Source organism: Asparagus officinalis, chromosome 8 (genome assembly GCF_001876935.1).
Source record: "Asparagus officinalis chromosome 8, Aspof.V1, whole genome shotgun sequence".
NCBI lineage: Eukaryota > Viridiplantae > Streptophyta > Magnoliopsida > Asparagales > Asparagaceae > Asparagus > Asparagus officinalis.
Window position 1 is genome coordinate 117,489,746 of NC_033801.1, and position 65,977 is coordinate 117,555,722.

The following is a 65,977-nucleotide window of genomic DNA, read 5'->3' on the forward strand; positions in this document are numbered from 1 at the left end:
GACCCGCGCGGCGGCTGGTCGGATCAGTCCGACCCACGTGGCGGCGGGTCGGATCCATCCGACCCGCGCCCACGCGGGTCACATCAGTCCGTCTCGCGTCCAGAACTGCCCGTAACCTCCAAAATGCGTTTTTAGGCTGTTTCGATCGGTTTCTTCTGTTCTAGAGGTTCATAACTGCCTAGATATCATCGCCAAATGTGGTTAATCAGTTATTAACTAAAGATAAGGCCAAATCACTTGTTCTCATCCAAATAATCGCATCCGAGGCCTATAAATATGAACTCAAGGCCTCCATTTTCGGGGGCGGAGTTATTATCAAGACGTGGAGGTGTTGCCGGATTGAGGAGTCAAGGAGCACGAATTTCAGCGAAGGCAAATCAGATCCTGACGAACTTCGGCATAAAGAAGGAGCTATTCGAAGGATCTGAACCCCGTCCGTCCGTCCCTTGAGATTAGGCTTGGTCTTAATCTCGAGAAGAGCCCTGATTTCGCTTGGTCGATCTCAGCGCTTCAAATCAAATACTACCTCGGTGAAGGCGAAGCTCTGCCGAATTTTCCATTAACCGGATCCAGATCGACGGTCGTCCACGGATAAACCCCGGCACAGGCAAAGATCCCACGCAAGCAAGAACCGATAAACGGATCTTGTGTTTATTTTCAAGAAAGTTGTAACATTTTATTTTCGTTATTTGAATTCATTTGTAACGACTAAAGTTTAATGAAATCAATGATGAAGGCAGCTTTCCACGAAAACATGTATATATATTCTCTCTCTCTTAGTATATATGTATATATAAGTATACTCTCTCTTATATAAGTATACACTCTCTTATATATGTATAATATATGTGTGTATATATATATACTAATATACTCTCTCTTTTAGTATATATGTATATATAAGTATACTCTCTCCTATATATGTATACTCCCTATTATATAAGTATACTCTTTTATATATGTGTGTGTGTGTATACTCTCTCTCTTAGTATATAAGTATAGTATATTACAACGGTTACTTCCCCATTGGCCCAACGAGCAGCAACGGCTACTTATGCGATTCTCTCTTCCTCCTCTCCATTATAACTTATAAATAATATACAATATATTTACATATATATATGTATATATAATATATATAGTTACATAAAATTCATAAGTATATACTAATACATAATTATATATAAATATAATAATATTAAACTAATTTTTAGCATTTTTTATCAAAAAAAAGAAAGAAAAAATTTTAAAAGCCTAGTTGGATATACTTATCTATTGTGATGCGATAAATTCCAAAATAAATTTATACTTGTAATTTATAAATGATTTATTAATTATTAATAAAGAATTTATTTTTATAATTTTATTTGTAATTTATGTCATTTTAAGTGATTAATAAAATTATTTTTTTATTAAATTTTTTGTATAATTAAATTAAATAAATTTAAAAAATTTGATTAAAAATTTTAAAAAAAAATAAACCGGGCCGGCCCGGAACCCGACCCGGTCGACCCGGGCCCGGGCCTGAGCCCGCCCAGGGTACCGCGTTCTGGGTCCGGCCCTGGCCCGGGCTCCGTGTTTGCCGCCGGCCCGGATTTCCAGGCTGGTCCGGCCGGACGCGCCGGATGGACAGGTCTAGCTTAGATGCATTAATTTTCAGACTTTAAATTTTCATAGACGAGTACTCATAAGTCTCCCTCCTTTCATATTGTACCCTTATGAATTCAGCGGCCATCCCACACGTAGTCCAGGTTGGGCACTTGCCCAACCTGAACTTTGGAGAAAGTTACACTCACATGAAGCTTAGGCCTCTATAAATTGACATATATTTGCAAAGGTGTGCCACTACACAATCATTTATTATGCTTTGTGCCACACCCAAGCAGTGTTCGCTTCGATTAAATCATATACTAAATTATAACATACCTATAGTGGTAGCGTACAATACACTTCTATTTTGGGTATGAAAACTTTGATTTGCATATTTGTATTTATATTAAAACTAGTACTTTACTTTTTCTATAAAATGAAATACTCTAATTTTAAAATTTTGTTTGATGTTAATGCCTAACCTGTACAAAACTCCTAGATCTGCCGCTGTTAATGACAGTCAATTGTAAAGAGAAAAAGAAGCTCTCTTCTTCAAATAAAGCAAAAGAACCTCTAAAACTGAGGAAACAAAATCTCGTGGTGACTGCGAGTCTTAAAACATATTACACTAAGGTATGGTTTCGTAGGGTGTATGAAGAGAGATTGTGGGGTGAAGGGTGTTGGGGAATTACGCAAATTCCCCTATAACCAGATTTACGAGAAAGCGAAATAAATACGGAATAATAAGATACACAAATTTAACGTGGTTTGGCACAAAATTACCTACGTCCACGGGCTGCTACAGATCTTTCACTAAAGGGAGAAAATTTTACAAGTGTTTACAAAAAATCTCACAACCCAAAATCACTTTGAAAATTGCTCTCAATTTCCTCTCACTGAGTGCCGCCACTCATTTTTTTCTCACTGAGTGCTATCACTCAGTTTTCTCACTAAGTGCTCTCTCTGATTTTTCTCTCACTTAGATTGGTGCCAAGTACTCTCTCTCTCTCTCTCGGATGCTTTATATAGAAAAAAACATCACATTCATACATCTTTCTTTTCTCTCTTTGTCAACAAAGCATTCTCTCTTTGTCAACAAAAGATGCTCATATTTTCCCTTTTTTGTTTTCTTGCTCCTTCGGTGGCTTGATTTTGTTGACAAAAAACAAGGCAACCACAATTTTTTGGTGGCTTTCAGTACGTGAATATTTGACCAACAATCTCCCACTTGAAAACTGATTTCAATATGTCTACACATCTCGATCTATGCAGCAGCTCTTCCCCGGTCTTGATACTATTGTAGGCCAACTGAAGCTGAACACAACTTCAGTTTGTTAGTAGTCACCGTCTTTGTCAGCATGTCTGTCGAATTTTGAGTTCCATTGATCTTTTTAAGTTTCAAAATTCCATCTTTCAGAAGTGACTGGATGAAATGATACCGCACATGTATGTGCTTCGTTCTGGAATGAAAAGACAGATTCTTCGCTAGATGAATAGCACTTTGATTATCGCAATATAAGATATTGTCTTCTTGTTTCTTGCCTAATTCATCCAAGAAACTTTGAAGCCAAATCATTTCATTGTTGACTTCTATAACAACTACATATTCTACTTAAGTTATGGAGAGAGCAACAATCTTCTGTAGTTGAGAAACACAACTCACTGCAGTGCCTCCTAGAGTATAGACATACCCTGTAGTGCTCTTTTGGATATCAACATTTCCTTCTAAATCAGCATCCACATAACATGTTAGTATTGTATCTCCACATTTGAAACAAAGTGCTTTACCTGTGGTGCCCCATAGATATATGAGGATCCATTTGACTGCTTCCCAGTGTACCTTGCCCGGATTATTCATGTACCTACTAACAGCTGTTTGCGTCGAAAGTTGGTTTATTTGTAGAATCCATTACAATTGTTTATCGATTATAATGAATTCAAAAGAGTTAGTTTTTTTTATAAAACTTCTCGCTTACACAAATAAAAGAAGAATTATAACTCTCTTCAAACACACATAGAGGACATTTATCACCCGCTACTTGTGTGGGATCTTTGCCTGTGCCGGGGACGCGTTAGTCCGTGGACCATCACAGATCAGACCCGGTTGACAGAATGAAATTTCAATGCTCTTGCTTCACAAAGGAAACAATCGCAGAAGTGATAATCTCAACCAAGTGAGATTACGACTCTTCTCGAGATCAAAACCAAGTTTGATCCGGAAGAAAGGGGAATAGGCCTCAGTATCTTGTCGAATAGCTGAGATTCATCCGGTGTATTATTTATCGTCTGACTGTTGTTGAAATCTTAAATTAGAACTGGTGTGTTGGTTTCTGAATTATCTCGTGTTATTGGATCAACGTTGAACTAATCATCTTCATCGAGAATTCATATTTGAATCACGATTGAACTCCCGTGGATTATTCTTTGACCTGAAATTTTTCTGAGTCTTATTTCGGCGAATCTATCACTACGTTGATCAGCATTGACCTTCTGTAGGCAATAAAAATTGCCTTTAATCCTTATCAGAGAAGTTCATAACAAAACTGCTAAAACCTCGCCCGAAATAGCAGAAAAAGGAAAAAACGCAGATATCTCTCAAACCGTAAGGAATTTGCCGAAACGGAGGAAGCAAACCAAAGCCTTTGGCTAGGTTCGGATGGCCCCATCTCGTCGAGATAGGCGATTTTCATATATAATTCGTCCAATTCCGACTTACGGTTTGAAAGTTACGGCCTATTCTTCGATCCATGCTCAGGAGCTCGCCTGCAGCTCGAATTTCACCTGCACGATCAAGACCCAAGCCTGCCTGCGCACCTGAGCTCGCCTGCAGACCCAGTTCGCCTGCAAGCTCGCCTGCAGACCCAAGTCTGCCTACAGTCCCAAACTCGCCTGCAGATTCAGCTCGCCTGCAAGCTCGCCTGCAGACCCAAGTCTGCCTGCAGTCCTAAGCTCGCCTGCAGACCCAAGCTGCAGACTCGCCAGCTCACTGTCAACTGCCCATTTGGAGTATGGGAACAGTTACATCAGCGGTCAAATCTCACAAATTAAGGGAGAGGGCATAGTACCCCAAGACCGTCAAGCGGCCGCTCACAGTACGAATGATTGGGTAGGTGTCAAGTCGACCTGAACAGTCATAAATGCGGCTCACCTCGGCTGTCTGAGTCAAGAGCCAGATCCGCCAGCACCCGACGAGCTGTCCAAGCCCACTCGAGTACCAGGAACCCGCTTTCCCACCTCTCTCGACCTGAAAAGAGAAGGCACGGTACTCCAGGCCCGCCGAATGGCCGCTCACAGTACGAGTGATCGAACAGGTGCCAGATCAACCTGTGCGTTCATAAATGCAACTCAGCTCATCGGTCCAAGTCAAGAGCTGGAACCGCCAGCGCACAGTGAGCTGGCCCAATCCACTCGAGTAATGGACAGCCGCTGTCTCATATACGAGGGTGGACCTTCCCACTCCTATGCGACAGAACGTGAAGCACAACCCATCGAGTGACGGTTCGTAGTATAGAGGAGCGACAAGATGTCTCTCAATAGTGTATGGTCACATCCCATGATTTAAGGAGCGGCCACGCCATCTCTCCTCTATTTAAGGACCTCGCTCGGCTACGGGAAAGGGGTTCACACATAGTTAATTGATTAATTCAATCAGTTAACTGAACCACTGGCTCTCGACTCCCAACGGAGTCGACGACAAGCTCTATGCATCACTTTTACATTGCAGCGCCACTTCCTAGTTCTGAGCCCCGATCGCCGGTGAACTAGAAGACCCAAACTCCATCGAACCGAGTTTCTACTGTGTACTGAAGCTCCGGCAGCAACTTCGATCAGATCGTCCAAGGGAAGCAGACTCGGCACGAGCACCGAGCGAGGCGTCCTATCGTCACCGAGGAACCCACGTTAAATAAGGAGGGTCTTCCCTCAGCTTCTGTTGTAAACATTTGATTTATTAGTTTGTAATAAGCCTTCTTATCAATACAAACGAAGTTCCCTGTTTTCGGGAGATCAAAATTTACACCTACACCTTCATTGTAGCGCGTTGTCCGGCATTAACACGGTTTATAATCGTACATTTACTGGAGTCTATACAGTTTAAGCTCGACCGGTGTTGTACCGCATGGCAGGCCCAAGTGTAGAGGTTGCAGGACCAACCGTTGATGCTAGTTCATCTGTAGGTACGGATATTACCCTTATGTCCTGCTAGTTATTTGCTTAACCATAGGGAGTTTTAATTGTAGGACCAGCTATTAGAGCTGATACAGCTACATTGCGAATGCTTTAAAGGTTTCTCATGGAGGCTTCGACTAGAATTGATGTTGTCTCGAGTGTTTAAGTCACGAGACCAACGGATGAAGCTGGTACGTCAGTGACTATCATACTTATAGGATTTTAGACAAACCCTCAGCTATCAACTGATTTGATAAGCCTCTACCAACTACCGTTTGAGTCAGACTAGCATGCAAATTGTCTGAGTTCGCTCCACATGTAACGTTGTGCTAAAAGAGTTAACTCTCTTAGACTTAGTGCTATGATATTTAATACATAAACTTCACCATTGTTATGGGAATAGGCTACCCGACAACACGTGTTGGGCATGGACTTGAACAATCCTTCAATCTCGGGTTATCTTTAAGAATATTATGTGTAATATTCTCTAGGAACTTCCCGTTGGAAATAAAGGAAGCAGTTTATCCTCATATACCCATTAGAGGTTGGGGAAACAGTTTATACTTGTATACCCATTAGAGTATGGGAGCAGTTTAACCTCATATACATGTTAGAGGAATTCATTCTCATTTGGCTTATTTTGTCATCATGATACCGGTGTCAACCAAGGATTGAATGCTATTTTTCAGAGTAATACAGGCCTTGATGGTGTGATGAACCCTCCTGTGATATGCACAATACTTCGAATTCGAAATCTTGTTTGCTTCCTCCTGATTTGTAATCGGTGGTAGCTTGATTTTGTTGTTGGTAAGGAGGTACTTAAAGATGGCTGGAACTTCATCATCTTTAAAAGAATACTCCTCCTGGAACTTCAGATTAAGAGTCCCGTGTTTCCTCCAAGGTTGTTGTTGATGAATGTCAACAGTAGTTGTAGGTACTTTAGCCATCGGTTAGTCTCTTTCGGCTTTCTTCCTTTCGAAAAAGCATTCGGCCTGTTCACCATGAAGTTTTAACTCTTTACAAGTTTTAGATGGTATGACCCCCAAGGCTTCCAGAACATTGATGGAAAGATTATTGTAGCATGTCTGTAAGATGAACTTCTCTGTGACAGAATCCCTGTAATTCATTGCCTTATTGCGGAAGCGTTTGACAAAACTATCAACTGACTCACCGTCCTTCTTCTTCTCATCCAGAAGAGCTCAGATTGACATGTCGGTCTCATCGTCGAAGAAATTGTTGAGGAACGAGCTTTTCATGTCGTCCTAGTAGTTGATGCTCCCCAGCTTGAGACGTTGATACCAATCAAAGGCCGCCCAGCGAAGGATGTCCATGAATGACCGCATCATCAGGGGTTCATTCTCGGAGATCAGTCTCAGGTGGAATTTAAAATAAATTAGGTTCTGAGTGGGTGAACATTTCCCGTCAAACGGCATGGAGTTAATTAGATTGAACTTCACCAGGTACGGGATTGAATCCCACTCTCTTGGATATGGACACGGAATGCCGGTCCTCTTCACTTCTTGATCCGATAGCAATGCGTTGACCTTATCTTATAGCTCTTGCATCATCTTGTTATCCTCGACCGCATCTTTTTTCGGAGGATGTCGAGAAAGATCAATTGAACCACATCTAGCGATATTGAGGGGTGCAATTGTACCATCCAAAGTGTTACTGAGTGATGCGATTGGGCCACCCCTGGTATTTTAGAGGGGTGTGTCAGCAATGATGACTTTGTTCACTTCTAGATCGCTGTCAACTATGACGTTCTGAGTGCAACGACTGGATTCTGCTCGCTGACTGGACTCAGGTGGTGGTTGAAGTCGTTGAGCTTGTAACTCTCTCATCTGCTGCATGGTCAACTCCATCTCTATTTTTATTTCAGCTCTGAGTTCCTCTTGCTGTCGAGCTAAAGACTCTTGAAGCATTTGAGCCACTAGGTCAGGAGTGATTGTGAACGACTTCCTTGCTTCCCCCATGCTGGATATTGTATCGATGGAGGTGATTTCGGAGCAAGTATCCGATAGTTCATCTTTCGAAGCTAGTCCTTCGTGCATCCTCGGGTAATCCTTATGTCCGATGGCTTCGAGCTGAAGCCGAGACATTCGTTGGGCTATCCCTAAATTGACTTTTCTTCCGCGAGAAAAGTCGGGACTAGAGCCGTTTGAAGCAATTGCAGACTTTCCTTTGTCAACCATATTGATGGTGACTTCAGGGAGTTCATCATCCTGGATGGTGGATTTTCTCTCATGGAAACATCTTGGCTTGGGCTTCGATGCTTTGGTGGCAAATTTCTTGAATACCGAGACCCTTTGTGAAATGGTCCTGAGGCAGCTACATTTTAATAATACTGCCCTGATAGATCTCTCGCATGGACAGTGAGAGCTGGTTTCTTAGACACCCTCCTTTTGTGATTTGTTCACACCCCCAGCTTGATGGTGTAGCTCATTAGAGTAATCTATTATTTGTCGGTGTGATGCCCCAAGTATAATGTTGTCTTTTGACAGACACGTCTTTTTTGGGGGATGAAGAACTTTGTTGATATTCTCGGGATAATTTGTTATCGCCTTTGAACGATCCAAGGTTGCATCAGAAGTCGCACGTTAAGGATCACCCTCTTGCGAGCGTGGAACCTTAACGGGCTCCTGGGTTTCAATACGAACCCTCAGGCGATCGATGCCAGGAGTCCTCTTGTGTACGACGCACGAACATGTACAATAAGGTGCCTCAGTTTGTTTGGAGGTGGCGGGACACCTTTGAGCAGCCTTTGGCTTGACGGGAGTGTTTGTACAACTCCCAGCCTAAGGGACTACTCGGGTTTTGTTCACCAAAGCTTTGTCTCGATCTTTGTACGAAGGACCAAGACGGTCCGCCGTCATAACCTTGAATTTCAACAGGTCAACACTATCGTGAGACTTCTCCGGAGGTACGAGATCAACTAGAACAAGAACGAGGCTTGACAGAAGCAGAGAAATGGCTACGGGAGGCGAATTAGGTGTGGGACACCTTGAGGTGACCCGAGCTTGGCGCGAGTCACCCTAAAGTGGCTCGGGACTTCTGATCTTTTCGACCGCTGTCGGAGTTGTTTTTTATGTCGTTTTGGACTTTAGCCTCCAGACTTGGCATGATCTTGGTGGTTTTTTTGCCACCTCTTCCTTCTTCATGCCTTGTGTCTTTTGCAAAAGGATGTGAGCATGTGCGGCACATGCACGGCGCCTTTGGATATGTTCCTTCCGGGTTGAATAATTCCTTTTGACAAGGATCCATTCTTTCGTCAATGGCTTGGAGGATTTGTTAGCCACACGCCGTTGAAGTGATTCAGTTGCTTGACGCCTCCTGGACTCTAAGTTTGCGTAATATCAAACCCCGTCGACTTGTTCCAATGCCTTGGCGATTTGACGAGTTTGGCGTTGGCGTCACCTCTAACGAGCTCTCTTCGTCAGAGTTAGCGTACTTTGATTGGATAACTCCTTGATTGGAGAGGAGTCACTTGTAGCCTTCATCAGTGAGTACGCCTCCTTCAAAGATAATATCTTTTCTCATTTGTAGGGAGAGGAGGATTTTGATGAAGATGAGGAGAAATATTCTTCGAACTTGGCTTCGTCGAACTCGTACTCGACCGCTGAATTAACCGGGATCTTGATCTTCAGTTGCAACACGACAATCTCGACAACGAGACTGTTGGTTCCCATTGTGGTCACCAGCGTATTTGCGTCAAAAGTTAATTTATTTGTAGAATCCATTACAATTGTTTATCGATTACAATGAATTCAAAAGAATAGTCTTTTATAAGACTTCTCGCTTACACAAATAAAACAAGAATTACAACTCTCTTCAAACACATGCAGAGGATGTTTATCACCCGCTACTTGCGTGGGATCTTTACCTATGCTGGGGACGTGTTAGTCTGTAGACCATCACGGATCAGATCCGGTTGACAGAACAAAAATGTAATGCTCATGCTTCACAAAGGAAACAATCACAGAAATGATAATCTCAACCAAGTGAGATTACGACTCTTCTCAGGATCAAAACCAAGTTTGATCTAGAGGAAAGTAGAATGGGCCTCAGATCTCTCGAACTCTCCCTCTTTATGCTGAAGAACTTCACAAAATCTGCTAGCCTCTCTCAAATTCATCAGAACTTCACCCTAGCTCCTCTAAAATTCGTGGTTCCCTTCAGATCTGTCTTTATGAGGGTGCTAGGGGTGTATTTATAGATTTTAAATATCATGTTTGTGGATAGGATCGAAGAACAACCGTTATTATCCGTGTAGGTAGGTTTTTAGTTGTGTAACAGCTTCCACACGTTTAAGGATAACCTCATATATTTATGGATGACCCCAAAGAGTTCTAGAATCTAACCTTATTAGAAAACACGTCGAGAGCTGACCTGACGTGAGTCACTTTGAAGTGACTCAGAATTTCCTAGTCACTTTGAGGTGACTCGGATTTTCCGAGATAATTTATACTATCTTCGATAATTTATCTTTAATTCTCTCGTCCGACCTCAAAATGAAGTGATTCATGATATGTTGGAAAGCTGACGAAGAGAACTACAACTTTTATCTTTTGAGATTTTTTGGATTCATATCTCATCATGATGTGTAGGCAATTTTTTACGCCTACAACAGCTCTCACTGCTTGAGAAATATCTGATCTTGTACAAACCATGGTATACATCGGACTTTTAATTGTTGAGGCGTACGGGACCTTTGCTATATGTGCACGCTCATCCTCTGTCTTTGGTGACTGCTCTTTGAAAAGTTTAAAATAAACACCTAAATGTGTACTCACTGGTTTAGCATCTTGCATATTAAACCTGGAGAGTACTTTGTTGATGTACTCAACTTGTGATAACATCAAAGTCCCAGACTCCGTGTCTCTCTTGATCCCTATTCCAAGAATCTGCTTTGCAACGCCAAGATCTTTTATTGTGAACTGCTTTGATAATTTTGCTTCAAATTTATAATCTCTTGCAGATCTGAACTTGTAATGAGTATGTCATTAACGTATAACAATAAAATAATAAAGCTATTGTCAAACTTTTTGAGATAGTAACAATGATCTGCTTAGCATCTAGTGAAACCGTTGCTGCCCATAAAGCTATCAAATTTCTTGTACCACTACCTAGAAGCTTGTTTTAATCCATACAAGCTCTTCTTCAAATGACATACTAAATTTTTCTTGTCTGTCTTTATGAAGCCTTCTGGTTGCTTCATATACCTAGGAGCTTGTTTTAATCCATACAAGCTTTTCTTCAAATGGCATACTAGATTTTTCTTGTCTGCCTTTATGAAGCCTTCTGGTTGCTTCATATAGATCTCCTCCTCCAAATCACCATAAAGGAAAGTTGTTTTTATATCTAACTGTTCAAGATGTAAATTCTCAGCAGCTATAATTTTTAACACCAGTCTGATTATAGTCAGTTTCACGACCGGAGAGAAAATTTTATTGTAGTCAATACCTTTCTTTTGCTGAAAGCCTTTGACAACCAATCTTTCTTTGTAGTGCTTGTACCCATCATACTCTTCTTTGATCCTGTAAATCCACTTGTTATGAAGGGCTTTCTTACCTGGTGGTAATTCAGCTAAGTCCCACGTCTGGTTTGACATAAGTGAGTCCGTCTCATCTTGTATACTTCCACTTGACAAAATCCTCTACCTGTATTGCTTCATCATAACACCCCGGTTTACCATTGTCAGTCAGCAACAAGTAGTAGAAAGAAGACGAATAACACTAGATTGGCTTAGAAATTTTGCAGGAGCGTCTCACTTTTGACGTGCTTGGTTCTTCTTGAACTACTTCAGGACTAGTTTGAACATCATTTTCAGAAATCTCCTCAAATTCAGCAAATTCCTTTATTTCAATTTTTGTACTGGAGCTACTTGATTCTGCAAGTGGTCTGTCTTTGTACATCACATTCTCATTGAATATGACTTCTCTGTTTCTAATGATCTTTCGATTTTTATAATCCCAAAACCGGTAACCAAACTCATCACCACCATAACCAACAACAACATATTTATTAGATTTGGTATCAAGTTTACTTCTTTCAGAAGAATCTATGTGTATATAAGAGATACAACCAAAAACTCTTAAATGCAAAAGGTTTACCTCTTTTCTGCTCCAAGCTTCTTCTAGTATTCCACCGTCCAAGGGAACTGAGAGCCTGCGATTGATTAGGTAGGTTGTGGTATTGATAGCTTCAGCCATAGGAACTTGGGCGAGCCGACATGTATCCTCATGCTTCTGGTACGTTCATTCAAAGTTCTCTTCATGCGCTCCGCTACGCCATTCTGTTGCGATATCATGTGAACTGTTTTCTCCATCTTGATCCCATTGTTTGTGCAAAATTCTTTGAATCTACTATCTTTGTACTCTCCTCCATTGTTTGACCTCAACCACTTTATCTTCAAACCAGTTTCATTTTCCACCACGGCCTTCCATTTTCTAAAGGTATCAAAGACTTCTAATTTCTTCTTTAGAAAATAGACTCACACCTTTCTTGAAGAATCATCAATAAAGATGACATAATACAGTGAGCCTGCAAGAGATGGAACTGGAGATGGTCCACATACGTCAGTATGAAGCAGTTCTAACTTTTCTGCCTTGGGTGTCTTGCCTATCTTTGCAAAACTGACTTTCTTCTATTTGCCAAAGATGCAATCTTCGCATAGGCCGAAATCTATATTCTTCTGATCCGGAAGCTTCCCTTTTGACAGAAGTATCGCCATCCCTTTCTCGCTCATATGGCCAATCCTTTGGTGCCATAGGTATGATTTTTCATCTGCATCTGTTATTACAATGATATTCTCTAAGTTAGAGGTTACATAGAGAGTACCAATTTTTTTACCTCGAGCAATGACGAGTGCTCCTTTGGTAATCTTCCATTCATGACCTGGGAAAGGTTGTATAATAACCCTCTCCATCAATTTGTCCTACAGAGATCAAATTCCTTTTAAAGCCAGTAATATGTCTCACTCCTTGCAGCTTCCATGTGATATGATTTGGCAATTTTAATCGGATGTCTCCCTTACCAACGATCTTCAAGGTTTCATCATCTGCTAGATGTACCTTTCCAAAATCATCGCTGACGTAGTTCTCCATGATTTCACAGCATGGGGTAGCATGGAAGGATGCCCCTGAATCAAGAATCCATGATTCAATCGGACTGTTGATATTTAGAATCATAGTATCACCTCCTTCCTCGGTCACGTTGGCAGACTCCTGTGCACCGGTATTTTTCTTTGGTGCCCAACACTCCCTCTTGAAATGATCCTTCTTACCACAATTATAGCAGTTGAAATATTTCTTTCCCGATCTAGATTTGCTCCATTTAGATTTTGATCTGTGGCGATTTGAACTTCTTTCTAAAGTTCTCCCCCTAGACTCCGTGTGTGAAGTTAAAGAGGTTGATGCTTCACCTGATTCTCTCTGCCGAATTTTTTCACTAAGAACCAGATCATGAACATCATCAAATTTCAACTTATAGCTTCTCAACGAACTACTCACAGCTGTGACAGTAGCATTCCAACTTTTTGGTAGAGAAAACAAAAGTACCAATTGTGACACCCCTGGGTTCACACAAGGCTGTAGTCTAAGGTGAAACCAAGAATGTCAAACCCGCCATGCACCACACCGTGCAATAACATGTTTCACCATCATAATTAACATCTATCTAGTAGAGTCAACAACAGGTGTAGGTACAAAAGAAAGTAAAGAATAATGCAAGAAATACTGATGAAATGATAATAATCACATAAGTGTCTCATCATCCAACATACTGAAATACATAGTCAAGATCTGAGTAGATAAACTGGAATACTCAACGAGTCTTAAATACAAATATCTGACAAAAAGAAATAAGGCACACAGCCTTTACAACTTCTAGAACAAGACTCTCAAATGTCTAAACAAGTCTACAGTGGAGCTCCAAAACAAAACATAGCTAAAATAGACAGCCGAACACTAAAGTGTGCCGCCATCAACCTGCGACTCTCCGAGCTCCTGGCTCATTACCTGAAAGGGGGAGGGACAACGAGCGTCAAAGCGCTAGCGAGCAACATCACAACCAACCCCAAGGGAACAGGGCTCGTTGTATAAGAAAATATGGATAATACATAATAGATCTAAAATCATAAATCTTACTAAAGAGGGTTTTAGTGTTTAGAAATTTACAACACGAGCATAGGTACGTCGAACGAAATAATCCAAACAAGGAAACCCTCATGTATATACCTTATATCTCAAATTGTAAATCCCTAAACACTTAACACGAGGTTCTAGTACAGGAAACAATAATAAAAGAAACACAACTAATCTCAAAGCATAAGTACAGTGCCATGTCATAGCTTACATGAGCATCATGTTATTACTTACATATATGTCATGTTATAATCTACATGAGTGTCATGTCATAAACTCCTGTGAGAAAGTCATATACAGGGTTAAGAAAATATGTCCGATACAGGAACTAAATACTGTGATTTCCAAACACATGGAATAAGTGGAAATTGTCCAACACGAGGACTGAAATGGATTATAGTCCAACACGATAACTTCTATGGATTATAGTCTAACACGAGGACTGTGAAACTGTGAAAAGTATATACAGACAGATATACATAATCTAAACTCGCTCGCATCTCGGTGTACATGTATAAACTTGTGTCAAAAGTCAACCCACATGTACAAATAAATCATTAACATGGTAAACTAGGGTCAGGGTATCGAGGCGACCCCGAAAAGCAACTCAAATAGATCAAAAATCTGTAAAACAGCTCATCAGTCGACTGATGTGTCGACTGATGACGTCAGTCGACTCTTATGTCGACTGATAAGGCTCAGGCAGCACAGCCTTAGCTCACCAGTCGACTGACCAGTCGACTGAGAAGCTGAGAAAACAAAATCAGCCCGTCAGTCGACTGATCAGTCGACTGATGGCTGAAAATTTGCCCGTCGGTCGACTGACCAGTCGACCGACAGACTGCAGATAATCTGTACAGGTTGTTATTTACCCCAAAATTTGATCTAAATTTATCTCCATCAATCCCAAGCATGAGCAATACTGATATCAACATATTTGCACTAAACTGGAGTGAAAAAAATCGTATGTAAACATTTATCAAAACCTTAAACACATAGAAACATTGTTTAATACGTTTTGAAATCAATAAATCATGAAATAACTCTTGTCAAACGTTTTTCAGATCAAGATCCATTTAATAAAGTATTGTTGGTCTTTTTATAAACTGAGATGCTCAATACATCACCTCATATACCATAAAGATTCATTCTTTGTACTAAAAATACGTTTTTGGCTCAATAAAAACTCATTAAACTTAATAAATTCATGTAAAACAAAAGGGACAAAGTTGGGCGAGATGTTACTCGCCTCTGGGTGATGAACAACTCCTGGGTCTGAGAGAGAGTGAATCCCCTTCGCTGCAATGTGAAGATTTCGCCGAAAATCCTCCGAGTTCTTCCCCAGCTGCAATGTGAAGATTTCGCCGAAAATCCTCCGAGTTCTTCCCCAAATCACCAAGAACACAACTAGGGTTTGAGATAGGGGAGAGGGGCCTCCGAGTTCTTCCCCAAATCACCAAGAACACAACTAGGGTTTGAGATAGGGGAGAGGGGGCTAGGGTATTCTTAGTTCTGAAGATGGGAGAGGTGATTTCGGGTGAGAGGGAATATATACGAACAGTTAAACCCGACCCAAACCCGAACCAAATCAAAACAGACCCGAAACCTGAAAAACTGGAAATCAGCGTATCAGTCGACTGATGTGTCGACCGACACGGTCAGTCGACTGATGTGTCGACTGATCTGGAAAAATTTTGTTTTTGTGCATGTTTTACTTATTTGCAAAACCAACGCACAAAACTCTACACCCATACTCTCATATCATCTCAAATAACTTGTTATCATGTACATCAATGATCTCAAGCTATTTATCATAAAAGAATTATTTATTTACTAATAATTCACATATATTCATATAAAAATTACGGGGTTCTACACCAATGCTCGTACTTCTTCATCAAACTCAATTCTAACTAAACTCAACTGGGTTATGACTGTATTGAGTTTATTGAGATGTTGAGCTACCGAGCGCCTTCTGCCATTCACAAATTGAACAGCCACCTTATCAAGTAAACTTTGTTTGAGGCAGAGGGCTTCTCATACATGTTGTAGAGAGCCACTATAAGACCCGTCGCGGTCTTTCATTTGCTATGTTGAAAGCAATGTTACGGGATAACGCCAATCGAATAACTCCAAGGGCTTTCCTGTTAAGAAGAGCCCACTCTTCATCCTTCATATCATTTGGCTTACTTCCTGAGAGAGGTTGATACAGCTTCTTCTGGTACATATAATCTTCAATCTGCATCTTCCAAAAGCCGAAGTCTGCACCATAGAACTTCTTAATTTTCATCTTTCCTTCGTCTGCAGCCATCGGTCCCACTCGAATCTGACACCCTCTGGATCGTTTCTGACTGTTTCTATGAACCACCATGTATTAAGACACCTTTGCCAACAAATCGGTACTGCCGCCAAAGTTTTACTATTCAAAAAATTTACTATTTCATGTGAATATTGACCTTGTAGAAAATTGATAGAAATCACAACCAGAGCTCTGATACCAGTTGTTGGGAAATTACGCAAATTTTCCTATAACCAGATTTACGAGAAAGCAAAATAAATACGAAATAATAAGACACGTAATTTAACGTGGTTCGGCACAAAATTATCTACGTCCACAGGCTCCTGTAGATCTTTCACTAAGGGGAGAAAAGTTTACAATTGTTTACAAGAAATCTCACAACCCAAAATCACTCTGAAAATTGCTCTTAATTTCCTCTCACTGAGTGCTGCCACTAATTTTTTTTTTCTCACTGAGGGCTATCACTTAGTTTTCTCACTGAGGGCTATCACTTAGTTTTCTCACTAAGTGCTCTCTATGATTTTTCTCTCACTTAGATTGATGCCAAGCACTCTCTCTCTCTCGGATGCTTCATATAAAAAAAATATCACCTAGATACACCTTTCTTTTTTCTCTTTGTCAACAATCTCTCTTTGTCAACAAAAGATGCTCATCCTTTCCCCTTTTTTGTTTTCTTGCTTCTTCGGTCGCTTGATTTTGTTGACAAAAAACAAGGCAATCACAATTTTTCGGTAGCTTTCGGTACGTGAATATTTGACCAACAAAGGGAGGTATAATGAGGTGCAAGGAAGTATGTACATCTTATGCTTCTTACTTTTATGTACATCTTATGCTTCTTACTTGGTAGAAATGAAGGATGAAGAAAAACGCATCACTTTGTAGATTATGTGCTCTCTGTTGGCCTTCTTGTTTTGATGATGTTTAACAAACAATTTATTACTAATGTTGTTTGTCTAGTATTTGTGCATTCCTATGTTGTGTAGACAAACAACGTTGTTGGAGGTTGGATGGATTGCGCTTCAACGATGATATCCAAAGGAGGTTGGCGGAATGTCGGGTTGAAGCTTATATAATTCAAGTTAAAGATCAAGTTCAAGCTTCATCCGCAAGTATACCAAGTCAAGCTAAATTGAAGATCAAGATTACTTGGGTAATGTAGTTTTAGATTTTATATTATGTGTGTTATATACTGACCGGTACGGTCGACCGAAATTTCGATTTCTATATCGGTCGACCGCGCCGGTCGACCGATGATGGCTCAATTGTTTTCTGGATTTTCAAGGTTGTTCGCGGTCGACCGGATTTTCGGATCGGTCGACCGAATAATTTTTTCGGTCGACCGAATCATTGTCAGGTCTCCCAACGGCTATTTTTCTAGCCGTTGCAGAACTTCTGTTTTGGGCCTTTTGGTCATTTTGTTTGGGTTTTTGCTGAGATTTCTAGTGGGTATATATACCCCATTGCTGATGTCTTTTCAGATTGATTAAGAGGGTTTTAAAAACAAGTTTAAGAAAGTTTTAAACAAGGGTTTTCTTCATGCTCTTCTTTGTGTTTATAGAGAAGTTTTCTAACTCTTTTCCCTAGCAATTTCATTATTGATTTATCATATATTAATTATTGCTAGTTTGCTATTTGAGTTAGATTTTATTTTACTCATTGTTACATACACCCACATTGAGCTTTCAGTATTTACATACATAGTATAGTTGGGTGGTGAGAGTTTGTAACTTTGAGTTGTGCTTTCATTGTGTTCTCATCTATTGTAGAGAACAAATTTATATTTGTTACATTGTGAGTGTGTAGTGAGGTTTTCGGTGAGCTAGAAACCGAGTGTGAGGAGTGACGTTGATCGGTGAGCGTTGAAAACCTATTGTGAGATTCACTTTGTAATACACTTGTACACTGATAATCATATTTTATTACAATTTTATACCCTCATTATCTATTTTATATGAATAAATATACCACTAATAATTGTTTTTATCTGTTAATTGCAGGTTAATGATGAATAAATCTCAAACTCCAATATCTCAACAAAAACCCCTTGATTTAATGAAGAAATGAAGCCCATGAAGCCAAAGGAATTCTTTCAAATATTTAAGAAATAATTCAAAGTCCAATGGAAAATCAAGAGAAAATGCCAAGCCCAAAAGTCCAAGCCAAAGCCCAAGACACAAGCCCAAAAGCAAAATACAAGAGTTCTGCGGACAGCAACAGGAGAAGAGCAGGCATCGATGCCTGCATCGATGGGGGCATCGATGCCCGCATCGATGCCTGTATCGATGCCCGCATCGATACCCCTATCGATGCGGGTATCGATACGGACGTCCAGGCAGTTACAATCCAATGGCTGATTTTTGTTGGTTTTGGATAAGATTTGAATCCAATGGCTCTCATTCACTGATGTTTACTATAAATAGGGGTAGAGAGTGAGGGGTTAGAGGTGTGAAAATTTTGTAAACTCCTTTTGGAGAGGAGGGCTACTCTTAATTGAGAAGGCCTTCCAAAAATTGTAACTTTAGTTGCAATTAATAAAAATAATTTTTTCCTCTTTAAATTTGTTCTTTCTCCTCTTTGTTGAATGATGAGGATGGAGATGAAGAGCAATTTGAAGGTTTGCATTTCTTTTCTCTTTTATTTCTTTTTAGTAATTTCTTTATTATTGCTTATTAGTTAGATTTAAATTCATGCTTGTAGTATAGATTTACTTTCTTGTCTTTTTATTTTCTTTTTGCACTTTAATTTGTAGAGTAGATTTATTTTTCTTGCATTTAATTTCTGCAATTTATTTTGTAGTTTAGATTTTTATTTTCTTTGTAATTAGATTTATTTCTTGTTCATAGTTTAGATTTTTCTTTTCTTTTTAATTTTGTAATTAGTCTTCTTTTTCTTGTTTTTATTTCTTAAGATGTGAATTTAATTCTTGTAGGAATCTTAGAATTGTATGAAACTAGTCTAATTTCTTTTATATTGTATGAATTATTCTCTTGTACTTAAAATGTTCATGTTTAGGATAATCAACTAGAGAACTAATCGGTAGAAGAAGAATTTGATAATCTATGCTTTCCTTAAATGGTTTGATAGGTTATGCTTATGAATTCTAGGATTATTATCATGTTGTTGTTCTTATCATGAATAGTGATTTTAACTTAGATGATAATTTGATAGGTTACACTTTCCTTAAATGGTTTGATAATCTATGCTTAATAAATCTAAGTTGAAATATGATAAAAAGAGAATAGTTTATATTTTGTAATTGAAATTGGTTAGTGGATTATATTCTAGATTTCTTACCTCTTTTGAATCCTCCATCTTGACTTTCTTAAATTTTCTTTTCATTCTTAGTTTTATTTCTTGATTTTATTAATTCATATTTCTTGCCTTATGATTTCATTTATTCTTTAATTCTTCCTTCTCTCCTCTAAAATTCAATTTATTACCTCTTGCATATAAATCAAAATAACCACTCATACAATCACAATTATTCTTTATTCCTAATTGTCACACACAAAATATAAGAACCAAGTTTAATAATCTCTTAAAATCACCTTCTTCGTGGGATCGATATCTTTTTATACTATAACTTGATAAATTGTGCACTTGCAATTTTGGTACATAATTATGCCACATCAAGTTTTTGGCGCCGTACTTGATTCTTTAACTTGTGTATTTTCTTGTGAAGGAACCGCTTGGAGCTTGAAAATCTTGGATTGAAGATCAAGAATTTGGAGCATTGCTTTCGGGTAAGTCTTCTTTCTAGTTTTCAATTCCACCCTCTTTAGCTAGCTTCACAATTAGAGACAATTAGGATTTAAAAAAAAAGGATTTCATTTTTGTTGATCATAATAAAATCCATTTTTCACTTAGATATTAACTAACAAGATAATAAACTCAAACAATTTTCCCCTTCTCACTTTTGATTATTGTTGACCATAATTAAAAAATATAAAGATTTTCTTTTTACCATCCTTTTTAGTCGCTTTTAATTTCTAGGGTTGCATTTCATATAGTGTAGGAATTCACCAAAGTGATTGTTGCACTTGATTTGGCACACACTTAAATCATTCTTAAGGGCAAAACCCCAATCAAGATAAGGTAAGGGATTTCATCACCCTTTCCTTAGCCCACAAATCACTAATTCCTCACTTCACAAATCCAAGCCTTCTAAAACTCATTAGACGTTGGCCCCTAAGGATTCGAGCTCAATAAGGAACAAGAAATCCTTAAGTGAACGGTTTAAGTTTTCTCAGAATAGTTGGTGTCTAAGGCAAGGTTTAGGGGTTGCGTAAAGCGCTCCGCAAGGAAAGAGGTACTTAATTGATCTTTGATCACCCTCTAGTACTATCCTTACCTGGCTAACTACCTGGGTAAAACTTTGATCTTTTCACTGTAGGAATTTTTGGTTAGGAGCTGGTCTAGTGGAGTTAGGCTAAACCCTAGAGTTAGAGTTGATTGAAAAGTGATTGCCTTGATTTGTTTTAGTTAGGATTTTTTTTCTTTATCTTCTCATATTAAAAAAAACTAATTTTCTTTCTTTCCTTTTAAAAAAAAAATTTCTTTTGGTGTATGCAAATTTGGGTTCGGGATAATTTTCATCGCTTAATCCGTGTTGAACCAATCCAAGAAAATTTGGGGATGTCACCATACAGATTAGTGTTTGGGAAAGCTTGTCATCTACCAGTGGAGTTGGAACATCAAGCAATGTGGGCAATAAAACAGTTAAATGTTAACTCAGACTCGGCAGGTAAAAACAGATTGCTCCAAATAAATGAGTTGGAAGAAATTCGGAATGATGCATACATAAACTCAAAAATTTACAAAGAGAAAACAAAAATTTTTCATGACAAGTCAATTTTGCGAAAAAATTTCTCTCAAGGACAGAAAGTTTTATTGTACAATTCGAAATTGCATCTTTTTCCGGGAAAATTGAGATCAAGATGGACTGGTCCATTTTTTGTTAAACAAGTTTTTCCACATGGAGCTGTCGAGATAGAAAATCCTAAAAATGGTAATATTTTTAAAATAAATGGTCAACGTCTGAAACCATTTTTAGAATTTTCTACGCTCGGAGAGGAAGAGGTGTTGGTTCTTCATGAACCTCATTATCTGTAAAAAAAATAAAAAAACTAATTTTTCTTTTGTTTCTTAAAAAAAGAGTTCTTTTGTTTCTTATAAAAAAATAAAATAAAAATAATTACTTACATTTTTTCTCTTATTTGATTTCTTCATCCTCATACTAACAGTAATTGCAGATTCTTATCATCATTGTCAACCGAACAACTGTAAGTTCTCCAATTTTATCTGCTTTACTTTGTGCTTCAGCGAATTTGCATTGAGGACAATGCAAAATTTAGGTGTGGGGGTGAGAAATACATATTTTCCTCTTTATTTGACCTTTTTAGTTGCATTTTTTTTCTTTTTGTTAAAAAAAAAAATTTATAAAAATATTGTCACTTGCCAAATTAATAGAGTTAAGTAATAATTGATCAAATTGATAGATTTTAAATTTTCTAATTCTTAGTTAGTGACATATTCAAGTTCACCTTTTATGATAACTCCAAATAAAATTCTTAAGAAATGATTTTTCAACTAGTATACTTTACTTAAGTCTTACCTTAGATTTTTAATTAAAAATAATGAAATTTTTGCATGCTTAACTTAGAGTTGAAAATATTTTTTCAAGTTATCTTTTTTCAAGTTATCTTGATTTACACATTTTTTTTTAAAAAAAGACTATATATACTTACACATATATATATTAAAAAAAAACTAACCTTATAAAAGAAGAGTGCGAAAAATAGGCACCAAAAAAAAAAACTCTTAAATTCAAGGTGATTCTATAAATCCTAAGTTGACTGAGGAATTAAGCCCAAGGAGTATCTCTATACTTAATGACCTAAGCCCAATTGGGTTGGGATTCATTGGCCCAAAACTCGTTAAATGGTCACTTAGAAAGCCCGTTAAAATAGAAAACAATCACCAAGAATTAGAGAGTGAGAAAAATATACATATATATAACACTAACAATTGTTTTTATATATTGTTGTTTTGTATATATGGTCTTGAAAAACAATTTTTGATCAAGAGACTTGAAAGTTATTTAAAACAAAGAGTTGGCATGTTCTTTTCAAAACTTCTTAATTAAATTTCTAAGATTTGACTTGGTTTTGTATTGCTATAATGAAAAAGATTTTCTAGGGGATTTACATTGGAGTTATATATAAAAACGTTTTCTTGATTATTAACTAGCTTTAATTAGAATGTTTAAATATATCAAGGAAAATCTGTTATTTACTGACTTATTTAACTTGGCAAGTTGACCGAATTTTGTGGGTATATTCACTGCAAACCCTCACGAGACTACAACTCGTCCACTAGGGTAACCTAGGGGTTTAAAGGCTTGTTGTATGCGCTAAATACAACCGCGATTCCTGCGAAAGTGAGTTAGGATTTTCTTTTTCTTTCTTTGCTAGAGGACTAGCAAGAGTTTAGGTATGGGGGTATTTGATAATCATATTTTATTACAATTTTATACCCTCATTATCTATTTTATATGAATAAATATACCACTAATAATTGCTTTTATCTGTTAATTGCAGGTTAATGATGAATAAATCTCAAACTCCAATATCTCAACAAAAACCCCTTGATTTAATGAAGAAATGAAGCCCATGAAGCCAAAGGAATTCTTTCAAATAATTCAAAGCCCAATGGAAAATCAAGAGAAAATGCCAAGCCCAAAAGTCCAAGCCAAAGCCCAAGACACAAGCCCAAAAGCAAAATACAAGAGTTCTGCGGACAGCAACAGGAGAAGAGCAGGCATCGATGCCTGCATCGATGGGGGCATCGATGCCCGCATCGATGCCTGTATCGATGCCCGCATCGATACCCCTATCGATGCGGGTATCGATACGGACGTCCAGGCAGTTACAATCCAATGGCTGATTTTTGTTGGTTTTGGATAAGATTTGAATCCAATGGCTCTCATTCACTGATGTTTACTATAAATAGGGGTAGAGAGTGAGGGGTTAGAGGTGTGAAAATTTTGTAAACTCCTTTTGGAGAGGAGGGCTACTCTTAATTGAGAAGGCCTTCCAAAAATTGTAACTTTAGTTGCAATTAATAAAAATAATTTTTTCCTCTTTAAATTTGTTCTTTCTCCTCTTTGTTGAATGATGAGGATGGAGATGAAGAGCAATTTGAAGGTTTGCATTTCTTTTCTCTTTTATTTCTTTTTAGTAATTTCTTTATTATTGCTTATTAGTTAGATTTAAATTCATGCTTGTAGTGTAGATTTACTTTCTTGTCTTTTTATTTCTTTTTGCACTTTAATTTGTAGAGTAGATTTATTTTTCTTGCATTTAATTTCTGCAATTTATTTTGTAGTTTAGATTTTTATTTTCTTTGTAATTAGATTTATTTCTTGTTCATAGTTTAGATTTTTCTTTTCTTTTTAATTTTGTAATTAGTTCTTTTTCTTGTTTTTATTTCTTAAAGATGTGAATTTAATTCTTGTAGGAAGTTTAGAATTATATGAAACTAGTCTAATTTCCTTTATATTGTATGAATTATTCTCTTGCACTTAAAATGTTCATGTTTAGGATAATCAACTAGAGAACTAATCGGTAGAAGAAGAATTTGATAATCTATGCTTATCTTAAATGGTTTGATAGGTTATGCTTATGAATTCTAGGATTATTATCATGTTGTTGTTCTTATCATGAATAGTAATTTTAACTTAGATGATAATTTGATAGGTTACACTTTCCTTAAATGGTTTGATAATCTATGCTTAATAAATCTAAGTTGAAATATGATAAAAAGAGAATAGTTTATATTTTGTAATTGAAATTGGTTAGTGGATTATATTCTAGATTTCTTACCTCTTTTGAATCCTTCATCTTAACTTTCTTAAATTTTCTTTTCATTTTTGGTTTTATTTCTTGATTTTATTAATTCATATTTCTTGCCTTGTGATTTCATTTATTCTTTAATTCTTCCTTAGTGGGTGTAGAGTGAGATTACAATAGTGTGTTGATTGTAAAGTTTTCGGTTAGCTAGAAAACCGAGTGTGAGGTGTACACGTTGTTCGGGTGAACGTAGAAAACCCGGTTGTGATAGTGGAATTCTCCCCGGGAGTAGGGAGCGGAGACGTAGGACGGAAGGTCCGAACTCCGTGATCATATTGCTTGTTTGAGTTTGGCTTAGCACTTATATTTGTTCATCTTTATAGCCTTTCTCTCATTGTTTACTTATTCTTGTTTTCATATCTTATATCGCCTTTGTGTATTGCTCATCATATTACCCTATCACTTGTGTAGATTGTTTATTTTACCCTTGTGTTGTTTATATATCCTTGCATATATACATATTCATCATATAGGATATATCTCTTTGTTGTTCATATTACTTATCCTAGCTCATATACATTGTTGTATTTCATACTTGCTAGGATAACTTGTTAATAAGTTTTAATTGGCATTTAATCGGATTAGATTAGCATAAGACCCTAATCACCCCCCCTCTAGGGTCTAACAAACATAATAACACCACAAACCCACTTAGAAATCCAACAAATCACACCATAGTATCGACTACAAATCCAAAAACATGTCACATCCCTAAATAGTTTTGTAATGTATATAACATGTAGTTTTCTCTCTCCATTCAGTTTCAAAAACCCTCCTACCAAAGGCACTTCAGTTCTTTGTTCCTCCCTTTATCTTTACACCCCCTCCCCTCTGTCAAACCAAGCCTAAGGGCGTGTTTGGATTCGTAGGGGGTGAAGGGAAGTTAAGGGAAACTAGGTGAGAGAATGAAAGGGAAGAGAATGGAGTTCCCTTCCCCTTGGTTACACCCCAATTTGGGGGGTAACAAATTTTATACTATTAGGGGGTGGGTGAACCAAGGGGAACTAGGGTGAATAATTTCACCTCATAAATGTTCCCAAACAAGATGAATGGAGGTGAATGGTTCCCCTAACTTCCCTTCACCCTCATTCCCCTCAATCCAAACAAACCCTAAATGAAAATTATGCATTCTGAATTCAAATCATTATGAAATCAATATGTGTTAATACATTGTGTACATTAACTCGAAGATCATCTCATCTACTACAAGAGTAAAAGGGATCATCGTGTTAAATTATGAATTGTTTACTATAGAATATCCCAGAATTTTATTGTCAATTTGATGAATTTACCTTAGGATATAGGACTTGTCTTTGAAAAATGGGATGTCTAAACTAATTCCATGATCTTATATCAAACATTTGGTTTCTTTTTTAATACTCAAAATTCAAATATTCATATATTCTTTTTATTTGCTTATTTGGCTTAATATAATATAAGAGCACAAATTATTGCCATAATTTATATATTTATATGATAAAAGATCATATATGTAATGTTTCTTTAATTTTTCTTTTTGACATGTTAATGAATCGATTGATATGGATAACAGTTTTGTTTCATGTTACTAGTAGAAAAACGATCAACCTAGACGAAAAAAACCGTCTAGGTTGCCCAGAATTTCGTCTAAGTAGATCAATCTAGACGGAAGTCTGTCTAGGAAAATCCGTCTAGGAAAGTCTGTCTAGGATATTTCCGTCTATGTTGACTCAACCTAGACGGAATTCCATCTAGGTTGATCTAACTAGATGAAAGTCAATCTAAACGGAATTCAAAATTCTATCTAGGATGCTACAGTAGTTTTTTTTTTTTTTTGTGTGCATAATCTACTTTGCACGGCATATAATATCACATGTACATGTGCACAATATTGCATAACACCAAATCATATTCATATCCAACACAATCTAATTATACTCCAATATTAAATCTAATTATATTCAAATAATACATTCACCAAAATACTAGAGCGATACATAAATTGTTTACATAGATAATAACTAATTTTAAATTTATATATTTATTTACAATTGGAACGAAATGAGATATATTTATAATCTTTTTACATTCTTCTATCCTCTACCCCATGTTTGTGATATCATGCCCCTTCTCAAAGGCTTCACAAACATAGATGTTCAGCTGCTTGAATTCCATTACTTGTCCGCTCAATCTATACTAGTTCTCCCCCTATAAAGTAAATATGTAAACAATTCATATATTAAAAAAAAGAAATAACTATAACTTTGATGAACTTTACATAATTTATAATTTACAGTATTAAATATGTAAACTATTAATACATATATTAAAACAAAGAAATAAACAGAACTTGTATCTGGCACTTATAGTGTCTTCATAATTCCTTACTTTCTTATTTTAATTTACTTTCTCTCTAAACTTAAGGACAAGAATATAATCGGTTATACTAATTATCAAAAAGTAACTGAAAATTAACTCGAAGAAGAACAAGCTGCTAATTAATCATGCAACAAACTCCACAACATATGAAAACTGTGCAGCATTACTAAGCATGATAGCCACTTAAATTGCTTAGATCTTCATTGGTAATGGATAAAAATGGAAAATTTATAATAGTACATTATAAGAAATCAAAAACTAGATCGTGATAATTCGTTACCTGATGCTTGGTAAGCTTCCTCCTGATGGCACGAGTTTTCTTGGGCCTGAGATACTTAGACATGAACTTTTTCTTCTTATAAGTCTCCCTCAGCGCCACCTTCTACTTCTGTGAGATCACTGTTAGCACTTGTGCTATCCCGAGCCTTACCACCTTGCTGTCATCAAATGCACGAGGTGGGGAAAATCTCAAAAAATCTAAAAATAATCAAAAAATTTGAAAAATGAATCAAGAGGCGGAGGAGATTACATCTTGGAGAGCTTGTTAGGGGAATCGTCGGTGACCTTGGTGATGCGGAAGAGGGCGAGCTCCACCTTGAGATCCTTGAGTTGGTTCAGGAGATCGGCCTTTCGATTTCCTGCACAACTCGTGGACCTTGATTCTCGCTGCAAAAAATGAAGAAGAGCTAATGAGATTAGATCTCTGTGAAAAAAACTCGAATCGAGATGAGATTTCGATTGAGTTTTTCTTTACCCATTAGGATTGAGATAGCGAGATTGAGCAGGAGGAGAATAGAGGCTGAGAGGAGAGAAAAGGGGAGAAAGTTGCTTAAAACCCCTAGCGAGTGACAAAACCCTAATTTCAGTTGGTCGGGTAGAAAACTTTCTTTTATCGAAAAATAATTTTGGCTCACCCACCATCCTAGACGAAAATTTTCTGTCTAAGATACATCCTAGAAGAAAAATTTTCGTCTAGGAAGGCCTTCCCTCTAGGTTGCCTACCTAGACAGAATTTTTCGTCTAGGTTGATGCAACATAGACGGATTAACCTAGACAAAAAATTTTTCATCTAGGTTGTGTCAAACTAGACGAAAAAAGTTCTGTCTAGGTTGATCATTTTTCTACTAGTGTGTAATGAATTAATTAGTCTTCTTTTTTCCTATATAAATCCAATTTCAATATTGAGCCTTTCTTTTGAATTGTACGACATTGATTGACTCTATTTTCACCATTTTTCGATACTTAGCGGGACCCCTTGATCTGAGATAAATTATACCGCCAAAGAGAAAATACTTAATAGCAGACCCCATTTGGAAAATATATAAGGAAGTTGTATTAAAGAGAAGGGTAAATATATTTAGCCTATTTTTTAATTCAGAATATTAAATTGATAATTTGTTAAGTAAAATTTATTTTAACCTTGTGATCGTTTTTAGTGTTTTGAAATATTGAGAATTATGACTATTTTCTTTATAATTAGAGTGATTATCTTTCTTCTCGAAAATAAAAATAAAAAATTAGAGAGATTATATTTTAAGCGTCCTAAATAGGAGTAGGAGTCTAAGTAAACATCATTTTGAGGTGTTAACTCATTTTAACCCCTCTAGAGCGGCTATCTTAATCCTTTTGTATTTTATATATTTGCCAAACTATGCAAGTACGGGTGGGCATGGATTGAGCTAGTTCAGGCTTCTAACCTTACCCGTCGGGTTCAAGGCCAGCCTGGATCTGACTACGGGCCCACTCGGATCAGAGTGAGTTGGGCCTACTTCTCTGATTATAGGTCTGTGATTGGACCTGGCCCGACCCACGACCCGTCTAGAGGCGGGCCGAGTCGGGTCTGGCCCTGGGCCTATGGCTCATGGGTCGGGCCTTGATTTTTTTAACTTTTTCCTAATTTTTTCATTTTTATATCTAAACTATATTAACTTTGTATTCTTATCTATTAATAATTATATTTAAATTACTATTTTTTCCTATTTTACTCTTTATTTTAAATGAGACACGCACACACAAAGATAAATATCACACATAAAAAATCTCAAATATAAAGATATATGTGGTTTGTGTTGGATATTTATTAAGAAAATGCAATTTTGCCTTTGTGTATTAGTCCCACATCGGAAAATTAAAAAGAATCCTCTCTCCCTCAACCCTATAATTACACCCTTATTCACATTCTAAAACATAAGAGAAAATAAAGTTTTTCTCCTCTCCTCTGGTTTAAAGAAAATTGTTTTTCCCCTCTTTAAATTTTGTTATTAATTTTTTTGAGCAATCTTCTTCATCTGAGCTGAAGCTCTGTACTCTCGCCCAAGTACGGAGCCCGGCCATTTTCAGGGGTTTTTACCATTATGGGGGAGAGAACCATTTACGTCAGGACGATAGACGGGTTCTTAATCTTCTAGGGCAGTGAATACATGACTGCTCTCGTCAGGCCAGATTTAATTATTTATATTATTCAGATTTATTTCATACTATAATTTTAATTATCTGATAAATTTCCAACAATCTAGAAGATTGAGAAGTTTATAGCTTTTGATTTAAATCAGGAAAAATTATTTTAAAAGTTACTGTTCATTGGAATACTCTACTGTTCATTCGGGAAAAAAAATTCATCTTTTCTGTTACTATTGATTTAGATCTATTCGTATATCTACTGTTAACATTGCTTAAAAAAATATTGTTTTCGGTTACTGTTCACCCGAAAAATTACTGTTCATAAAAATCATGTTAATTGTGTATTTACTGTTCATTTAAAAAAGTTACTGCTCAGAAAAAAAAATTACTGCTAATTGCTTGATTATCTATTAATTGTTAAAAAAAAGAACAAAAAAAATTCAGTTGTGTTATTGTTCATCCGAGACCGTTACTGTTCATCCGATATAGTTACTGTTCATCCGATTTAATTATTATTATCAAATTGTTACTGTAATAGATTAATTACTATTAATTGTTCTTAACTAGTAATTAATCTAATTTATTGCTACAATTAATTACTTTTAATTGTTGTTAATTATTTCTGTTCAAATTGAATTTGAAGTTAATCCGAAATAATTTTAAATATGTAATTAATGGTTTTAATTATTGATAAATACTATATTTATTGTATTTATTTAATTGTTGTTAATTAAAAATAAAAACTATACTGTTCATTTGTTTTAAGAACGGTATTGTTCAATTTTTAAAAAAAAGTTACTGTTCATTTAAAAATAGTTTTTTAATGTTCATTTTATTTTAAAAAAATCTGCTTAATGCTTACATAGAGCACTGTTCATCAGAGAATTATTCTTCTTTGTTCATAAAAATGCTTAATGCTTACATAGAGCACTGTTCATCAGAGAATTATTCTTCTTTGTTCATAAAAATACAATTACTATTCTATGAAAATTTGGTTTCTATGTTCATCAGAGAATTATTCTTCTTTGTTCATAAAAATACAATTACTATTCTATGAAAATTTGGTTTCTAAAGCCTATTTTATATATGTAAGAATCCTCTAAAACCTACCATTCTCCCCTTGTACCAGTGAATATGCACGCTTTTGTAATGTTCAATGAAACATGTCTATAAAATTTGTATCAGTGTACTTACTTTTTTTCTTGAAAGCCTCATATACATGGTTTTGACAAGTGAACAAAATCTGGATATATATATATATAGATATATATATATATATATATATATATATATATATGCTTTGAAGTATTTAAATTTTGTGATGGTTTAATGCATTTATTTCTTTAAGCTATCCATATGGTGCCTTCTATTAATAATTCCATACTTTGGAGTGTTTATGCATCTAATAAGCTTATTACAGAAGGTGGTAAAAGTGAATGCAAATTTGTTCAGCAACTTATGTGGTAGTTGTCTGCAGCAGATGGGTTTTTACTCTCAAGACATGAAAATCATGAGGTTCGAACATCAATAAGTAAACCCCTCCTCGGCCTTATCCAACATATGTTTGCAGTATAATTGCTTGGCAAATTAAATGCTTGCAGAAAATATTTTAAAGTTTCTATATACTGTTAAGGAACAAAAACTCATTGAGTGAACTGATTCAAGTTTTCTTGGATTAGTTGGTGTCTAAGGCAAGCTTTAGGGGTTGTGTAACGTGCTCTGCAAGGAACAATGTACTTAATTGATCTTTGATCAACCTCTAGTACTATCCTTACCTGGCTAACTACCCGGGTAAAACTTTAATCTTTTTACTTAATGAGTTTTTGGTTAGAGGAACCAGAATTATGAAAAAAAAATTCATATGCATTTATTTAATTACGCTTCTTGCATCATATATTGCCTAATGATAAATGATCAATATATGAGCGAACCAAATCAAAGAGGTGCATCTTTTAAAATTTTATTTTATATGGTGGATTATATTTCAAATCTTCAAATGTAAAGTTCATCTCTTTTATTGTGTTATGATGGATATTACAATAAATGTTCATATGTCCTTTTACATAACTTACATTTGTTACATGATTAATTACAAGGTTTTATGCAAGAATGCACTTGTAAAATTTAAAGCACGTATGTACAAATATTATTATTATTATTATTTGTATAAGAGGTGGTACTAGAAAATGGCAACATAAATTTGAAAGGTCTCTTTTGTAGACAACCAATTTAAATTTGGAAGGTCTCATTTGTAGGCAACCGATTTAAATTTGGAATGTCTCCTTTGTAGGCAACCAATTTGTAGCCTCTTATAATAGAAGAATTTTAAAAATTTTATGCATATGAATTATGAAGTATGAAATATATTGTTCTCTTGAATGCTCTGCATGTATCTATTATTAATTTCATTCATATATGTGCATATGCATAACTACAGAATTTTAGTTCCACATTAGTTTGAAATGTTCAAATATTAAGGTTAAATCCTAATCTGCACAAACACTATGTGTTTACATCTTCAGACATAGACTATGATCTTTTATGATCATAGACCATGACCTAATGTCAATTTCAAACAATATGATGGACTAATTACAAAATAAGAACTTGATAAATAAATACAACGCCTGCTAGATAAAGTTGTGATTCTAGACTTTGTTTAGTCTGTGAAAAGAATCTTGCTGACCCTTTGACAAAGGGTCTATCCAGGAGTGTGGTTCTGGATTCATCGAGGGAGATGGGGTTAAGCCCGTAGATGAGGTCACTGACAGCGGTAACCCAACCCTTATTTGGAGATGTAGTCCCAATGTTGGTTTAATGTGGTAGAAAAAAGCTGGACTAGTGACACTCGTGTGGAGCATCGACCCAGATATATTCATATATCACTATGTAGCTTGTGCTACTACCCCTTCTCTATGATGACGATGCTTTTATAATACAGCTAGCTAGGCTGAGTTTTACTCTTAATAAGTTCAACGTGTGTATTATGGAGGGTATTAAATAAGCAGCTGTAGTACCATTTGAGGACTTACCTACGTGAGAGGAACTGTGATGGCCGCGGTTAGGGGGGCTGGGCTGACCCCTAGAAACTCTCATGAGTCGGTTTATTGTGAGCATGGTCTTTAACGCTCAACCTGCTTTGCTCAATAGATGAAGACGTATTGTGTGTGTTTTTATCAATACCTGATTCAAGGGGCCTAATTCAAGGCTTAGTCCATTATGTCCCTCAGGTGGCGATGAACTCACTAAGGAAAGGTTCAAAGCCGAAAGCTACCTCTCCCGAATTCACGATACGTAAGGTTGCCCAACCTATATTTGTTTTATAATTTCTTGATTTATTTATTTATTTCTGAGTTTTCAGTCAATATTGCCTTTGGGGGAGGGGGGACTGTTGGATATTTATTAAGAAAAGGCAATTTTGCCTTTGTGTTTTAGTCCCACATCGAAAAATTAAAAAGAATCCTCTCTCCCTCAACCCTATAAATACACCCTTATTCACATTCTAAAACATAAGAGAAAATAAAGTTTTTCTCCTCTCCTCTGGTTTAAAGAAAATTGTTTTTCCCTCTATAAATTTTGTTATTAATTTTTTTGGGCAATCTTCTTCATCTGAGTTGAAGCTCTGTACTCTCGCCCGAGTACGGAGGCCGGCCATTTATGGGGGCTTTTAACGCTAGGGAGAGAGAGAACCATTTGCGCCAGGGCGATAGGCGAGTTCTCAATCTTCTAGGGCAGTGAATACACGACTGCTCTCGTCAGACCAGATTTAATTGTTTATTTTGTTCGGATTTATTTCATGCTATAATTTTAATTATTTGATAAATTTCCAACAGTTTGGACTTTGAAAAAAGGCCTATATCGACGGGAAGTTAATAACTTTTCTTTAATTTAAATTTAAATTACAAATATAAGAGGACAAATGACAAAAATATGTTAATCATTAATGTTCAAGGAGCCGAATTCCTTTAATTTATATTCGTCAAATTCTTCAAGGAAATGTCTTGTTTGCTATCTTTATGACCATTCTTCTACATCGAGTCGGGTTAATGATGGGCTAGGCTGGACCTAGTCAGGTTAATGGTGGGTTGGGTCTATTTCTCTCGTCCTGGGTCTAGGGTTGGACCTAGCCCAGCCCGTGACGCGGATATATCATAGACCGGGTCAGGCCCGACCCACTACTGGCCGGGTCAGGCCTTGCTCATTACGGGTCGGGCTGAATCATGACCCATGTTAGGCTGAGCTGGATCAGCCCGCGGGTCGACCCGACATACGCCCAACCTTATATGCAAGGTTACTTACTTCGTTCCTTCCATAGATTTATTTATTTATTTGTATTTGACAAATTAACGAGCTCTTCGTAACCCGGCATTTAATCCGTTGCCAAACGACAACCTAGGTGAGTTCCTTCCATTGCACATATCCATCCATCCATTAACACAAGTATGGCCTCTGTACTCGTCCATGAACAGTAATTGTGAAAATGGGATCCCATGGTATTCCTTTTTAATTATTTATTGAATTTGTAGCAGTCTACTTTAAAACTTCGGCGTTCTTAAGAAAAATTTCTACCTGAAAATGTTACTTTCTTATGAATAGCATAACTTTTTACTGTGTACTTAGTATGCTGGCTGCACTCATAGAACGGGAGAGGATCAGTTTTTAAAAAATTTATTTTAAGAAAATCAAGGATCACAATTGTGTTTACTGTTTATTCAAATGTTAAATCAGATACATTTTTATATTATAGGTTTGGCTAAATATTAGAAAACCATCCTAACTTCGGAGGATTATCGGATAAACCCCCAAATGAAAATATCCCCATAACCCCTACTTTTAGGGCGGCTTTATGATAAAATTTGAAAGTTAAAGGGTTTTCTGATAACCTCTAAACTTAAAGGGGTTTATGTGATATTTAATGTAGGGATTTTAGCCCTTGCTTCTCCTCCCCACCCATCCACAAAACTCCAAATATTCACATTTATTCACAAAAGTATCCAATTGGTTTCGTTCATGACATTAAATGTGTATTTAAAAAATGTCAATCCTTAAATCTGTGCATGAATTATGAAATCTAGCGATCTAAATACTAGTATTTATTTGGTGCACTTTAATACTACGAACTCATATAATTCTTTCATTATGAATTTTAATTAAAAAATTCCCCAGTGACCCAAAATATGAGACCAACAGGAGGGACAAGTGAGATGTTCCCCTCCTATTGCATAATGAGCTGACTATCATTAATGATGACCAGCTCATTATGCAATTGGAGGGGGCACCTTATATGTCCTCCTTGTTGGTTCCATATTTTGGGTCATTGTATCAAGGCTCATTTTAATTTAATGGATTTTGAGGAGTCAATTACAAATATGACTTAATGGGTTTGAGGATGTAATTATAAATTGATTCTTTAACTGTTACCGATTTGTCTTTATTGTTTTGGTTTCTTTTAGCTGTTTTCACCATGATTATGATCATTATTTATTTTGTTATTAGTGTCGGTGTCTTGGTCTCGCGATCCATAGTGAAACCCATTAATTATGGATATCTTCTCAAAAAAGAGCTCAGCTCTACTAAAATGACATGGAAAAAAAGTATACCAGGAAAAGTGCAACCAAAATAACGCTTTTGCGTTTTCGTTTTCTCTCGTCAAATTTGTATTTTATGTTTGTGTTTTGTGGGTCCAAAATAGGGTAGAAATTATTGTATAGTTGGTATTATTCTTTTCTTAATGAATCATAATAATCAATCAATAATTCCATTTATTGAAGAAAAAGAAAATCTTTCTCTGAAAAGTTCGAGCTGTACTCAATTTGCACCGAATTCAGTTAAAAATTAGCCATGAGACAAGAGACTTCATTAATATATATAGTATATTTTGAGCTTATTTATCCCTATAAATTACACGAGGATGACCTCTCTAAATTGCAATATAATATGATAGCAGTTGGACTTGATTGATCGCCAATTTATTGAATTATTCTCCAAGTTCACATCATCAAAAGTTGGCACAATCTTGAAGTTGACTATTCTTACATAACCAACAAAACAGTAGCTTAAATTTTCCAAGCCCATGTTCTAATGTTGCTATCAACTTCAAGTTGGCATAAAGACCAACTCCACCAAAATATTTTCTCTCCTTCACTCAAAAAACTTTCATGTTTTATTTTTCCACACGGGAAGAATAAGGTAGGAGAGGACCTTGTTTCCGCATTAAACCGACTAGTGCACGCCGTGCAAACCACGAATTCTATTTTTTTTATTTTTGCTACAGTAATTCTATATTTAAATACGATTTTGCCAGTGTTACAGTAATATTTTTTAAAATGCCTATTGGATCCTTCTTGTCTGTGCTACAGTAACAAAACTGTAGTAATTTACTGTGTTATTTACTATAGCATGAATAGTAAATCTTGCATCCTCCTATTATTATAGAGGAATAGATTAAAACCCCCTCTTGTCTGTGCTACAGTAACAAAACTACAGTAATTTACTGTATTATTTACTATAGCATGAATAGTAAATCTTGCATCCTCCTATTATTATATAGGAATATCTTAAAGGTGAAAACTCCTATCAACTTAAGTGGATAGGAAATAGTTGTCCACCAAACTTTTTATCCATGGATCTTGCCTAGGGATCATTGCATGATATGAAGAGACTTTTTATATATTAATAAATGAGTGGCTAAAAAGTTTGGTGGACAACTATTCCCTATCCACTTAAGTTGATAGGAGTCTTGCTCTATATTAAAACCTCTGAGGGAAAAGATAATAGTGAGCAGCACTACACCATAACTTCGTAAAACTTCCACTAAAAATAATGACTAATATTGTACTAAGGATAACCACAAATTGGCAACTAGTTAGGTAGTAGATTGCTTAATATTTCATCAAAATATTAAATATTTAGGGAACTAACATTTAGTAAATCACCCCCAAAAAAAATAATCATATTATTGTTCCAGCACCTCTAATTTGCACTACGTGACAAGCACTTAGACCCCTATACGTTCCCGTCAACTTAAGCCATCTTTTGTCACTTTACTGTTAAAATTACCTTCTCAATTAGTTTACGCTTTTCATGGAAACGTCACAAATAAAATAAATTAAGTCTTCCACTATATTTACCTTCTCAATGACGAAAAGGGGACCAAAATCATGTGACTTGATTAGAGGTGTAGTATTAATCACATAATTGCTCACATGATCTCGTGCATTAAGTGTGCGCCGACAGAAGCTGGATACTATTGCATCCAACTTTCCAATTACATTCTCATTAGTACGGATAGCAATGTAGTGGATTGATATTTAGATCTGCAAGATTCCCTCATAAATATGTAGGATTGTAGAATTTACGTGGAAATCCAATTACATTAGGATCTATACCCAATATTTCTCTCCAAGTATGTCAATAATTTCTCTCAAGAATCAAAATAATGTGGACAAGGTTTTTTGGTGGCATGTACTATACTTTATACTTAATAGCAAAAAATGGTTTATATTAATAAGAATCAATAGAAGGTATATCAACATTGATCTCATGAACAATAAACTCAGGGTTAGAAGAATTCCAATAGTAACACATGCTACATGCATCTTTAAACTTTGCAAACAAATGAGCAAAATTATGACATGTAAATGCTTAGATAAGCATCTACTAAGTAATTTTAATTAGCACCAAAACATAAAGACATCCCAAGCACCGGAAAAACATTTTGGAACTCAAAATCCTCAAAAAAAGAATCAAGAGATGGAGAAAAGATATTTTTGGCTCCAACAACTCCAAGAAATCCACCTATCTTAACACCATCCATTCCCTCAACATTTTGGAAGAAAGCAGACCTCTCCATACCTCTGAAATCAATCTTAGAATTTCCCTCAGAAACAATCTCTCCTCTCTAGCCAAGCAAGAAGAGACCTACTGGAAGCAGAGGTCTAGACTCCAATGACTGCGAGAGGGTGACTTCAATACCTCCTTCTTCCACAAAATAGCCTCCCATCACAGAAGAAAAAACTGCATTCCTCATATCACCTTCAACAACACCCTTACCTTCTCCGAGGAAGAGAAAAAACATGCCTTCTTCCTTTTCTTCTCAGACATTTTCAAAGCTAAACTCATCTCCTCTTTCCAGTTAGATTGGAGCCATTTATACCCTCAGCCTAACCCCTACCTCCTCTCTTTAGACAGCCCCTTCTCAGTATCTGAAATCAGAGCTGCAGTCTTTGGTCTTCACCCAGACAAAGCCCCAGGTCCTGATGGATTCTCCATCCTTTTCTACCAATCCTTTTGGGAAACTCTAAAACCAGACATCCTAGCTTTTTTCAGGCACCTCTACTCAGACTCCACTCATCTCCACCTCATCAACCGATCATTCATATCCCTCATTCCCAAAAACTTATCCCCTTCTCTAGCATCAAACTTCAGACCCATTAGTCTCCTCAATAGCCTCTTTAAAATTTTCACCAAAGTGTTGGCCAACAGACTTAGCCTTTTTCTCCCATCCTTAATCCACCCTACCCAATCTGCTTTTCAGCATGGTAAATCTACCATTGACTCCATCATTTTGGGTCATGAGGTAGTTAACCAGTGCTTTTCCAAAAAGTTAGAGGCCTGTATCATTAAGCTAGATTTTCACAAAGCTTTCGACTGTGTTAGCTGGGATTTCCTCATGTCCATCCTTCAAGCTAGAGGCTTTGGGCCCAAATGGTGTTCTTGGATCTCCTCCATCCCGATATCTTCTACCTCGTCTGTATTGGTTAATGGGTCTCCAACCAACCCCTTCTCCTGTCATAGGGGTCTCAAACAAGGATACCCCCTTTCACCTATGTTGTTCCTTCTCGTGGCTGACGTCCTGTGCATGATGCTTCATAATAGTTGTGATCACGGAGATCTCTCTGAACTCCATTTGAAGGGTATGCTCAATGACATCAAGTCCTTGTAGTTTGCAGATGACACAATTGTTTTCTGCAAGGCCAACCCCACAGACATTACCAATCTCAAATCTATCTTATATCTCTTCGAACTAACCTCTGGTCTATCTATCAACTTCTCCAAATCCAACATGTTCTATAGTGGTAAATCTGTTACCAAGGGTCCACTTCTAGCTAACATCCTCAATTGTGCCTTTGCATCACCTCCTTTTAAGTACCTTGGCCTTCCCATGAGAAGATGATCCCTCTCTAAGGCTGACTGGCAACCTCTGCTCGACAATCTCCATCGTAAGCTTTCCATATGGAAGAGTAAACAGCTTTCCATTGGGGGAAGACTGGTTCTTCTCAAATCTGTCCTCTCCTCCATCCCCCTTTACTTCATGTCCTTCTTCAAACTCCCTTGTTAGCTCATCAAGAAGATTGACAAAATCAGACGTGATTTCCTTTGGGGTGGTGCTAACGCTAACTCCAAATCCACCCACCCTGTCAGTTGGGACATAATTTGCTCTCCTAAAGCCAGTGGGGGCCTTGGGGTCTCCAACCTTCACTCATTCAACATCTCCCTCCTGTCTAAATGGCTTTGGAATTTCCTTGACAACAACAACCACGTAGGCAAAGTCCTCCAGTCCATCTATCACTCCAACCTGCACAACCCCTCTCACGGGTGTCAGAGCTCAAAATTCTGGAAAGATGTCACCTCCTGCTACCAATTTTTCTATGGATCAGTCAAATGGGCTCTAGGAAAAGGTTCTAGGATTCTCTTCTGGGAAGACAAATGGTTAGGAGTTAACTCCCTTGCTAGCTTATTCCCCAAGGCCTATCTCCTGGCCTTCTCCAAGTTCATTCCAGCGGAGTCCCAAGGGAGATCCGTGGGGGAGAGTTGGTCGTGGAAACCAATCCTCAGGCGACCAACATCTGATACCGACAGAAGCCAAGTCCAAGCTCTCATCCAACTCCTGCATGACTCTAAGCTTGCTCCTTCTTCATCTGCTAACAGACCATCGTGGCTACTTTCAGATTCCAAGTCTTTTACTGTTAGATCCATGTACAGATTCATCATGGATAGAGGTCAGCGTTACCCATATAATGCTGTTGTATGGAATAAGCTTATGCCTAGTAAAGTTCAGTTGTTTTCTTGGCTTAGTCTTTACAGATTGAAAACTAAAGATAGATTAGCAACTCATGGTTGGCTGACAGACACTAACTGCCCCTTCTGTGATGACCATGAGTCCCACGACCACCTTTTCCTCTCATGCAACTTCTCTAAGCAGATCTGGGTTCCATGGCTAGCCAAAATTGGTATTGTCTTTCTCCCCACAAGCATCCACCATTGTCTCTCTATCTGTTCAGACAAGTCCATTCAAGCAACCGCTAGACTTTTATGGGGCCTCAGTTTTCCTACGGTTTGTTGGATCATTTGGAAAGCTAGGAATGACTTCATCTTCTCTAATCAGTCTTCTACGCCGCGGCATATCATCAACAAGACGGTTCACTTTCTTCTTTTCTGGACAGGTGCCTCCTCTTCCAAGAAAGCTAGTAAGTTAAACAAGCTCATCTTCAGCTCGGGGCTCCCTGATATTGCGGAATCAAGTGCAGACAGCAATGGTCTTCCTAGTCCTCATGGATAGTGGCCTCTTTGTTAGCAGTTCTTTTCTTTTTTTTTTGTTTCTCAGTCCCAAATACCAGGGTTCTTGTTGTAGACTGGTTATACACTGTTTTTATTGTTCCTGCTAGATGTTTTGTTTTGTTCTCTTCACATAGACATCTTTGGGTGATTTGGTCTAATACCCTCCAACTCGAAGTCTCGGGCCAATTCACAATCAGATATCTTTTGTAACAACTCTCTTTATGAATTATATATACATGATAGGGCAGTATGCCCTATTTTCATTCAAAAAAAAGCACCGGAAAAACAAAATTTTAAACTGAAAAGATTAAATTATGTCAGTATTTTAATTATCATCATACACGCTATGAATTACTTTTATTTTTATGTTGTACTTAAAAATAGATCATAGTCATTTATTGACTGACAAGTGACAATGTTCTTGTTGAAAAAAAAAAAAATTCGATCGGTTACCTATCTGCAACGATCGGTTACCTATCTGCAAGGATTATGGATGAGAATGTCATATTTTGATCCGATCCAAAATGTGCATCTAATTAATCTAAGTTACATATATTAAGGAACTAGGTCCATGTGTTAGTTGAAATTTACTATTAAAAACAAGTAAATCGAATTATAAAATATTGCAAATTACAATATAAACTACAAATGGAAGTCTAAGGTGAGGGAGTGCGGGGCAAATGAATTAATAGAGCCCACGCGACTCGGTCCTTGCCAACGCCATTAAATCGCACGCGCCCGTGTGACCAAGATAAAAATGAAAATCATGGTCAATTACAAAGAAGCCCCCTAATCGACAACAAGTTTCTCACAAGGCCTCTACATCTATTAAATTTTGGAAGAGGAAAACAAAGGGGAAAAAAGAAAAGTATAATTTATTCTGGTCATAATATTGTGTTTTTGTGACAGATCGTAAATTTTCTCATCTTGGAAGAAGATGGTCTATTACAATTATTTACGAAAAGTCACATTTATTTTAAGATATAAATAAAACAACACAAAGTGAATGTAGAATTCAAATTTAATCCGTTGATGGCTAATATCAAACAGTCAAAATGAAAGAAGTGATTAAGGTGACGGAGGTCCTCTAACCCTCCAAATGTCTGATTCTGGAGTAGACTGTTCTTCCATGCACAAGTAGAAAATCATAAGAGGGTAGGGTTGGGTTCCCCGGTTGTCCCTCCGACGATCAAGTCAGTGATTTTGCTTGAGTGGAGAAGTAAAAATGAACTGCAGTAGTTCTTAAGCACAGCGGGCAAAGGTAAAGATCTTTACCTTATTATTGAAAATAATATCCCTATTTATAGTGGTGGTGTTAGGGTAGAATGGTAACTTCGATCAAGTATGGGATGAAGGCCACGTGATCAGTTGTCAGTACGCGAGAGGGGCTCGAGGTATTTTGTTGCCTTTCTACTCGTTCAGTGGTCGAGAAGCACCGGCTTTTGAGTCGTATTCGCAAGATGTCGGCCGATTTAGTCGGTCGAGTGGGGTGATTAAGCAGTTGTCTTAGCCAGGATCGACAAGTAACACCTTTTGAATTGTCCTCAAAAAACGTTGGCGTGTCGAGTCAACCAAATTATGCCTTTGGTTATATTGAAGTGTTGACTCGATTACGCATAATGTGAGACACATGTCTGCCATTAATTGGAGATTACTTTTCAACACTAGAATGACTATAACATAATCCTTTCACATAATTAAAATTTTAGCTTGAACTATCTGAAACTAAAAATTTTTAACAAGGGTTTTTTTCTTATAAACCCGAAGTTTTACTCCCAATTACTAAAAAACCCACCTAGTTCTATATATTCAATAAGCCTAGCATACAAAGTTTGTTTGCATCTAAACCCAAAATATTGGATACAAAGCGCATAGCTCATATAATAGGATATATAGCTACATGCTATAGGGTGTATAGCTGCATATTAGAGGGTATATGATCTACATATTATAGGGCATATAGGCTATAGCTACATACTTTAGATGTATATAACCTCTTTTTTTAACACGAGATAAACCTTGGTAAAGACCCGATGATCTCAGGCCTAAGCTCGAGTTCGATCATTGAACACGTATAAAAGGCTTTTTACGCAACTTACCACAGAAAACAAAACAAAACAAAAAAAAAAAAAAAAAATTCAAAACCCAAAATATGTACCGAGTACAAATCTTATCGACTACCCGGTCAGGATGACCACAGGACCAATCAACCCCAGTGGTAGGATAAAATCCGCCCCGCGCGAATCTCAAAGCATCCCCCCCTCACCGTCCGGGCACGTGTCCGCCACAGCTGGCCGTAATAACCTCACTAATCAACACGCCATCCGCAGTCCCCACCCAGCCACCTTCAACAAGCCACCCAGATCTGAGACCGCACCTCGCCCGACCTACCAGCAGCTGTTAGGGTTTCCCCCCACCCCCAGATCTTGCAAGACGCCCGACCGAATTCGGCACCCGCTCATGGACCGCGAGCTCTCTCCTCCTCGTCCGCGTCCGGCGCGACGGCGTCCTCAGGTAAGGTCGTCGTCTCCTTACTCGTACGTTGCGATCGTGATCACCCTCTCCTTCGCCCGTCATCTCTACAACCAAGTACATCCTCGACGTCCAAGATGTACAACTGGCCGTTCCATCTCGCTGACGATGGTCCACATGGCTTTCTGCTGCCTCCTCGCCTTCCTCATCCACCGCGTCCTCCGCCCTCCGCGACCTAGACAACCGGCTCCCGCGATGACGCGCGACCCTACGTCTCCCCGTCCGTCCCCATGGCGGCCCTCTACCGCTCTCCCTGGGTTTCCAACTCCGCCTACATCTACCTCTCCGTCTCCGCACCAAGATCTCAAGGCGACTGAGCCGTCGCCCGTCTACTCCCTCGGCGTCCTCCTTCAAGAAGGAGTCCTTCAGGTCCTCCCTCCATGCCAACAATGCTCTCCATTCCCTCGGCGTCGCCATCCAGCAGCCTACGGGGAGGCCAGGCTTCGACGCCTGGGCGCTCGCCTCTGCTGCCCCAGCTTCGCCGCCGTCGCCGTTCGGGAGGCCACGCGCCTCGTCCTCAATACCAGACCTGCTCACCACCCAAGGATGCTCGCTCAACCCAGTCTCCCATCACTACGTCGCCCCCTGCTGCTCGCCTTGCCCCTCCGCCCCGTGGATGGTCTCCGTCGAGCTGCCGTCCTCAGGCGCACCTCCTCCTTCCGCTTCGACCTCTTCGTCTTCGGCACCAACTCGCTCTGCGCCTTCGCGCTCAACCTCGCCGTGTTCCTCCTCGTGGGGAAGACCTCGGCCCTGACGATGAACGTGGCCGGGGTCGTGAAGGACTGGCTCCTGATCGCCTTCTCCTGGTCGGTGATCAGGGACACGGTGACCGCGGTGAACCTGCTCGGCTACGGGATTGCTTTCCTCGGGGTGGCGTACTACAACCACGTGAAGCTGCAGGCTTTGAAGGCCAAGGAGGCGCAGAAGAAGGCCACGGCTCGGGCACCCTGCTGGAGGAGAGGGACGGGGAGCACCACCCGAGGAAGAACGACTCGCAGGCGTAGGCCCCTGTTCGATCTCGGTACTGATTTCACTGTCACTCAATTTTTATACTGCTTAGTCTGCAGGTGTCGCTATTGTTTAGGCTGTTGCTGGTAGTTTGAGGGGGGAGAGGGACGCGGGAGAGGGGGAGGATGCGTCTTAGATTAGGTTGATTTGTTGGTGTATTGAGATTTCTGATATGGTTACCGGTACCTTTTGATTATTATTTTTCATGGTTTTATTCATCAAATCTGTTGAACTCCTGAGATCTGGGCTCGTGGTATTCCGCTGATTGTAGTGGTATTGCGCTCAATTTCTTTACTTGTTTTGATAGATCTATTGTTTTGATAGATCTAGGTTGATTGTCAATGATATCGATGAGGATCTGATGATATCAATGAGGATCTGGTAATCTATTGTTTTGATAGATGTGCATCTTCAATGTATGATCTGAATGGGGGATGTGATTGCTTGCTTATAATTAGCTTCCAGCTCTCGCTACGTAATACGCTAGAGATGCATGCGTCTACTGCAATGCACAATATTAAATCTGTAGTTGAATTTAACATTTGAGCTTATAACTCCCATGTACGCATCTTTGCAGTTTCCTGTGATAGAGTACTTGCGATTATTTGCTCGCCCCTTCTGGTTGAGTTTAACTTTAATCTGTGAGAGTTGGATATTGCTAGTTCTCTATGCAGCATGATTTCTGATGGTTGTTCTCAGCAATAACTTAGGCAGCAGCTGAAAATAAGCGGTATTTTTCGAGTGAGAGTAGACGGGGCTTCGTGATTTCCTATTTAGCTCAACTAATGGCATAGAATATGCTTTGTGTAAACTATGTATCACGCTCTTGAAATGTCCATCAGTTTGCGTAAAACATGAATCACACTCTTTAAATGTCCATCATGCAGGCTTGTTGTTTCTTGTGGTTTTTCACCCTTCAGGCACAGGACATGTGAGCATATATGTTGATTGCAATTTAGATACCCTAGAAAAAGAGTTACTGGGCATATGTTTTCTTTATGGAAGTTTTGTACATTCGTTCTATGGATATGGTAGGATGTTTGACGATTTAACTCTGGATCCTTGAAATATTAAGCTTATCTCTAGTTGAGGGTTTAAGAAGACCAATTCACAGGACTAATTGAGTTATTAATCATGGCTATTGCACAGTCTTTTCATGGTGGATGAAACCTGAATGGGCACAACCGTACACGTGTTTATATATGTATCATTACCCTCAAATTTGAACTGATGAGGACCATGATACTAATGTTTTCCCTAATGCTTATGTTTCTTTTCTTTTTTTTTTTTTTTTGGGGGTACATCACTGATGTAAAGGTTGTATAAGTTTAGAATAAAACTGAAATTGCTAATAAGCAGGTAAAATTGTAATACATTTTTCCGTACTAACAAGTCAAATAAAAAATGGGTCATTAAAACCCAGGAAACATAGGTGTGGAAAGTTACGGTTATTGTCTTAGTTTTAGTGTGTCAAGTGTGTGACATGTCAGCCTCCTAGCTGTCCAGCTTGGAAGGATTCTCATATAGACTTCTTCCAGCAACTATTGCGCGTGCAGTTAATGCTTAATTTGGTGATTTTTCTTTTGCACGGGTGCCTCCTTGCAAAAGTTAATAAATCCAACTGTGTTATAGATGTGGTTAAAAAATCCTGGTTCATAGTTATTTTGAGACATCAACAATTTCTGCAAAGAAAATTCGAAGGAACATTGGAATGTCAGAGAGATCTTGAAAGAAGCCATTCCAAAGGGATCAAATAAAATGCTGCAGAATTTGTGGCAAGGGATTGATTTAAGGAGCAGTGATATATACAGATTGCAAAGTAGCATTCAGTCTGGTAGATCAGAAAGTCATAAAACCTATTTAAGTTTAAGCTGAACTTAAATCGCTCGTTAATGTGGTCAAGTAAACCTATTTGTCGAAGCAGCTCTGAGGCTAGAGACAATGGCAGGAGATAGTGGGACACATCTAGTCAGTTGGTTTCTTAAGCATGTAATAGAAATGCTTCTCCTCTGATCTGGGATGGCTGCGTTTTCGGCCATTCAGACTGTTTCGAAGCACTTGATAGGAAATTTCAGTATAGGGTTCCATTCTGCTTCTAAGTTATGGTCTTGTTTGGAAAATTTAGTGTTCACCCCTATTTTCCCTTGTATTGTAGTTGGTCACTATCTTCAGTTATGTTTCTGTTTGTGTACAGATACGAGTATTGCTGACATGATATGACACATCAAGGCAACTTGGTTGGAAATATCAGTATAGGGTTCCATTCTGCTTCTAAGTTATGGTCTTGTTTGGAAAATTTGGTGTTCATCCCTATTTTCTCTTGTATTGTAGTTGGTCACTATCTTCAGTTATGTTTCTGTTCGTGTACAGATACGAGTATTGCTGACATGATATGACAAATCAAGGCAAATCATAGACTGTGATAAAAACTACATAAGAGAACAAGAAGTGTCGTGTTCTATGTAGTTGCAAAATAGGAGTGTCCGTGCTTCCTAGGTTTCACTATGATGATGATATTCTTGCTATGTAGTATGTGACATCCGAAAAATTTTGTCATATTTTGTTGGCTGCGGCAAGCTAATTTATCTTTTTTTCAAACTTCTAATAACTCGGCTCTGGATATATTTGCGGATTATGGGACTACTTAGGTAGCTTAATTGGAGATATTTTTATCTGGCAAATCTTGCGTGTATTCAGCTTAACATACCGTTATAGATAGCCTGTATGAATTATTTTCGTTAAGGATTTAATTTTATGGTTTGCCGCAGTATATGACCTTGAGTGGCATTTTGTTATGGATTCAAACTTTTTTACTTTCGAGGACCTCTTAATGTATGGTGTTGAAGAACTTATCAGACTGTATCTCTGGTGCATTTGCTTGTTTGAAACCTGAAAGTTATTTATGGACTAAATTTTAACGGCCAGTTGAGTGGTCTTTTTCCTCATCACCATCTTCATGATTTTCTTTGCTGAGTTGCATCCTGTGTACTGGAGACTGTATCTCTGGTGCATTTGTTTATTTTAAAACCTGAAAGTTATTTATGGACTAAATCTAACTGCCAGTTGAGTGTTCTTTTTCCTCGTCACCATCTTCATGATTTTCTTAGCTGAGTTGAGTCCTGTGTACTGACCGGTGGTCGCAGAGTTAAACTTGTTCGTAATCTCCTAGCACTCTGCTAGGTTTCGTTGTATAATTATCGATCTTTTGAATATATGTTTGTTTATGCTATGTGAAGTGCGTTTGCTTATGTTCTGTGGACGCAGCATCCATTATCATCTACGTTGCTTATGGAAATTCCATGAATCTGAGTTACATTGGTGCTTGTAATGAGTTCATCGTATATCATATCAAGTCGATATGCAGTTTGCATCATATATATCAAGTGTTGAAATGATGGCTGATGATTCTCAATTTACATGAATTAGTTGTTGCAGGTGCAGTCATATGTTTTATCATGTTATATTGAGCTGAAAATTGGACATTTATCGTATATTTTGTAGGTGATGTATTTTCATATCTGGAAGTATTTTTGGGCTGACGTACTTTGAGCTGTATCTCGTTGAATACTTTCCGAAATGGTTGGGGTCTTGATCACAAGAAGTTTCTTAATATTTTCAACAATAGTTTGATCCAGGTTGTTTATGTTGCAATATTCTTCAGTTTAGGCTTTTAAGATTCTTTCTTCCTGTAGTTTCTTTCATAGCTCTGCTTCCTCTCCTTCATATGGAGGTATAAACGATAGTATTGTTTCCTCGAAGTTTTAAGCTTAGAAAAGATGGCGACTTGTTCTCATGGACTCTTAATTTTTCCGACTTTTTTGTGTCATAGCGTTAAATCTGAAGTTCATTTTGGGGAATTGGGATTGGTACTATACTTCGATGTTGCATCTTAAGGAAAAATCTACATGAGCGTGACAATAGAATGAGCTTACTGTTCATGGTGAATTGGGATTGATACTGTACTATGGAATGCCGTTGTGTTCTCGCTCTCTCTCAAAAGATCTTAGGGGGTGTTAGTCGATTAAAACATTTTCATGCAAAATGAGATAATGGTCAAAGTGGAATAATTTTTCGCTAGTGAGATATTTTAGTGGGATAAATATGAACAATTTTGTGAAACAGAATATTTTGATAAAATAAAGTTAGATAAATTTTTATAATCATGAAATATATATATTTATGCATTTTGAAGATATAAATACTATTTATGTATTTTAAAGTTACTATTATTGGTCGATAATTGCTTACAAGAATGTTTTTTACTATTAAATAACTTTTAGTTAGGTTATAAGATATTGACAATTATTATTATAATGATGGTGATAACCATAATAGGAAAGAAGTAAAGAAACAAAAGAAATATAAAAATAACAAAATAAATATGAGTTCTAGTTTTTTACCATCTAGTTCCAAGTTAAAACTTGAAATAATTTGAGAGACTAGAACTCTCATTTTTTTATAGAAAAATAAAAAAAGTGGGATAATTTTGTACCATTATCCCAATTCTAGTTTTGTTAGTGTTCTACTTGACTAACACTGTAATTTTTTATTTTAGTTTTACTTCTATGTGACTAACACATTAAAAATTTATCCCACAAATTATCCAAGTTCTAATTTTAAGTTCTAGGTGACTAACCTCTCTTAGGCAAGTGAATTTTTTTTTTAAAAAAATTATATTTCAAAACACAAGTTATTAGAAGTTGCGGGGAACTGATATGACTATTTTTATTAGAAAAAACTACCATGAAAGATAGCAGTGCGTTGAGAGTTTCAAAATCCTAATAGAATGTTTTATTTAGTATAATGGTACAATACGTCGAGCGTTTGTAGTCCAACGGTTAGGATAATTGCCTTCCAAGCAATAGACCCGGGTTCGACTCCCGGCAAACGCAGTGTTTCAAAATTTTTTTCAGTAATTTCGTAAGTTTTCTTCGGTTGAATTTTTCTTAAATATTTTATTTCCAATTGAAGAATTTTTGCCAGTTTTTCTTTGGCTGTTTTAAGGTATGTGATGCCATCTACCAAAACTCCAATTAATGGAAGTCTTAATGGAGAGTTTTCGCAAGTTTTCATCGGTTGCTTTTTTCTTAAATATTATTTTATTTCCAATTGAAGTTTTTTTGCCGGTTTTTCTTTGGCTGTTCTAAGGTATGTATGCCATCTACCAAAACTCTATAAACGGAAGTCTTAATGGTGAGCAAAGTTGAGCTATGAGTTCTAACTTCTTACTCTTTCAAATTCTTGGTTATTGTTCCATCGTTTTCTCTAATTAATGGTTATTTTTATTTTAAATTTTTTTTTAAATAATATTTTCGCAAATTTTTCTTTGGCTGTTTTCAGATAGAAAAATTCTTTAAGGACCCAAAATATGGGACCAATAGAGGGGACAAGTGAGATGTCCCCCTCCTATTGGATAATGATTTGACCATCATTAATGATGACCAACTCATTATCCAATAGAAGGGGGACACCTCACTTGTCTCCTTTATTAGTCCCATATTTTGGGTCTCTGTAGCAAAGCTCTTTCAGATATGTGGTGCCATCTACCAAAACTCTAATTAACGGAAGTCTTAATGGTGGGCAAAGTGGAGTGATGAGTTCTAACTCTTTCGTATTCTTAATTCTTGTTTATTGTCCCATCCTTTTCGCTTAAAGGGGGAATCTTAATATTTATTATCTTTTCATAGGTCAGATAATTTATTATGTAGGTTTTCTTTTCTAAAGAGACTCGACGCTTCTCCGTTTCAACGCATCCATTCAAATTACCATTTTTATTTCATGTGGGATCCGAAAAGTTCAAGTTGATATTCTTTACTTGTTATAGAAGGATTATTTACTCGTGTTAGCCATTTTATGTTCCTGATAGTAAAGGTTACAAACAAATCCTAGTGACTAAATTTTGAATGGTGTTGACAATATATTTCCATAATTTCCATAGAAGTTGTATTTCTCATAGATAAAACTTTACAGACGACAATCCAAAAAGGTCATGATTTTAGCTTCACGATTCGTTCGAACGGTAGTCATTTTAGCTTCACATATTTATTTTATTTATTATCTAAATTTCTGGGACGATGAACATATATCGATCAAACCAAATCTTGATGTTTCAAGGAGTGGAAGGAGGTATAATAGGTCTTTCTCTTTTCTCCATTCAAAGTTTCATATGTTTAAATTACTTTTCCTTAAACAAGTGACTAGTTTTATCTCACTTATAGTTACACAGTAATTATGAAAATAATCAAACCACACATGTTAGCAAAACTCGATGAAAGAGAAAAAGATCTAACTCCAAAGTAAAAAGAAAAGTTTTTGTCATGTTATACCCAAGTTCTTTCATAGTTTTGTTAATTAACATCTCCAAATATATGAATTTGTTTTAAACAACACACAATATCTATCAAGTAGTAGCCATGCTAGATTTTAAATTACTCAATTTTATAATAGGTCCCTCACTTTTTCAATTGCTCAATTTTCATATTTCTAATTTACATCCCCAAACCTATTGAATTGTTAATAACAATTATATAGCTGACTAACTACACTCCAATCTAACGAGAGGGTGTTACTTGTAATAAGTACTATATTTGAGGTGTGATTAGAAATATGAAGATTTGGGAACCTGTACACAACTAAAGAAAAAAGTTTAGGGTGTATATGAAAACTTTAAAAGAAAATAGCAATCTTTTAAAGAAAACAGAAAGGTGTTTTACCATATTGATCCATTACATTATTAGTAATTTGATATTAGCCCCTCAAAACTTCATATTTTGATATTAGTCCCTCAAAACTCCATTTATGTTGATAATAGTCCCTAGAGTTAATTGGGGTTACAAAGGATAAGGTATATTCCATTATCTTTAACCTTAGCATTAAGTGACTATTACGACCCTCAACTAACCCAACCCATTGATACCCCCACCAACCCAAACCCGTTAGCTACTGTACATGAACCCAAATCCCATTCTCCTTTCTCTGTTTCCTCTCTCCCAACGGTACATATATTATATACACTTATCAATACGTTATATACAAAGTGACGTGCACACATAAACCAACGACCATACATATTAAAAGTATAAGCATTAATAAACCAAATAGCAAGGGCAAATTCTGAGCAAGTTATAGTGTCTTACGTGGCGTACACAAAATACCATGTATGCACATAAACATGGTGTTACAAAGTCCAAGCGCACAAAAATACCATATACAACATTAACATGGACTTGTATGCCCTCCAGTTCACAAATTTTCCATGCACAACATAATCATGAACTTAGATATCGACATTGCCATGTACACAATAAATATAGACTTACGTAGTAGTCTAACATAGAAATCAAACATTATTTGTAGGTTTTTCTTTCTGTACATGGTCCACAATGGACAAAATACCATGTATATACACCCGAAACACATTACCCAACCTCATAAAATATGACAATCTTCTTGTTTAATCACAAAATTATAATTCTTGTGGGTTGGCACCCATCCTAGTACTAGCTCACATTGCCAAATCCAGAGAAATCTCCTGAATCCTCGGTTAATTAGGTTGGCATGTTGCTGTGTGGGTTGTGATGAGCTTGTAGCCAAGGAGGAGGTTGCTAGTTGCGTTGGTTGATATGTGGTCCATGTAGCAACTAGTGGAGATGAGATTGGTGGTTGCGTTGATTGTGATGATTGACTTCCCCTCTTGTGACTTGCCTCTTACCCCTTCCACTCACAGCATTCAACTTTGACCTGCCTCCTCTTGATCCACCACCGCTAAAAGCAAATAATACGTATTAGCAGCCAACCCTAAACTACACACAAAGACTTAATTTTACATCATCTAGAGCCTCCTGCATGTATTTGTGCATATGGTGCAACCTGACCATCTCCATCCATGATAGTTGGTCATAAACGTAGCTACATGTTTATGATTAAATAATATATTAGCAATTGGTGTGGCACTCCTTGTAAGGGTTCATAAAATATGAAAACAATTAGGTAGGAGACAGCTATTACCTCGGTGTAGCAGCTCCTTCTGCATGTTCACTACTCCCACCTGTCTAATTGATAGGATTCTTGCACCTTGTCTTGTGATGGCCAAGTCCTCGACATTTACTACACTCGTGCACTCTCTTGCTAACTTTTATTGATGGTCTTCTTCTATCTTGATCATCTTCATCTTTTCCACTTAGCCTCTCCCTCTTGGTCTCTTTGTGTGTGGGGAGATTATTGTGAAATCCTTCACATACGGTTCCCACTAGTCTTTCGATGGCATAACATCTTCACTCTCTGCATAAGCAATTTTATACATACAATTAAGTTGAGACATTCAAGTATCAGACACTAAATAATAAAGTGATAAAGTAAATGAATTTTAAAATTTTAAAAACTATAATATTGCATACCTTTCGATGGTGGATAATTGGTCACAATATTGAGTCCAATCCGCTTTTCTAACAGAACAAATGTAACTTACAACATGTGTGCATGGCAACCTTGTGATCTGCCATTTCCTGCAGCTACATGTCATATCTACCAAGTTGATGACCCTCCTTTCATACTTATTCTCAACTCCAGCCTCATGTTCATTATTGTGTCTAATAGAATACCCCCTAGTCACTTGCTCATCTCTTGACAATATCTATCTGCATATGATACTAATTTTCCCTTCCATCTCATCCCTTGCTTCCTCCTCTTATTGAATTTTTTTTCATGATTTTGCATATCAGTTTGTCCACAAGTTCCACAACAGGGAGGAATCTAACATCTAGTATCCATGAATTAAAAGATTCTGACAAGTTATTCACTATATAATTATTTCTTGTATGATTAATGAACATAGCTCTGGACCAAATAAGTTTATGATTAGATATCAATTTAGTGTATGTTATATTAGACACTGCATTCAATACCCTCATATGCATGCTGAACTCTTCAATGCTGCATCCCATAGTGTTTTCTCAAAGAAATCTTTTGCACAGTCTTTTTTAAAATTCTTCCATAGATGCCTTACACATACTCTCTGCTCTATATTAAGAAATACAATTGAAGCTGCATCTAAAAGTCCCATATGTTGATCACTCCTGATAGTTGAGAGCCCTAGGGATACTTGGAATGCAACACTTAAATTTTGTAGAAACTAGTGCCAACTCTCCCCACTCTCACCCTCATATATAGAAAAGACCACATGGAACAAACCATAATTACCATCTAAAGCAGTGGCTTTCAGGAGTGTATCAAGGTATTTAGATTTTAGGTGACACTCAACAAGGCCTATGAATAGCCTACAACCATCTCTAAAGCCCTGTATACATGCATTGAAAGACAAACATTTTCTTAATGGTGTGTTTGGGAGTTTTTGTTAGGAGGGTAGAGAGGGGGAGGGGAAGAGAAATGCAATATTAACCTTGTTTGGGAACATTTATTATGAGGATAGAGAGGAGGAAGGAAGGTGAACGGAAGGGAAAATGGAGTGGTTTTCTTTTACCCCCGATTTGGGCGGTAGAGGAGGGTAAAGGGGAACGTTGAATCTTGGAATTACCATCTTACCCTCCATCAAAATAAATAAAAGGGTTGTGATCTTTGTTGTGAACCCTATTCTGCAGCCGCCTTCTCTCTGCGCTCTCTCTCCCGCGCGCGCTCTCTCTCTTGGACGTTTCTCTCCCCACGAGCTCTCTCCCCGCGCGAGCTCTCTCTCCTAGCGGTCTCACTCCCTACGCGGTCCCCCATCATCCAGCGCCATCCCCCCCCACCTTCATTCAGCCTCGTTGACGTTGATCCTTCAGGTTTGATTTTTATCTCTAATTCTCTTCGATTACACACAATTTTGCTTCTGAAAATTTCACTTGTTCTGTGGATTTTGTAAGATCTAAATTGAGTTTGTCGTAATTATTCTATTTCATCTTCTATGTTGTAAAATCATCTTGTTGATGAGACAATCACTTGAAATTTACCCAAATGTTTATGACTAATTATGGAGAATGTGTAGTGCGAAATATGCTTGAGTGAAGTTTTAGATGCAATTTAGAACTAGCAGTTTTGTCTTTCAGTTACATAGTTATATGTGTGATCACGTCAAATTGTCATTATCCAAAGAAGAAATGATTTTATGTGATAATTTTCATCAACCTTAAATCATAGTGACAACCAATTTGCAGTATATGATAATGTTTATTAGAACAAGGGAGGTTGTTAGTGATGAGTTTGACATGACATGTACATCCAAGTATCTTCCCATATGTTGGCTGTAGCTTATACATGATGTCCACATGCGATAAAAATCTGTAGTTTTGTTTACACTATCAGACTAAATAAAGTTTCATGTTTGTGATTATGTGTTAATCCAATAGATCAATGAGGAAGCTATTACAGTGATCAAGTTGGGGGGATTCTAATAAATTAACCTAGATTTTGTTAAATCCCAATAGTTTATTGTACTTTTACTTGTAATTTTATTTGTAATTACCATCTTATATTGTAATAAGAGCTTCTAAATTTATCATTAGTTTGTGTATAATTAAGGATTCTTAATTTTCTATACTAATTGTGTTATTTTCATATCCTCACATAGATAATGGATGAAGCATGGGTCAAATTTCAACATGCATGCCATTGTGCAATTGGATATGTTCTTTGTGTGACTGCTTATTGGTTCATACAACAAAGAGAAAAGAGAAGGAGATTAAATAGTGAACCCCAAGAACCTAGAGAAGTAACTAATATGGTGCGAAAAACATTATCATAAAGGGTTGTATATAGGAAAATGATCTGAATGAATCCACAGGCTTTTCATCAATTATGTGGAATATTAGAGAGAGATGACGGGCTTAAACGAACTCAAAGAGTTACTATTGAGAAACAAGTTGTAAAATTTTTGCATATGTTGGGACACAATGTAACTACTCGTGAGGTTAATAAGATATTTGGACGATCTGGAGAGAGTGTGAGTCGTCATTTTCATAATGTTTTAAGAGCTATGATAGAGTTGGAAGAGATATTTTTAGTGCAACCCAATGGAGCACAAATTCCTCCAGAGATACGCAATAATCCAAAGTTTGATCCATATTTCAAGGTGATGATAAATTTCACAAATTCTTATCTTTGTATAGGTTGTTAAAATTAGAATCTAACTAATTACTCCCTATATTGTCAGGATTGTGTTGGAGCAATAGATGAAACACACATCCGAGTAAAGCTTTCTCCTACTAACGCTCCTAAATATCGTGGTAGGAAAGATCATCCGACACATAATATGTTGGCTGCTTGCACATTTGACTTGAAATTCACTTATGTCTTACCTGGGTGGGAAGGTATTGCATCTGATTCCAGAATTTGTACTGCATCTGATTCTAGATTTTTTAAAAAATGCTTTACAACGACGATTTTCACTTAAAATCCCTCAAGGTAATCATTAATCCTGAATAATCTACTAATGACAATGAAACCCTTTTTATAAGTTATTAATCACAATGAATTTTTTTTAGGAAAATATTATGGTGAATACATGTTAAGAAGTGGAATAATTCCACCCTATAGAGGGGAACGCTACCATTTGAATGAGCATTCAAGAAATCCGTCAAGGACTCAACGTGAGCTGTTTAACCTAAGACACTCATCGCTTCGCAATGCCATTGAAAGAGCATTTGGCATGTTAAAAAAAGATTTCCCATTATAGTGAGCTCAACTGAACTGAATTATGGTGTTAAAGTACAAAATCAAATCATCCTAGCTTGTTGTATTTCGCATAATTTTTTAAGGGGTATCGACCCAGAAGATGATTTCCCTGAAGGGGAAGAAGGTGATAATGAAAACCCATTGGTCAAAGATGATGTGGACGAGGATGAAGATGAACAAAGAGAGGAGTGTTTAAGATATTCTATTGCAGCTTCTATGTGGCAAGATTATAATGCATGATTGTTGGTTTAATGTTTAATATTTGTGTTGTGTTTGATGATTGTAAGACTTATGTTTTCTATTTCTATTGTACTTGATGATTGTAAGACTTATGTTTTCTATTTCTATTGTACTTGATGATTGTAAGACTTATGTTTTCTATTTCTATTGTACTTGATGATTGTAAGACTTATGTTTTCTATAATGTTTTCTATTTCTATTGTACTTGATGATTGTAAGACTTATGTTTTCTATTTCTATTGTACTTGATGACTAGACTTATTTATTTTTCATAAAAATAGTATAATCACCATTCAGATTCCTTCATATACTTGTAAATAATTTTCTTGTGTAAAATAGGAATGTAATTGTATATTTCCTAACATTATTGTGTAAATTAGGAATGTCAAAAAGAAGGTATACGGATGGTGATTCTTCTAGGGGAAGAAATCACATCTCTTTGGTGTGAAATTCTGCTATGGATGAGAAGTTAATTGAAGCACTTTTGCATCAAGATGTGATTGGAAATCGGAATAATTCTATCTTTTCACCAACAGCTTCCAAGCAAATAGTGGTTGAACTCCAAGAAATGTTTCCTAATAAGCCAATTGATATGGATAAAGTGAAAAATCGTTTGAAGTATATGAAGTCAAAATGGCAACTTGCTATGACTTGTTTAAGAATGCGGGCAACGACTTTACTTGGAATCGCAACACTAACATGTGGAGTGTGGAACCTGAAGTGTGAGATCGACTAATTCAGGTAATGAAAAATAACTATACACAATCATTGTAATTGGCTATTCATTTTCTATGGAAGTACATTGTTTTCTACTTGAGCTTAAGTGGCTCTGCAAATTGGTTGGTAGAATGTTGAAAACACTTTTTTATGCCTTGGGAATTAAGTGGGTGGTTCAGGCAGCTCTGATGCTATCGTTACTGAAAATAATTTTAAATACTTTGTTGCTCTTTATGGACTAGCAGCCAAAGTAGTTTCTTGATTGAAATCAACCAAATTAGCAAAATAATGTGATCTGGTGCTGAGTCTATTAGTGCATACTTCTCCTAGGTTTAGTTTAATTCCCTTATTATGTATGATGATTAGAAAAATAATTTATCTATTAAGAAATTCTTTAGCAATAGTCCTATCCATTTCCTTACTGTGTAATATTCTCACCTCTATTCGTACTATCAATTAATATCAATGGGATCTTTATGTAAGACAATTTTATTGTATGTTTTTCTATTACACGAATATCAGTGTTTTTTCAATGTAATTTGCAGCTCATCCAGAAGTTGCTGAATAGAGGACCAAGCCTATTCAAAATTATGATAAACTACTTACGCTTTTTACAGCTGATAGAGCAACAAGAGAGCATGCCGAAACTGCGGCTGAGATACAAGAAAGAATGCGGACTTGTACTGATACTAACGAGGTTGATGTTGATCTTACAAGTGATGGCAATGATGAAATGGTTTCCAGGGAAAAAAATCATCTTGAAGAGTATTGATGGTAACCAATAAGCAATTGACAAAGAAGACTTTTGTGGGGCTACAATGGAGACTAGGTCAACAGCAAATTCACTGAAGAAGAACAGAAAGTCAAAGAAGGATGCTGGTGCTGAAAAAATTTATAATGGCATAGAAAAAATGACTGAAGCAATGCTTGCAATTGCTGAGATATTCAACAAGGCTCGGGAAAGGACTATAATTAAAGCAGATGATATTTGGAGTCTTTTGGTTGAGATTGGGATCGACGACGAACACATTAATGATGCATATATATTCTTACTTAATTCTCCAGAGAATCTAAGGGGAGTACTTGGATGTCCAAGGGATAGGCAGAAGCAAATACTAGTGAGGATGATGCATAGGGCATCTATGCCACCCTCGCCTTATTATTAGCTTCCTACCTACTCATCTTTAATATTTTGGTTTTCCACTTTTGATAGATGCTTTTGGGTATTTGATGGCAATTATGACTTCTTATCACTTTTTTGTTATTATATGGCAATTACGAACTTGTTGCCGAATTATGGATGCTTATGGCAAACTTGGAATATTAGATGGCTATTGTAACTTCTTGTCACTTTTTGGTTATTGTATGACGATTACAAACTTGTTGCCGATTTATGGATGCCTATGGCAAACTTGGAACATTGGTCAATGACTTTTGTTAAATGCATGTGGCAAAATTGGTTGGAGAATTGTTGTTTATGTTTTGATAAGATACATCGTGTGTTTTGTCGTGTGTTTTGTCAATTTGAGTTGTGTGTAAAGATTTGATAAGATTATGTGTTATTAGTATAAGGTTATTTGTGTAAATTTATATATATTTCCTTCCCTTCCCTTCCCTCCATTATTACTCCCAAACAAGTTATATTAATTTCACCTTCATCCACCTTACTCAACTCCCAAACAACATATTACAATTCCCTTTCCTTCTCTTCCCTTCCCCTCCCCTTGTTTATCTTTCCTTCCCTTCCCTTGTGAACTCCCAAACACACTCTAAAAGAATTGTCATGTTCAAGCATCACATCAATATGACTTCTACGATTTTTCCTTAATAGCTCATGTTTTAAAGTTGGTACCAAGTCATATGTGGCTTTTACATTTCCGAAGAGAATTTCTCTAACCTTTTCCCTACCCTTCCAAGCTCTATTATAATTTACAGTCAACACATATTTCTCAAGAATTTCCTGCACAATATCATTTGGTTTGATATTAGGGTTTAACTCAATATCTTTTAGTATCTTGTATGCAATCCAATAACATGTAGCATGCTCATTACCAAAACTGTTAACACCACCACAACTATGTGGGCCTTTAGGCCCTGTTACCTTCATTTTACCATCACATAATTTTTTGCATCTTAATTTTCATTCACACTCCTCCCTTTTGCATTTAGCTACTAGACTGACATGATCATTTTTGACATATAAATAATTAAAATTCTTTTTAATGTTTTGTTGTTGCAATGGTACTTTCAAGTGTTTCATGTCATTAAATTTCAGCCCTTTGAAGAATTCAGGATCTTCTAAATCTACATTGTAAATAGCTCCCTCCATAGATCCTACAATATCTAACGCATCCTCATTTCCCCCTTCATCTTCAGAACTATGAACTGAATGATACTTATCTTCACTAACACAATCATCAACATCATCTCCACAATCTTCACGCTCATTGTGTTGATCATTTCTAACTTCTGCACTTGTACCTCCATGTTCAATGGGTTCATCTCCTATGTTAGTGTTAGTGTTCAAATTATAATCATCACCATCTACCACACCATCATCAAAACCCAGTTAAAACCTATATCACCATAATCCCTATCCAAATCATCCTCTGTTGTTCCCATATTCGCAAACCTATCATCATTGAACCTCGGATTTACTTCCTCATCACTTGACAGTTGATCTATATCTATGTGAATTATCTTCTTTAATTTAGATGCACCATATCTGGCTGGATTTCTTCTCCTTAAGACACTGGTGTCAACAATGCTTGGAACACTCTCGAGTGTTAAGAACATTTCAAACTTCTTTATCTTCTTTAGGTGATTTTTTTACAACACCCATGAAAATCCCATTAGTCTTTGATTCTAGCAAACACCCTAGGATTTATTTCAATAAAGTTTTACTAGCTTCTATCCTTGATATCTTCTGGTTTTCACACTCATACTTTCTGCTAACAGTTCTAGGTATATTCCTCCAATAACCATTATACCTAAGAACTATTTCAACAAAACCCATCTCCATCAATATCCAACAAAATAAACATAAATGTAACATATAAAGCCCACATTAAAAAACTCAAATTGACAGAAATCAGATAACATATAAAACCCACATTCAAAATATTAAATTTACAGAATTGTAACTAATTAAACCTAACATTGAACAACATAAAGCTACATGCAATAAACAAAACCAACATTCAGTAAGGAAATATGACAACATAACTAATTAAACCCTAATTGAACAAGGACATCATCACACGAAAATATGACAACAAAACTAATAAAACTAATTAATTTAAATAGCACCCAAGACCATAAAATACATTAAACCATAATCGATCGCTAGCCAAAATTAGGGCTAAATTGCTCACTGCCCTAAATTAGGGATAAACCATAAAAAAAAAAACCAAAATAGAACTTACTTCTACCAAACCACTACAAAAACCGTAGTTTTAATCCCAAAAAACTTACTCTAGCCATGAAACATGTGATAAATTGGGGGCAAGAATTGAGTGACCGTGGGGCTAAAAATCAACAAAGGGCGAAAAAAACCCCCCCTTTCACCAGAATCGAGCGGGAATCGAAATGAGGGAAATAAGGGGTATTTTAGTAAATATCCAACCATGATTAGTGTTAACCAACCCATGGTTGAACGTTTTTAACATTGACCCCCAACAGAAGGACTGTTATCAACACCAAATGAAGTATTGAGGGGCTAATATCATACTTCTGGGACCAATAGAGGGGACAAGTGATGTCTCACTCCTATTGGATAATGAGTTGGTCATCATTAATGATGGTCAACTTATTATCAATTAGGAGGGAGATACCTCACTTGTCTTCTCTATTGGTCTCATATTTTGGGTCCTTATAGCAAATCTCTTTTTTTAAACGTGCTTGTTTCGTTATCATTTATTTCGAACCATGACATGGGGGCTTTGCAAAGGTTAAAAGCATTGGCTTTGCAATCGTGGCCGCGGTGGAAAAAAACGGAATGAGCAGCTACTCGTACGTAGGGGTGGGCAAAAACCGAAACAAACCGGTTCAGCCGAAAAAAACCGCCCGAAAAAACGGATCGGTTAACCGAACCGAATTAAATGGATGAGAAGAAGTCTCTAAACCTCCGAACCGAATTAAACCGGTCTGGATCCGGTTTGAACCCCTGAACCGCCCAAAAAAAACCGAACCGACTTCTTAAACAAAAAGTAGCTGCGAGCATTGGGTGTGAAGAAAATTTATGGCTGAATGTTTAGCATTTAAGAATTATGGGGTGGAGTTTATACTAACATATATTTGAGTACGCTGATATAGTTAAGTGAGATTTCCGTAAATCAATACAAGATGTTGAGGTTGAAGGATAAATTTAGTGTTTTGGTCAAATTTCAGTGATAACATGAATACAGCTTGCTGGTGCTGGATATCAAATTAACCTATAGTATAGGCTGTCAAGGATATAAGATAATTCTTGATGAGAAAAAGGCAGCTAAAAATTAACGAAAATCATCAAAAGGTGTGTGTGCCTGCCAAACATTGTTCTTTCTCTAAAAAAGGCTACATAATTACATGGTCCTCCTAGTGTATTAAGCTAGTTATATTCAGATCATACAATTTGATTAAGTGGCTTAGTACAGTTTTGATTGTTTCTTTTCAGTTTTGATTGCTTCTTTTCAGTTTTGGATATAACTAAAACTTACCCAGATTTTTGTGAAATGTAGTTAATTCGGTTCAAAACCGAAACCGAACCGAATTTCGATTGGGCCGAATATTCGGATGAAGGGGAAAAAATCTGGATCTGGATGAGAGTTAACCGAACCGAATTTCGATTGGGCCGAATATTCGGATGAAGGGGAAAAAATCTGGATCTGGATGAGAGTTTTGAGAATCCGAAAAATTCGGATTGGATGCGGATTGGGCTTAAAACCGAACCGAACCGAATACGCCCAGCCCTACTCGTACGTAGTTCAGTCCTGAGGGTGGGCCTGAAATTGGATCTCCCAAAGGGATTGTGGTCAGACCATTGGTCAGGGCCCATTCTATTCTTTCTTTTCCAAGAGGCGGCGTCTTTGGAGGAGCTTGTTTGGAACCAAGTTGAGGCCTGTAAATTTTTAATTGTTGGGTGGATCAAGCTTTAGCCCGTTCTAAATGGGCAAAATTATACTTTGGTACCCGAAAGTTTTGCTCCTTCTTTTAACTTTTGGACCCCAAGTTTATATGTTTGTCAATTGGAACCCCAATATTTTCAGAAAATTGAACGTTCATGCTCATTCAAATCCGGGACTATTTATTTTATATTAAATTCAATACATGCTTAAGACATGATTTGATTTGATATGATCATTATAAACGTTCCTAAAAATGTGAGAAAGTTGCTAGAAACATGCAAAATAATACGTGTGAGTGTAGAGATTAATAGTCTTGACTGCTTTAGGAATATTTATAATGACCGTAAGGAAGTAAAAGACAAATCTAGATTGCGTGTTAAGTAGGGATGGTAAACGATTGAATCGAATCGAATACTAAAGTGTTTGTATTTGTATTTGTTTAAAATCATTGAATTCGAATGCGGGCTCTCATATTCATATATGGAGTTTTTCCGACCGAACTGGAATACTTGGTATTTGATAAATATTCATGTACTCACGAATACTTATCGAATATCAAAGTATATTTATTCTCCAAAAGAATTTGATTTTTAAATAGTATTTTAATTCATAAATAATAATTATTCATTTATACTATGTGATGGATACATATTGAATCAAAATTTTTATTAGAAAAGAGATTTAAGATTATTTAATTCTTAAAATCAATATGTAAAACTTAAGTAGAAACGATAAGAGGGTTAAAATATGACACATCGTATGTGCAATAATACAAATAATAAGTGATCAAATTTTAAATGAATATTTGATAAACAAACGAATAGAATTTAATAAACAAACGAATAGAATATAAATCTGGTTAAATTCTACTCGTTAGTAACATCGAATGCTAAAAAAACATTTGTTTAGTGGTAAGTGAACTATCGAATTGAATATGACTGAATAGTTGCTCGAACAATCATCGACCTATTTGTTAATTATTTGGTTCATGTCCACCCCTAGTGTTAAGTAGTGAGCTGAGTTAACTGAAAAATAAACGTTCCGCAAGTAGCAGAGGACACCAAAATACAATTTTCCGAGATCTCTAGCCGACAAAAACATTCTTTGTGGTAATAAAAGTTCGAATTGTGTTAAATGTTGGGTATCAAATTGCAATTAAGCCATCTCACAAGCGATGATTTGGAATTTCTTGTAATTAATAACTCTTCCCCTCCTTTTTCCAATCTCACATAATTGCCTCCTCTCTCTCGGTGTGATTGCGAAGCGGAAACCGGTGCCACGTGTCCCGAAACCCCAAACTTCCCCCTCTTCCGTTTCCGCCCTTTCTCTTTTCTTTCTATTTGTGTTCATGGCGGAAGACACCTCGGACGCCAGCCCCACTTTTAAATGCGGTTTACTGCCCCACCCTCGCGCACGACAACAAATCCGAGCGAACAACAGAAACGAGAGATTATAAAGTACCCAGGAAAAAATTCACAAAAAAGAAAAATATTGGAAGAGGCGCAAATCGAGAACACATTTTCGGTCCCCTCCCTCAAAACCCTAACCCTAATTTCTCCGCGCCGAATCGATCGATCGATTACTCAGGTCAGTAATCGGATCTTCCTGCTCTCTGATCCCTAATCCGTTGTCATTCTCGTGTCCATTTACGATCCGAGGTGCGTCGATTCGGATTTCGTTTCGTGTTTTCGGTTTTCTTTGGTGTCGGATCGATGGATTTGGCGTTGCGCGATTGTGTCGCGATCTAGTTCGGAGGTCTGGTTACGAAATATAGGTTTTTTTTTGGGGGAGGATTCTTGTTCTTGTTGTTATATTAGCGGAAAGATGGTGTTTTTTTCTAGGATTTTGATGGATCTGTTGGTTATATGGATGATCATAGGGAGGAGGGATCTGGATTTGGATTCTTGAATATTTTGATGTCGGTTGTGTTAAGGTTTGGTATTTGAAATTGGGAAATTTGTGCTACTTTTTCAAACGTTCTCGCAATGGGCTTTAGGGATTGGTTAATGTGCTATGCATTTTTTTGCATTTCAAGAGCTAAGGTTTGTTCTTTGTATATGAGTTCAATGGTGATGGATTTTTCATTGCTGGTTTAATTGCTTATTACTTGTTTTTCTGAATCTCATTGTTAGTGAAGTACAGGTATATGATGAGACAGGATTAATTTATGGCCTCAACAAAATTTATGTTATAGAACCTACTTAGGTGTGCTTATTGATTTGGTAGAATGATCATCTTCTGTCATTCACATTATAGGGTTTATCGAAGGAAATCAGATTTCAATCTGAGTTTTCAAAAGGTTTGATTAATGGAGTTACTAAGCATAAGAGACTGACTGGGGTTCTCCTACTATGAGGGGTTCTTATTTTTTTAGATGCTAGATAAGTGCACAAGGAAAGTTGCTAGACTTAGTTATTGTAGTGAGGATGCTATGTTGTATGGATAGTTCATACTTCCTGTTAGAGAATTGCTAAATTTACAATTTATTTTAAACAAATGGTTAATGCAGGAATGACAAAGTTTAAAGTACAATTTGATTTAGGTGCACTTATATAATCTGTTCATTTTAATGTTAAAAAATGTAATGGATAATGCGTCAAAATGGATATCTTTGGAGAACTATTGATATCTATAATAGAAGTTTGTTTTTTAATATTTTGAGTATGGTGTTTTTATTTAATCCTTTAATGTTTCTAATTCATTATATAGGTTTGTATATCTTGTGGGTTTTAAGATTTGCTATACGTGAGTAGAATTCACACTCATATTCCGTGTCCAGATTGGTGCGACATAGTAGGATGATTCACGACTTAGGCCTACCTTCAGTCCTCCTTGCCTCTATTTATTACTAACTAATGCATTTAGTGTCCTCCATTGCACATTAGCATCCTATCTTAACACAACAAGGGCTTAAAGCCGATCCTTGATGCTAACCTATGATAATATGAATTGGTTTTTCCTCTTTCAATCGTTTCGCCTTAGTTGTTGCTTCATCATGTTAACCAACTTCTACAAGTATCATATCTGCTATCTGCTAGATACTTGTTTCTTTTCTAAAGACTCACCGTTATCTTTCTTGGTGCTTTCATGATATTGTTCTAGATCAATGAAAACTATGTAGATCCTTTTTTTCATTGTCCCTGTACCTCTTCAGGAATCATCTTAATATAATACATAGATTTCACAATTGATCTTCTTGACATAAAATTAAGGGTTATTAGATCAAGGGTAATTAGCATTTAAATACCTTATAGTTGCATGACGTTGCACTTATCTACCCTATCTTTTATTTTCTGACATTTAAATATCCTGTTGTTTTTTAAAGTAGCACATTAGTATGTTAGGTTAATTAACTGGACTATTCCCTAAAGTATTACAATGTAACTTTCACATGTTAAGAATTGGTCAAGTATACCCGTAAAGTTTTCTTAATCAATTAAAATACCTATCTTTCGCTGTTGAAAATATGTTGAGAGATATCTTTATGTGCTAGTCTAGTAGTAAGATGGGTTGTAGAGTGGTATAATTTACAAACTTTAGAGAGGTATAATTTACGAACTTTAGCATGTATAAGTCCCATAGTATATGCTATGATCTTTGTACTTCAAAATTAAATTATAATTTAGACTGTGAGGCTTACGCTTTGCTTCATAAGTGGGTCCAACACTTTGCCTTGTGCTTTCCATTTTAAACATTGATCAAATGATGTGAAGTATGCCAGTATGCCACTAACTTATGATGTAGGATTTATATGTAGGATGAGCGATGATCATATGGCACTTGCTGGCTTGACTTTCAGCAGAAATTCTTATTGGTGGTCATGTGGTTTCAGCTGTTAAGTTAGGTTGCAGAAGTTCTAGTAAGAGTGTGTTTGGGAGTTTACTAGGGAAAGGGAATGGAAGATAAAATAGGAAAAGGGAAGGTAGAGAAGGGGAGGGAAGATATAATATATTGTTTGGGAGTTTAGTGAAGGGAATGAAGGGAAACATGTTTTATCATGTTTGATAAAATATCTTTAATAACTAAGGGAAGGGAAAGGAAAGAAAATGTATCATAATCAAATCACAGATGTTGATCCATAGTGATAAAGGGTCAAATATCTTTAATAACTATTTTCCCTCCCTTTCTCTCCTCTATACCCCAATTTTGGGGAGAACAAACGGTGTGTTTGGATGAGGGGTAGACAAGGATAAGGGAAGGAAAAATAACACTGAACTCTGTTAGCGAGTATTTTTAAGGAAAGTAATGGAGGTTAGGGGAAGTAAAATTTTCATAAAAATTTGTGGTTTTTGTTCCCCTCCAAATTGGGGTCTAGAGGATGAAACTTAAAAGATATAATATTTGTCTCTCTATCACTATGGATCAATAGCTCAGATTTGATTATGAAACCATTTTTTCCGCTTCCCTTCTCTTAAGTTAGAACTTTTAGAAATGATAAACTAAGTTCCCTTCCATTCCCTTTAATAAACTCCCAAACAAGATATTATATTTGTCGTCTCCTACCCTATCTTTCCTTTTTCCATTTTACCTTTCATTTCCTTGACCTACTGAACTCTCAAACATAGTAAAAATGAGTAGATTATTATCTGAAATTTCCCTTCCCTCCCTTCCATTACACCTCTCAAAAAAACTCTTAAACAAAGTGAACTCTTGAATTCTCTTCCTGTCCCCTGTCCTACCTCCATCCAAACACGCCGTAAAATTCACATCTACCATGTGATACAATCTTTGTTAAATCCGGAATAGTAAGTATATAAATTACTAAGGTTCTTATGTATAGAGCGTATAGACAAACACAGATTTTCTTAGGTTGCCAAAATTATGAGAACTCTAGATTTTAGCACATTACTATTAACCCTTTTAAGAAAGTAAGTAACTTGTTATTCTCATCCCTTGTGTTTTCCTTTTAGAAATTGTGGATATTTTTCGTTTATATTTCTAACATGGGAATAAATTTTACCATCCAAATGACCTTGGTCGAAAAGTAAAGTTTCAAATTTAAAGATCATAAGAGATTTGATTATGTTGGCCAATAAATCAACCAATTACGAAAAGTAATAAGATTATAATTAATAGAGTAAAGAGGATTAGAGGTGGGCCTATGTTCTGTAGTTGTTTGCTTAATGGAGGAGATGATCCTTAATAGAATTTGATGGAAGAATAGGATTGGTGTAGCTGACCCTAATAGTTTAGGATAAAGGCTTTGTTGTTGTGTTGCTGTCCATAATTTTTATTGTCATATCCTCTCAGATTTTGGGTAGTTATTCAGCTTATATTAGGTTT

The 65,977-nt window shown here is 36.8% G+C and overlaps 2 protein-coding genes, 1 long non-coding RNA gene, 1 other non-coding gene and 1 pseudogene across 6 annotated transcripts in view; 3 read left to right on the forward strand and 2 right to left on the reverse strand.

The window, feature by feature from the left end:
* Positions 26,286-27,226, reverse strand: LOC109821785 (annotated as a pseudogene).
* Positions 42,023-43,376, forward strand: LOC109822708 (probable sugar phosphate/phosphate translocator At5g25400). Its single transcript, XM_020388939.1, is given in 9 exon segments — positions 42,023-42,054; positions 42,056-42,165; positions 42,168-42,255; positions 42,257-42,308; positions 42,310-42,378; positions 42,381-42,479; positions 42,481-42,595; positions 42,598-42,894; positions 42,897-43,376. Coding segments are annotated over 9 exon segments (915 nt in total). The 5' UTR covers positions 42,023-42,037; the 3' UTR covers positions 42,965-43,376.
* TRNAG-UCC lies at positions 47,789-47,860 on the forward strand. The gene has a single exon. It is a non-coding gene; the product is annotated as a tRNA-Gly (tRNA).
* LOC109820726 lies at positions 50,126-59,161 on the reverse strand. 3 transcript variants are annotated; one of them, XR_002241929.1, is made up of 3 exons: positions 59,064-59,161; positions 50,976-51,248; positions 50,126-50,876 (listed from the first exon to the last, which is right to left on the reverse strand). It is a non-coding gene; the product is annotated as an uncharacterized LOC109820726 (long non-coding RNA). The 3 variants fall into 3 exon arrangements; XR_002241930.1 differs by lacking the exon at positions 59,064-59,161 and adding an exon at positions 51,365-52,602; XR_002241931.1 differs by having other exon boundaries at positions 50,132-50,732.
* The window catches only part of LOC109851283, an 8,054-nt gene continuing 4,036 nt past the window's right edge, over positions 61,960-65,977 (forward strand). Inside the window, exon 1 of the mRNA XM_020421345.1 lies at positions 61,960-62,281. The gene's annotated coding sequence lies outside the window, so the exon portion shown is untranslated. The remainder of the gene's footprint in view (positions 62,282-65,977) is intronic.